Here is a 72,089-nt window from a genome sequence, read left to right as displayed (position 1 = left end):
TTATGAATCACTTGGTGATCATAAATAGAATCCTACCAAATGTATACTACACTTATTCCTCAATTAAAGAACATAAGAAAACCTTAGGGTAAACACTCCACATCGTAGCCCGATGGAAAGCAAATCATCGGACCAATCCATTCCCGTCAATATCTATTCCATCGCACGGACCTTATTCCACTTTGCATCTCACGGAAAAAAAATTAGGCCCGTTAACCCCGCACCTTACCCACCTCCACCCACAGAATTTCCGTCAGGTTCGTGATCCTCCCAAATCGGCATGCTGCTCGTCGCCTCCGGTCTCCCCACCGCGCCGCCACTCCTCTCGCCACCGCATCTCCACCTTCCCTGGCCAAGATCGAGTCCTGCGCCACCACCTATGCCGTTGCGCCACGAGAAATCGTTGTCAGGGCATCCCTAATTGCCGGCGGCCGGCGTGGTTGGTTGGGAGGCGGCTTGGTGGATCAGCGGCGCCCTAGAGGCTACGTACACTCGATCTACTGCATGTGACCTACGTCACAAACTGTCGGCGAGGAAGCTCAACAGCCATGGCGAGAGATTCTCCTTCCTCATTGCCTACTTGTCCGATCCATCTTTGCAGCGACGACAACAAGCCGATGATACTGACAGTAGGCTTGTGGTACTCCACCACCTTGGATATTGTCTATCCTATTTCTTCTCAGATCACGGTGGAAATTTGGGAAATTTGTTCCCTAGAAGCAATCTATACTCTTTTGTGTTCAGGTATGTCTTTTGCCACCTGCAGACTACAGTTGTTTTTATCAATCCATGATAATATCAATGTGTATAAGATGACAAGATAAATAAATAATTAGATTCAGAGCAAACTGGTTTGCACATCAAACGAAGATGCGACCACATGCTATGGGAAGCATACCCAATTTGATTTTTATACTTTTGCAGGTTTCCATCAGCGATGAGTTATGTTCATATAGTACTACCGTTGTACTTGGAAATATCTACACTTGCAGTACAGATTGGTTATATTGAGAGGGAACTAATTCCTTGCTCTAAAATATGTGCTTCTAGTTTCACACTGATGACGAACTTTGGTACATACCTGATTATACTCCCGTGGGTTTCCAGCAGGCTGGAGGGTGCTTCCACTTGTCTACTTTAAATATATGCACAGGAGGAAGCAAGTAATTGCTAGTGACCTAGGTCACAATCTTCTTATATCCTTTAAATCCATGTAATCCTTTTCTAATTCATCTCCTGAACATGTCCACTTCATTGTCAACTAGGCCTTCATGTTGAAGTGTCTCCCTGCCCATGCCGCTCCAATCCCTGTGCATCACTTCCACCATCTGCAAGAAGCATGGCCACCATCAAAATGAAGCAAGACCACCATCGGAAGTAGGCAAGGCAGAATCAGCCATTGGTGTCTGACGAAGCGCAACCACCATCAGGATGAAACAAGATCACCATGGTAAGGAAGCATGGCAAAATCAGTCGGTGGCATCTGATGAAGCACGGGTACCATCTGAATGAAGCATGGCCACCATCGGAGGAAGCAGGTAATTGCTATTGACCTACGTCACAATCTTCTTATATCCTTTAAATTCGTGTAATCCTTTTCTAATGCATCTCGTGAACATGTCCACTTCATTGTCAACTAGGCCTTCATGTTGAAGCGTCTCCCTGCCCATGCCGCAATCCCCGCACATCATTGGGCAGTAGAAGGAAGCACTTCCACCATCTCCAAGAAGCATGGCCACCATCAAAATGAAGCAAGACCACCATCGACCACCATCAGGATCAAACAAGATCACCATCGGAAGGAAGCATGTCAAAATCAGCCAGTGGCATCTGATGAAGCACGGCCCCCATCTGAATGAAGCACGACCACCATTGGAAGGAAGCATGGTCATCATCGAGCGGTGACATCTGCATTTTCCTAGACGGCGCCTAGCCTAACCACATACGACATGTATTTTTTATGGAAGCAAACATGAAGCAAGTAGAAATTAAGTAGCATAATGAACGGAAACACTTGCCACTAGCCTTCAAAAAATTGTAAAGAAATTTGTGGAGGCGTTTGTCAATTTTTTTTATCAGACTGAAAAGTTTTGTCAATGAAGCAAATTCTTCAATTGATGGTAGCAAATATTTATTATTTTGAAGCAACATTGCCAATTCTTTTGAAGCAGACATAATAAATATTTTCCTGCTGGAAACAAAATTCATATTAGTATGTTGGAAGGATCGATGGAGGCAATACCATCCTGCTCCATTGGAAGGGTAAAATATTTTGGCATATATCACAGAAATAATATTTCTGTTCTCGAAATAATATAACAAGAAACAAGATTTGCTTCCAAATAGTATACGTAATTTATTTCATATGAAATAATAGAGGTAATTCAAATCGGAGTAGGTAATCGTAGAACACACCTGATTGGGATCAGTTACCTAAAAGAACGCTGAGAATTTCTGCATGCAAACTATCAGGCCCACAAATCCATCGGACGTTCAAGGCAGGCCAAATCGTACGTCTCTCCAGGGGTCCGATGGGAAGCTAGGATCGGATGCCGATTCCTAGCGGTGCCCAAACCTTAGAGTTAAACTCTATACTTTATATGGTGAGAAACCATTCATCATTATAACCAAAGTTAACTATAAAAAGAACCATAACCACTTTAGTTACTGTAATGATAAATTAAGGATAATAATAGAAATCTATTGGTAGAAGATAAAACCAATTCGCAAGTCCTTAGTAACTAAAGGAGAACCCCAACCATAAAGCAAGTAAACCATCTTGTCCTGGATAGTGGAGACTAAACCCTAAATAATTATATCATCATACATAGGGAGATTAAAACCTAGACCACATTTAAGTTCCAAATCAAATGCCATTAAGAGAAGTTAGTTAGAACCCTAGTATTGCAACCTCATCAAATATTATACTTAATTATGGAACTTAAGAATAACCTAGTGTTAAAACCTTACTTAAAACCATGTGTGGTGATCAACCATTTATCCTTGTAACCAAGATCAACCATAATGTAAAAAATACTTACTCATATACTTTCAAAGATAATTATAGTATTAACCCTAATAAGGGGGTTATAATAGAAACTATAAACCCTAATACATTGGTACTCACATAAAATCATGTGTAAGTGACCAATTCCTCAAATAGAAACCAAGCCCTAAGAACAATCTCTGAAATACTTTGAGTTGAAAGCATCAACCATAATCATTCAAAGTAAAATTGATACACAAGAAAAAGGAAATTAAAATAATGCATAAAATCATGCTTAATCAAAATTTACAATCAAGCTCACTTATGTTAAATGGTTATTCCAGAATAACTCAGAAATACAATGGCCCTTTATTTAGTCATAAAATGTTCAAAGTATAAATTACCTGCAGGGTATAAAATAATTTGAATTGGATTTAAAACAGAATAAAAAATAGAAAAGGAAAACAAGAAATGAAAATAGAAAGGGAAAAGAGAAAAGGACCTTACCTGGCCGTGTAGCCCACTAGTAGCCCAACAGCCTCAGCCCACCACGGCCCAAACACCAGCCCATACCTCTTCGAGCAGATAAGACTGAAGACGAAGTCCTCGTCTTCGTCTTCGCCACCGTCGACGCGCGCGAGGACGCCAGCACGATGGGGAGAGCCACGTCCCGGCCGCCTGGGTGGGCTCTCGTGACCATCATCGACCGTGAGCGCCGTATAAAGGCCATGAACGAAACCCTAGCTCCGTTCTCTCTCTCTCTGCCTCATTTTTCCCCAAACCGCAACCCTAGCTCATCCCGGCCATCTCCAATCGCCGTCGATGGAGACCGCCTCAGGCCACGCTGTGGACACCATCGACATCCCCATGCTCTACTTACTCCTCTTGCGCGAGGAATCGAGCTGGGGCATGCCAGAACATCGCCGTCAAGCTCGTCCTCCCCGACGCCGGGAGCAACGAATTTCGGCGATGCCGACCACCTCTTGCCTCGCCGACACGCCCATCGTGCTCGCGGTGAGTCACTGGCTCCCTAGCGCATCATGGCATCCTCCCTAGCCCCCTGCATCGCCGTAGCGCCATACGCCTGCGAGCGCCGCCGCGGTACCTCGCCGGAGAGCACGCTCCGGTGACCAAACCGGAGCGGCGCTACCACCAGTAGCTTAGTCGCATCGCCCTCTTTCTAGCGAGCCCGCGCACAGCCCCGCTGGGGACCGCAATCGCCGACGACCATCGAGGTCTGCCGCCGGTCACCGCGTCCATCGCCACGTCATCGATTTTGACCTCATTCAATGCCACCGTGGCATGTGACATGGCCACGGGCCCATTAGTCAGTGAGTAGGGGTAGGTGTAGCCGGGTACGTTTAGTAGTTTCAGTTTTAATTCAAATTCACTAATTACTGAAACTTTGCAAATTTATCAAAAATGCATTGCAACTCAGAAAAATATAAATGAGATATCAAAATTCTTAGAAAACTAAACTCTATCCAATAAAAATATAATATGAAATTTTTATTTTTAATAAAAATTTAATTATTTAATACTTGTTAATTAAGCCTTTTCTTTTAAATCCTAAATTCAATTAAAATTCAATAATTAGGAAAACTTCATAAAAGAAATAAAAACGAGTAAGTAAATAAGGAAAACATTAAAATTAATTTTCCTTTACTATTAACTTGTTAAATCCTTATTAGGAGGATTTAAAACCCTAAATAATAATTACCTTCATTATTAATTCTTTAAAAATAATGAAATGCCAAATTAAATATTATTATTTTTATTTCAGAGTTATTAATAATTTCAACTTTATAATGAAGTTATTAACCTAAGAACTAAATAGTAATTATGAAACCCTATATCCATTTTAAATAACAATACAGTTTCATAATTTTATATGAAACCCTAAAACCCTAAAGTCATTAGGAACCCTAAGCTCCATTATTTCATGTGCACCTTAATTTGTTTCTAACCTAAACCTAGGTTAGAACAGGGGATCATGTTACCCAATTATCATAGAGCCATGATTAGCAACTAAAGACATGTCTATATCCACATAAAATGTAGAACCCTATCACTAGCAATTTAGCATTCCATGTATGCATACCATTAAACCAAGTTGATCAAGTAGGATCAAACCTAGTCCCTATCACCAAGGATATCATCCTTTATTAACCTTAATTAGCATCACACCATTGTGATGAACTCCAATAGCATCTATGCCCAATAATTATCATTACATAACCATAGTCCATTAAACCCTACCAGTACTTCATAATTATGAACCATCCTATTTAGGAACAGATTATTCATTACTTATTATATCCAATAACAAACCATAGACAACCTCAACCCTAATTGCAATACTTCTTATTCCTTAAGAAGTATGTTCTTCAAAAGTTATTCTTTTGAAGCAAATAAGGAATCATCATCAACCCTGCTTATAAGGACTTATAAACCCTAGCTAGCAATCACCAGCAAGATGGATCCACCTTGATAGCAACCATGTATAATTAATTGCTTAGGATGCCTAGGCTTAACTCAACCTTACAAAACCTAGGTGTCGATGAATCCAACATTGTTGTGATTCATCTAATACTTACTCCAGAAACTAGTTGAAACCATAGTAAACCACAGAACTCCACAACCTTAATGATCATATTTGTTCTTTATTAAAGAACATGTTCTTCAAAAGTTATTCTTTTAAAGTATATGATAATCAATCATTAACCATGACATATAGTACTAAAACCAACCACTATTCATTACATGTTAGAATTATACCGAATCTTATTGTTGGGTGCTATTAGTGTTATTGTTATGATATGTTGCAGCACCTGTTTATGATACCATGTAACCACACCTGAATAAGAACCTTGTCTGTGAATCACTCTAAAAGTGCAACACACCCTGAACTAATCATTACCACTCACTAATCCTAAATCATCGGGGTTAGGACACGCTTAGAGCGATTGCATATCATACTTATGCATTATTGCATCCTTGCCAATCTTTTAAACATCGTCCTTACTGGACGATGATGCTATTTCAGAATTTGGAGTTATTGCGTATCGAAGACCTTGCCTGCATAATCTTGCAGATCAAGAAAGGCAAGTTCATCGCTTGCTCATGTCATTTGAGTATTTTTACCAAATTACTTGCAAAGTAATATGTTTATCACTATTGCATAAAAAGCAAAACCACTATTTTCATAACTATGCATATGACTATGTGGTGGGCAATGGAACCATGGATTGTGTTGATATGGTGGAGGTTCCATTGCAAGGGTTATATCCATCTAGGATTAAACAACAAATGTCGTCCAGTGATTCTTGTGCCGTAATACCCGTGTTAACCATAAGATCCGGAGTGGGACGGAGTAGTCAAAAGTGTTTCCACCTCTCGTTCATCAACGGATGCACATTACTGTAGGCACATGATCTCGAGAGACAAGATGCAGGGTGGGGAACCCATAGAAGTCCCCACGGTAACATGGTCTATGATGTGTTGCAACTGCCGGCGAAGGAATGTATGATAGAGCTCTGCATTGTCGTCGTGGTCGGGGTCCATCCTTAATTGGTGCAAGAGGACCGGCGAGGACGCAGGGTCGGAGATTGCAACAAAGGGTGGGTGTTCGAGGTAGCGGAGGAACATGATTGGCTAGACCTTATACCGGGCCTCACACCAAAGGAAGTGTGGACAGGAATGTACACCTAGTTGGCACCAAGGTTAAGATCTCTTATGGGTAAAGCAACACACCTCTGCAGAGTGTAATGAATCGTGATCTGTCACTCCCTGTTCCGGGATATGGAACTGCGAAGGCTGCCGGAAAGGAGCTCCATGAAGTTCTAGTAAACCGGTGAAGGCTGACGGACATAGTTCTTCTGAATAAAAGCAACCTTTTGAAGAAATGATTATGAAAACCTGCATTGGTATTAGACTTTTTGGTCTAATGTCGTAGCTAGTGCATTAAACACCTCTTTCCTATAATGAACTTGTTGAGTACGCTTGTACTCATCCCACTCTTAAATCCCCTGCTTAGATATGGAGGCATCAAAGGAGGATCTACAGTGCAACTCGAAGACCGAGGAGTCAACAACTACTTCAAGAGACAGGACCCTATCAGAGGAGTCAGATACCACATCCAACAAGGAGAAAACCTAGTTCAGCCATACAAGGGAACTAGCTTCCTAAACCTAGTTCCTATTTAGCTAGAATCTATTCTTAGCCTCTATAGCTAGTTAAATACTCTTCAAATAGAGTTCGTGATAAGACTAGACTACGAGTCGTTCTTCTGGAGTTTATTTGCGGCTTTACCTCATTGTAAAGTAGGAGGTCGTGATGATCTTATGTAACAGAGTCAATGTTGTAATTCTATAGACATGCCTTGGACCCGCATATGTTTCTGTTGTACCACTCTGAGCGATATAATACTAGTGGAATGGTGTTTCATTGGTGTTATATCAGACTTGCATACTACACCATGCAGTGGTATGTCGGGTCACCACAATGTATGCCATTTTGTGCACTTGAAAGGAATAACGGTTCAAATAATACATGTATTTCAGTGTGTACATACGTATTTACCATTATGCCACCGTTTTCAACTTTTGGCAGCATATTTGACATTTTCGGGCGCCAAAAATTTCAAAAAAGTTCAAATTTTGGCCAAAATTTGAATTTCTTAGAAAAATATGAAAAAAATACAGAAAATCAAAAATCGTGATTTGAGTCTGTTGTTCAAGTTTCAGACATTTCTGGGCAGATTTGACCCCTTAAACCGAGGTGCAAATTTCTGTCCAGAAACTTAACACTAGATTGCGCAAAATTTCAGCAGCATTTCAGTACAAGTTTTCATAGATTAACAGTCATAGTAGTTTACATAATAGGTTCACAAGATTGATTTAACAAACAGGTTCACAAGCACGATTCAATTCTTATCCATGGCAAATAGTTAACATATCTAGTATCAAAAGCAATTTCAAGCGGAACAATTGAATGAACAACCATTAGCCACCAAGCCAGTAAAGAAGGCTTCTTTTTGCACCAAACGTAGGCTGCACTATTGAAGGTGGAGGTGGAGGTAAAATAGGCGCAAATGGAACATTCTTCTTGCTCTTCTTCACCGGTGTCTTTTTCTTCGCCTTCTCTTGCGTGGTAGGTTTCCTTACGGGTGTCTTCTTCTTGACCTTTTCTTGTGATGAACCTTTCTTCACAGGAGTTTTATTCTTGGCCTTCTCTTGTGTTGTAGCTCTCTTGATAGGTGTCTTCTTCTTGGCTGGTGTGTTGGGCTTTTGCGGAGTTGTTCTAGCCTTTTTCCTGCAACGAAAACATGTGGTTTAGATTGAGTAATGAAAGATTAGACAAGTGCATCAGTTTACCTTATGAGGTTGATAAGAATTTCATCATCTGATACATGACCATCCATGGTAGCAGCTGTTTCATCACCTTTCTTCCTGCAACAAGGAAAAGAGAAATCATTTTTACATATATAAGTTATGAAAAAAAAGATTCAGAAACATAAATAACTACTGAATCACCTTTTTGTTGTCGGTGTAGATGGATCTGGTACACCTTCATGTATATCATCATCTACAGCCACATACTTAGGATCAGGAACTTTGCATGTCTTTTCCATGTGCCCAGGCTCCTTGCATCTCTTACACTTGACTATTTTCCTTCCAGGTTCTAGCCATCCTCTAATTCTTTGAACTCTTGGCCTACCAGCCACTGCCTTCTGCAAAGGAGGGTGCACCTTGAATCCCAAATTCACAGTTATCCATTGTCACTTGTCGGTCATGGATGGAATTCTCCCAACATATGTTGCCTTGAACTTCTCCACGGAATAGTAATCATCTACATATTTCTGAATCTCAGCACCATTGATGCTACAAATGAAAGAAAGTACATGCATGCACGGCTTTCCAGAAACTTGCCAAACTCTACAAGTACATGTGCGATTTTGTAAGTTGACAATGTGCCTTTTGACAAATTTTAGATCTAGCAAAGTAACCTCTGCCTCATGTTCAGTGCTCCAAAGAATCATGTTAAAATACCACACGGCGATACTTTGATCTCTACCAACTCTAAGCTCTGCAGTTAATCCATCCATAAGCATATCCATCGTGAAATCATCCGAGGTTACATTCCATCTAATTGTTTTTCACATATGATTTTCTACCGTTTGGTTCCTTCAGCACAAACCCTTGAATAACAAGGTCTAAGCTAAAATTATTCGTCAATTCAAGCCTACAAATTCAGGGAAAATTGCATAGAACATAGTCAATTTGAGCCTACAACTATCTGTACATTCAAGAAACATAGAGTTGAGACAGAGAAGCCATCCACTTACTCGTATGGTGACTCCGGGATTGGCAACTCCATGGGCAGGCACACTGGGGTCAGCTTCATCCTGCTGTTGCGCCCTCTCCTTTGGCCGCGTCGAGCGCGCCACCAGCCACGGCGACGCACACCTCAAGCCACGGCGGCGGCGCCCAGCACAACTCCGTCTGGGGGGTGGCCACCAGACACCAGCGTGGCTCGTCTCCGCCAGCAACCGCCGTCGTTCGCCTTCTTCTGGCGGCGCACACCTCAAGCTGGGGCGGCCCTCCACAGCCGCATCTGGAAGCGACGGCGGCGGCGCCCATCACAAGTCCGTCGGGGGGCGCGGCCACCAGACACCGGCGTGGGTCGCCTCCGTTAGCAACCGCCGTCACTCGCCTTCGTCCGGCCGCCGCCGCTGCCGGTAGTTAGGGTTCGTCACCTATGTAATTTTCGGAATTTGGGGGCGGGGTGAGTTTTGCGGGCGGGCTGGCTAGGTTGCGTGGTATTTGACCAGGAGAAGTAAAAAAAGAAACTATTGGCATAAACATGTACACATCCGCATATAGACTGGATACATCCATGTATTGGAGGAAATGGCACGTGTAGAGGTATTGGAGAGTTGGAGTGGCATATATCCAAGTTCAGTTTTTGTAATGGCATTTCTCCAAGTGGTAAAAATTAGAGTGGGATAGATCCAATTAACCCTTTAATTTTTGGTTAAACAACTAATGGCCTTCCTGAGCTTAACAATGAATTTTAATTAGAAACATGCTTTTCTCGAGACAAGCTTGAAATCTCGTAACGTGGAAATGACTGCATACGAGAAGTTCATGCAGTAGCGGGGAACCATCCTTATCCTCGCCCAAAAACTTGTCAGCATTTACGTGTTTAAGGATTAGTGACAATTCCGGGGAACTCTTAGCTGTTACGAGATTGGAAACTGAAGACATTGAATTCATGAATAAGGAGTATGGAATAGAGAGCGCCTCAGCTCCTTATGTTACTCACCACTACCTAGTTGTTCTGATTGTAATAGGTAAACTGGACATATTGTAGGTATCTATAGGGGTAGTTTTAATTCTTCTGATTCCTTTTTGAGCTATATGGATTAGTTGTCTAGCAATTTACCTAAGTTATTTTATCACTATGGTTAAGCTGTGTACTGAAATCAATTAAGTTGATTCTGCGAGCATGCTTAAGTTGCTGGGTTTGGTACAATCTATATATGTGTCCTCTTGAGCATCATACATAAGTTGTCCACTGGTTTATTTAGTTATCTTGCCAACATGTTTAAGTTGAGTAGTGAAATTAATTGATTTGATTCCTCGAGCATGCCTAAGTTTTTGAGTATTGGTACAATCTATCTAGGTATTCCTTTCAAGCAACATGCATAAGTATTGTCAACTAGTTTAATTAGTTGCCTTGTGAACGTACTTAAGTTGAGTATTGAAGATTAATTAAGTTGATTCTTCTCGGTATGCTTAATTATTGGGTATTGGTACAATCTATCTAGGTTTTCGTTTCCGAGCAACATACATAAGTTGGTCACTATTCTGATGAAGTTTCCTTGACAACATGCTTAAAGTGTTTGTCTAGGGCCGCACAACCAGTACCATCTCAAGATGAGTGCAGTGATAGAGGATACCATGGCGCCTAGCTCGAGCAGGTGGCGATGCCGACGACGCCTAGCGCGAGCGCAATCCTACGGTGGCCCCTTACAAAGGTAATTTTCTTATCCATTTTAATTAACTTACTACTTCTTTGTTAAGGTGATTTCTGGTAATGTTTAACTTGGGCGTACATTGATGTTAAGTTGCTTTCTAGGTAGCTTCTAAGTCACTCACTATTTACTGTTAAGTCGCCCCCCTAAGGACAATTAAATTTTGTAGCCATGAAGCTGTTAAATTGCCTATTTTTAGGTTGCTACTAAGTTGCTCCATAAAATCTGCCAAGCTGCTCCCCAATTCGTACCAAGTTGCTCCCTAGTTCTAATGAATTATGTACAAAGTATCTGCTAATTTTCTGGGTCTAACACATCAGTTATACCCAGTGTGTTGTGGATGGATCTAATATGCATGGAAATTTACGTAAATTTGATTTTGATAGTTGTATTCTAAGAATAGGATTGCTCTAGAACTCCAGAGACATGTGGATCCTAATCCAAGAGTAAAAGAAGAGGAGAAATAAAGGGAGATAGGGAAAGTTTGGTTCTTGTGATGAGATTACCTCCTTCGTTTTGTTTTCCTTTTTACCTAAGCTGTGAATCACTGATGAATTGCAGGTTTAATGGAGATCTACGGGAGAGGAAGAAGAGAGAAGGGGCACCACGTGGTCCTGGGCTTGGGCATGGTTGGTGCTTGTGTGCTGTGGGGCTACACCAACACGTGCGGGCTGGTCCATCGTTCGGGAACCATGTGGAGGGATGGGGACGCACGGCTGTATGTTGTTTTTTGGACGAGTGCTAGCCAGGACAAACCAGCACGTGGATGCTGGGCCGGACAAAGTAGCACCCGGATGATAGCTAGACACGTTGTCAACACCCGGATTTTTAAGTCCAGATATCTATTATGCCATACATCGCAATCCCAGGAAGATTGTTTTTGCGAGACATAACAGTTGAATATCATAGAGTCATCATTCATTACAATACCAACATAGTCATTAAATAAAAAGGATCACATCATCCAGTCTCATTACAACACTTGATCTATTGATCATTACATAATACGTAGCGGAAGCGAAGTAGTAGTGGACTATCTATTCCACAAGCAACGCTTGACGTTAGGAGAAGCTCCTAGTTGTCGTAGACGTCCTGTTGGCCATCGTCTTCATACTGTTGTTCAGCTTCATAGTCTAGCCATTTGAATAGTCAGGGACACAGCCGTGAGTACTTTCAAGTACTCGCAAACTAATACTAGTGTAAGCACTAATAGTTCTATTGAGAGTGTTTCTAAGCTCTAGGGTTATTTGCATAAAGCCAGTTTTAGTTCATAAACACTTTAGTAAAAGACTCCTCATATGCTAACTAACTCAAATGGGAACATTAGTGTCATTCCCACAACTCTGTTGTGACTCAAATCAAAGTCACCTTTCAATTCAATTCATAAGTCATATTTGAAGAAAATTTCTGATGACGGAACCATATGGCCTTTCCAACTGACCATGACCGTGGACGCGGCTATTAGAATAGGTTTACACTCTGCAGAGGTTGCACACTTGTGCCACAACATTTGATTGCATCCGTCAAGGATAACCTTGAATAATCGTAACTCAGTACGCGGATCATCAACCGTTAACATTTCACTTACACACCCTAGTATAGGCACCTCTCCCCATGAGCTTGGCCTCCCGGTGATAGCCAACTGTTATCCCAGGAACTACACAGGGCTTGGGTCGTACATTCACCTCATTTCACGTCATTTCACTTTTAACGGAGGCAGCCTCGGCATGACCTCTATGACGTTTGTTTAGAGGGAACCCATACTAAGATACATAAACTTCCAGTTAAGCCCTACCCATAATCAGGTATTGTGGGGGTACTCAAGAATTGGAATGGTATCGCATCCAACCCAATCATCAGTTTTTAGTAAGTTCACCAATTCAATTCAAGTCACATTCACCTTCAAAAACTTTCAATGGAAATAACTCATCATTCCAAGGTTTTCAAAGTCATTTCAAATCACATGTTCCCATCTAGAGTAGTCATTTTTAATTTAGCAGTAGCAACTAAGTATGAGGGGTGCTAAGTAGTTTGCATTGCTTCTAGGCTAACTTTGATGCTCTTGTAACAATCCAATACTAACCCAGTGAATCATGAATTAAAAATTAACTTTGGTAAATCCATTTCAATAAAGCTTGTAAAGTAAAAAACTTGGGATAGGACCATTGAGCATAAACTAAATTGGGGTAATGCCTTGGTCTGGTAGAGCTTTGCACTTTGCAGGAATATTAGCTTGCCTAGGTTGGTGTATTGATCAAAGTGGTCTTCTTCTCCTTGGAAGTAGACCTCCTCCTCCTCTTGATACTCCTCGGTACTAGCGTCTAAAATCGAATACGAGGTATACAATCACCACACAAGTCTTATGGCTAAACTAAGCACACACATGGTTCACACAAGTTATTCATTCATCATAACACTTATCAATAGGGGTTGGCTTGTGTGTTAAGAAAACTTGTTAGAGAGAAATAATTTCCTCTCATTGAATCCTTTTACAATTTAATTTCCTCAAATAATAATAAGGTATGAATTCATGTTGATCAAGTTCAACAATTCATATCTATCATTTGGGGAAAATGATTTAAATGAGGTACTAACCTCATACCATTTGGTTCTTACTTTAACAACAATTTAATGTCTCTAAGTAATCCAATAGGATATGATATAGACTAAGTCAACACATCACTTTGAATGGCTTAGGACCATGATTTAAATAAGAGGGAACCTCTCACACTATTTGAGAAATCATTTTGGATAAGTTTAAATGGACTAGAAATGGCCACATAGACACTATTTTGCTCTAGTCCATGATCATACAAACAACTCTATGATGTTTTTGTACAAACTTGTAGAGTATGTGAAATGTGATTTATGAGAGTTGGAATCAACTCAAAATCACTTAGGGTTGATTTTTAATAATTGTTTGAAGTTACAAAAGTCCCTGCCTTGTTATTTTTTTCACTTTAATTCCACAAAGAATCTAGGGTTGGGACCAGTGTGGTTGTGTAGATAATTTGATAAGCTTTCCAAATATATAAAATTTGTCAAATTTGGTTTGGTGGATTTTATTCTATCCAAATTTGAAAACAGCATATGTGAGCAATTTGTATAATTCAAAAAATTCGAATTTGAATCAAACGGGCCTGGCAGGAAACGTTATTGGGCTAAACAGACGAAAACTAAGCGGGCCGGTCCAGCTAGCGTGTCTCGCACACCGTGGGCCGCTTGACAGTGGGAGCCACATGTCAGTGGCGTTTAAAACGCCGAACCGGTACGCTCTATCTGCGCCGCAGGATTAGAAGAGGATCCAACGGCGCTGGTGCATCATCGACGGCGACGAGAGGCGCGGCTAATGGCGGCGACGGTGGGAGGTGGGAGGCTCACCGGCGGCGCAGCGATGGTCGGCGACGTGCTGCGGCGAGGTTGTTGATGACGGGGAAGCAGCTGGTAGCAGTGGCGTCTCCAACGGTGGCCGGAATCGATGGCGCCCTTCTCAGCACCTCCGCGGGCTCCGGCGACTAAATTGGATGGCTACGGTGGTGAATCGAGCGAGAGAGGTTGATAAGGATCAACGTGATCCAAAAGGGGTTTTGGCCCAATCTTTCACGGCGAACCAAAATAACCAGAAGCTAGGTAATTCGATCAATCGAAGATCAATCGCAAAACCCGAAAACTTCAGACGTTGGAACTGATCGGAATCAACTCCCACGCATAGCAACACATCAGACCTTTAAGATCTGCAAGCAAACACGACGATATGCGCCCCCAAACATTGGGACTTTTCTGGTGTATCTTTTATCTCGAAAATAACAAGTCTAGGGATACAAGGCGGCTGCCATAACCCGTTATAGGGTGACTCCAAACACTACTTTGGCTGGGACAGGCCCCACGCCAACTTAAAAGCCCAAATGGCTGAACTAAAATGTATTTGGACAAGCCCAAATACCAACTCACAAAATTAACGCAAACTGAAAATTAAAAACATGACACGCTGAAATAAACATATAACACCTAACCATCTTTGTTCGCAACTCCATGGCCAAAACGAAGCATCATTGGTGGTGTCCGAAAGTTGGGCTTCACCTCATCTTCAGGAGGCACTTCAAAGCAGAATGATCCAAACTTCAGAATATATGGAGGTGGTGTAATAGATGGAGTAATAGATATCCTCCCCTCATCATCCCCCCCAACTTGAGAGGAAACCGTCCTCGGTTTCGGCTTAGTGTCTTGGACCTTCATCTTCACAGCAAATGCATCCACTTTGATATCCTTATCAAGCATAGGGTGCAGCACATGACGTTTCCCTTTATGCCACAAGGAATAAACATTGGATCTTCCTTCATGAGTGGAACGCTTATCAAATTGCCACGGTCGTCCTAGCAGCACGTGACATGCATCCATAGGCAAAACATCGCAGACCACCGTATCTTCATAATTACCTACTGAAAATTTCAGGCGCACCTTATGTGTAACTTTGAGCTTTCCTGAATTATACAACCACTCGACACAATGTGGCTGCGGGTGCTTCCATGTAGGTAATGAAAGATAGTCCACCAAACTCTTGCTAACAATATTGGTGTAGCTGCCACCATCAATAATCAGCTTGCAAGCGGTGTTCTTGACTATGCACTGGGTCTGAAATATATTCCAGCGCTGCCCTTGTCCTTCTATGCGATCTGCCATAACACGCTGCACCATCAAGTTACTGCAATTAGGGGCAATATCATCAGGATATACATCGAAGTTGTCATGTTCCTCAGACTCCTCACTAGATGGATCAATCTTTTCGTCATCACTAGCAGAAATATAGCCATCTTGTGTGAGCATCACCCGTTTTGCATTAGGGCAATCACGCCTCATGTGTCCTCGGCCTCCACAAGTAAAACATTGAATATTTGCGGTGGACTGTGTACTAGATGCAGCTTTGGATACTCCAGATTTCGGCGGGTCACTTTGAGAAACATGATTGGAGCGTGTAGAAGGTGCCGGCTGAACACTAGAACCAGCAGCCTCAGTATGGGAACGGCGCCATGAATTTGCAGGGGCTGCAGCTTGGCGACGTTTGATTTGTTGCTCCGCACGCTCAGCTTGGTGCACGAGATCCTGAAGATCATTATAGTAAACCATCTCCACACGATCACGCACCTCAAAATTCAGCCCATTCAAGAAACGAGACATCGTGGCCTCCACATCCTCCCTCGTTCCTGTACGTATCATCAACAACTCCATCTCTTTGTAATACTCATCCACAGATTTAGTACCTTGAGTGAGCTGCTGCAATTTATTGTACATGTCTCTCTTGTAATGTTCAGGAACAAAGCGATGTCGCATAAGGTCTTTCATACCTCTCCACGAGGTGGGCCGAGTACGCATACGCAGAATTTGATTCCACCAAATCAACACATAACCGGTGAATTCAACTGCAGCGAGTTGGAGTCGCCTCTCCTCGGTGTAATGGTAGGAAGAAAAAATCTGATCCATACGCATCTCCCACTCCAAATAATCCTCAGGTCCACGGTCACCGGAGAACGGAGGGATGGATAATTTGATACGTCCAAGACCACCATCATCAAGTGGAACACGAGCAGCATGACCAAAACGATCACGATCAGGCAGCTGTTCACGAAGAGCACCAGCGGGCCGAGCAGCAAACCGTCGCTGTTGTGGTATATAATGAGCATCATCCTGGAGGTCTCCATCATCAAGGGGTGCCAGTAGGTGACGATCATGATTATCAGCAGGGCGGCGTTGTAGCACGTCGCGAAGTGGTGCAGCAGGAGGGGGCTGCACGGGTGCATGGGCAGGAGCATCGCCCAATGCATCAATCCGTGTAGCTAGCTGTGTAATCTGCGCCGTCAGTGCGGCATGACTCCGAAGAATAAGATCACACGTGCTATCAAAACCAGCCCGGACATTAGTAGCCAAATCTTCTGCGAAAACAGGCAGTACAAGTTCATCTTTCTTCTCTCCAGCGGCTACTGAATTTTCTCCATCAATAGAATTCACCATCGTGTTCAGGTCAGAATATTTGGCGCGACAGCAGATCGGTGCCGCGGAAGAACTGCCCGGCAGAAGACGAACAACGCCGGCGTTCTGTAAGATGTAGCGACAGCCCCACGTAATAGAGCAGACAACGTCTCAGCCCGCGGCAGGACTTGGCTAAAGAAAATACGTAGTACCCACGAATCTAAACTGAAACGGAAGGTACTCACGTGAAAGAGTCCAATGCGATCTTGAGTTCCGCTTTGCTTCTATGTTTATTCTAGCCTGGACACCACGAAGACCAATTCAATCTAAACTTCCAAATTTCTATTCCTTTCCTTTGCTGGTCCGCAAAATACACTTATGAAGTACGCAGCCTAGCAGGATCAAATCAATTATGGGCAGTACAGAACTAGCGACGCATGTACAGCTTCTCCAGCTTCTCCACGATAGCACGCAAACGAACCGATCTACTATACCGGTGTCTTGGCTTAATGGTCTCCAGCAGCAAAACTCCAGCAGATCGAAAAGCAGACAAATCTCAGCAGTAAAATCGCCGTGAGAAACCCGACGAATCTGATACCAAGATGATAAGGATCAACGTGATCCAAAAGGGGTTTTGGCCCAATCTTTCACGGCGAACCAAAATAACCAGAAGTTCGATCAATCGAAGATCAATCGCAAAACCCGAAAACTTCAGACGTTGGAACTGATCGGAATCAACTCCCACGCATAGCAACACATCAGACCTTTAAGATCTGCAAGCAAACACGACGATATGCGCCCCCAAACATTGGGACTTTTCTGGTGTATCTTTTATCTCGAAAATAACAAGTCTAGGGATACAAGGCGGCTGCCATAACCCTTTATAGGGTGACTCCAAACACTACTTTGGCTGGGACAGGCCCCACGCCAACTTAAAAGCCCAAATGGCTGAACTAAAATGTATTTGGACAAGCCCAAATACCAACTCACAAAATTAACGCAAACTGAAAATTAAAAACATGACACGCTGAAATAAACATATAACACCTAACCATCTTTGTTCGCAACTCCATGGCCAAAACGAAGCATCATTGGTGGTGTCCGAAAGTTGGGCTTCACCTCATCTTCAGGAGGCACTTCAAAGCAGAATGATCCAAACTTCAGAATATATGGAGGTGGTGTAATAGATGGAGTAATAGATATCCTCCCCTCATCAGAGGTGATCAAGGAGACTGAGAAGAGAGAGGGGAAGCTGGTTGGGTGAAGAGTTGGGCGTGGGGGTTGCTCCTTTTATAGCGGCTGATGGTGGCCGTGGCTCTGCGATGAGGTCTTCGTCGACGACGCGGCTACAGGGGCGCTGGGGCACGGGCGATGATGCTCGTCGCTTGGCGACGTCACGGCGAGGACGTAGGGCTTGACAGCGGTGAAAACGAGGCTCTGGCGAGGACGAGCGCGTGACCGAAGCTCGCAGTACTGCGGGGGACGTCGGTGATGGCGTCGTCGCGTACGGGGTTTCCGCGGGCCAATGGAGTTGTCCATCGCGTTGCTGGTGACGTAGCGGAGCTGGTGGCGCAGAGAGAAGAGGACGGGGTGACGCAGGCGAGCAGGACGGCGTCGTGTCTGGGCGTGCCCATGGCGTTCACCGTGCGCGTGCGCGTCTGGGCACGTTTGGGCGTCGCGTTTTCCGGCGAGTGTGGTGCACCTTTGGCTCGAGCAACGGGTCTGGCACCCTCAGGGAAGTGAGAGGAAGCGAGTTGACACGGTCGTGCACGTTGGAGTGCACCAGAGAGAGGGATGGCAAGTGGTGTCCATGCCATGCCACGGCATAGATTGTTTTTGGTCAAATGGTGACGATTCAGTGTACCTCTGCTTGTCTAGGATGCTTGGCAGGGTGTAGAGAGGTCAGGGGAGTACAAATGGTGACCTAATGGTGATGGTTTAGGCTATGATCTGCTGGACAAAGCAATGCCCAGGGTTGGCAGAAATTTGCATACAAGGTGTTCGATGAAATGGCCGCAAGGCAAATGTTTTTGAAATTTTGAATGAATTTTGGTGGGTTTTCATTGAATAACATTTGGAGTAGAGTGGTGGTGGTGGTGGTAAAATTTGAAGTAGTTTGCAAAATCACAAATTGCATATGATCTTAAATCTATTTCAAAGTCCTAACTTTGCTTGATCATATCTTTGAATCCATGAAGAGTTTGCAGATGAGTTCTTGAGAAAAGTTGTCCACCTTGATGTTGTCTTGGATGAGGTGCAAAGAGTTGGCATGGTGTAGTTTAGAAATCTCTAAATAACAGGGCTCAAAGTAGGCATCAGGCTAAGATTGTCAATTATACCATTAGTGCATGTGAGCTCATTTTGAATTCAAATTTGATTTGATTTCAGTTTCTTTGATTCCAAAAGTGTTTATAAGTGTTTAGTAACCATTTCCAACCAATGGTGCAAACCAAAATGGTCTAGGTTCAAGATTTGCAAAAATGGCATAAACCATATGTGAGGTATTTTGTAATTTTCTAACTTTGATTCTTTTCTTTTTGTTCTTGCTTTTCTTTGTGATCACAAGGGATCAAGTGTAGGGTTTTAATACATTGGTAAGGTTTGCAAACACTCATCATGGCAAGATCACTCAAATGCACACATGCCATGCATAACACTACATGCAGCAATAAAAGTTTTTGTTAGTTGCCAAATTTGAATTTTGGAAACCACCATTCTCATTGATTGAAATTTTTGGGATGTTACAAACCCTTCCCCCTTACAAAAGATCTCGTCCCGAGAACTTAAAGAAAACTAGGTACTAAAGAGATCGGGGAATTCTTTCTTCATATCTTCTTCTCGCTCCCAAGTGGCTTCTTCTTCGGTATGATTGCTCCATTGAATCTTCAGGAACTTGATGCTTCTGGTGCGGGTGGTCCTGAAAGCTTCTTCGAGGATGCGAATAGGCACTTCGCGATACATCAGCTCCTTGTTGATATCAACAGATCTGTGATCGATGTTCTTGAACACTTCCGTCTTCTCCGGCACTTCTAAGCACTTCCGAAGTAGTGAGATGTGAAACACATTGTGCACAGCGGACATTTCTTCCGGTAGTTCAAGCTGATATGAAACTTCTCCTCGGCGACTCAGAACTTTGAAAGGTCCGACATATCTGGGGGCGAGCTTTCCTCTGAGTTGGAATTGCTGCATTCCTTTGAGGGGTGAGACATTAAGATACACAAAATCTCCGATGTCGAAGGTCATCTCTCGGCGTCTCTTGTCGGCGTAACTCTTCTGTCTTGACTGGGAGGTCTTGAGGTATTCACGGATCTTGTGAACCTTCTCTTCAGCTTCGTGGAGAATATCGGGGCGGAAGACTTGACTATCTCCGACTTCTGACCAGTTCAGAGGGGTACGGCACTTCCTTCCGTACAGGACTTCAAAGGGGGCCATTTGCAAGCTGGCTTGATAACTGTTGTTATACGAGAATTCTGCATAAGGCAAGCAGTCTTCCCACTTAGATCCATACTCTAGCACACAGGCTCTCAACATATCTTCCAGTATCTGGTTGACTCTCTCGGTCTGTCCGTTGGTCTGCGGGTGATAGGCGGTGCTGAAATTCAGCCGGGTTCCTAGTCCCTCATGCACTTTCTGCCAGAATCTTGAGGTGAATTGAGATCCTCTATCTGACACTATAGACTTCGGGGTTCCGTGCAGGCTGACTATTCTGGAGATGTATAACTCAACTAGCTTTGGGCCTTGGTATGTGGTCTTGACGGGGATGAAATGGGCGACCTTGGTTAATCTATGTACCACTACCCAAATGGAATCATTTCCTCTACTTGATTTGGGCAATCCAGTGATAAAGTCCATTCCTACAGAATCCCACTTCCATTCAGGTATCTGTAACGGCTGCAACAGTCCTGCGGGTCGCTGATGTTCTGCTTTGACTCGCTGACAGATGTCACACTTGGCGATGTAGCTTCCAATTTATCGCTTCATTCCATGCCACCAAAATTGTTCCTTTAAGTCTTGGTACATCTTGGTTCCTCCGGGGTGAATGGAATACAGGGTATCGTGGACTTCCTTCAGAATGACTTGCTTCAACTCCGAATCTGACGGCACACATGAGCGTCCGTTGTACCACAACACTCCTTCTTCATCTACGGTGAATCCCGGTGCTTTTCCTGCAGCTATTTGACTCTTGATTCCATCAATGCTGGCATTTCCCTTCTGGGCTTCCTTGATTTGACTCATCAAAGTGGGCTGGAGCTCAATGCTGGCTAGGAATCCTTCACTAACTAGTTCAAGCCTAAACTGTTCAAACTCTTGATACAAACTAGGCTGTTCTATTGCGATCATGGAGTTCAACTGAAGTGGCTGTCTACTCAGGGCATCCGCTACTACATTGGCCTTGCCGGGGTGGTAGTGAATTTCCATATCATAATCCTTGATTAATTCTATCCATCTGCGCTGCCTCATATTCAGTTCCTTCTGGGTGAAGATATACTTCAGGCTCTTGTGATCCGAATAGATCTCACATCGATTACCCATGAGGTAATGACGCCATACTTTTAAGGCTAAGACTACGGCTGCTAACTCCAAGTCATGGGTTGGATAGTTCTGCTCATGTTGCTTCAGTTGCCTTGATAGGTAGGATATCACCTTGCCTTCTTGCATCAACACACATCCAAGACCAATCTTGGATGCGTCACAATAGATGTCAAATGACTTGGTGATATCGGGCATGATCAGAATTGGGGATGTGGTTAATCTGCGCTTGAGTTGCTGGAAACTCTCTTCACACTTGTCATTCCAGTCAAACTTCTTGTCCTTCTTCAACAGTTGAGTCATCGGTCTAGCTATGCTGGAAAATCCTTCAACAAACCTGCGGTCATATCCCGCTAATCCAAGAAATGCACGGACTTCAGTCTGAGTGGTTGGGGCTTTCCATTCCTCAACAGTTTTGATCTTAGTGGGATCTACGGCAATTCCTCCTGTAGACAAGATGTGTCCCAGGAATCCTACCTCCTTCAGCCAAAACTAACATTTGCTGAACTTGGCGTACAACTTGTGTTGCCAAAGGGTTTCTAGGATAACTTCCAAATGTTGCTCATGTTCTTCTTCGGATTTGGAGTAGATAAGAATGTCGTCGATGAAGACAACGACAAACTTATCCAAAAAGTTCATAAAGATCTTATTCATGAGATTCATGAAATAAGCGGGGGCGTTGGTTAATCCAAATGACATGACATTGTACTCATACAATCCATATCTAGTGGTAAAGGCAGTCTTAGGAATATCGGTTGCACGAATCTTCAGTTGATGGTAACCATTCCTAAGATCAATCTTAGAGAACACTTTGGCACCGGTCAGCTGGTCAAACAGGTCTTCTATCTTTGGCAAGGGGTATTTGTTTTTGATGGTGACATCGTTAAGCTTACGGTAATCCGTACATAAACGAGTGGCACCATCTTTCTTATCCACAAACAAAACTGGGGATCTCCAAGGCGACGCACTTGGTCGAATCAGACCTTTGTACATCATATAATCCGTTTGCTTCTTCAGTTCCACTAACTCTGCGGGGTTCATGCTATAGGCTCTCTGGGCTATAGGTCCTGTTCCAGGGATTAACTCGATAATGAACTCGATATCCCGATCTGGGGGCATACCGGGTAGATCATCAGGAAACACATCGGGGTATCGACAAACGACCCTGATCTGATCCAAAGTTGGCTTGGCTAAACTCTAGTTGCAGGTAAATTTTCTGGGCAGCCTTTCAGATACATGTTCCACTAATATTCCGGTGCTACTAGTCATGGTGATGGCCTTCTTGGCACAGTCAATCAATCCATGATGTTTCGACATCCAATCCATACCAAGTACTACTTCCAAACCTTTTGTTCCAAGAACAATCAAATTGGCATAAAAATCTATTTCATGGATTCTGATGGGTACATCTTTTGCAAAATTTTCTAGCTTTTGTAGTTGAACCAGGTATTTGAACTATCATGACATGTTTCAAGCTGATTGGTTGAATCTTACTAGTGCAAGCAAAATCTTCGGTAACAAACGAATGCGATGCTCCGGAATCAAACAACACTCTTGCAGGTATTGAGTTAACAGAGAACATACCCAACACTACATCTGGGGCTTCCTGGGCTTCCTCGGCGTTCATGTGGAAGAGGAGGCTGCCGCGGTTGTTCGGGTTGTTCGGGGTGAACTTCCTGCCGGTGGAGACACGGCGTTGCTGTTGAGCAGGGGCAGAGGCATTGGGGGTGGTCTTGGCTAACCTTTTGGGGCACTCATTGGAGTAGTGACCCACTATTCCACATTCATAACAGGTGATGGTGGACTTGTCCTTGGGGGCAACGGGGACAGCGTTGCTCCCAGTCCTTGGTGCGGTTTTGGTGTTGTTGTTGTTGGGGGCTCTCATCGGGGCGCGGTTGAAGTTGTTGTTGTTGGCATGGTGGTTGTTGTTGTTGTGGCCTCCTGGCCTTAGGTTTCCTCCACTCCGGTTCTGAAAACCCGGACGTGACATCGATGCATTGGGCTTGTTGTTTCTTGGGGCAAAGCCTCCGCTTGAGCTGGGGCGATACCTTGGGGTATTGCTGGGCCCACTCTGATTCATCATGCGGCGCTTGCGGTTCTCGTTGGCTTGATGCAGCTTGCCCTCCATCTCGATGGCAGAATCCACCAGGGCTTCAAGGTCGGTGAAGGGGATGTTGACTAGCATTGTTTGCATTTCGTCGTGCAGTCCATTCAGGAACCTTTCCTTCCTCTTCTCAGTGGTGTCGGTCTCGTCCGGGGCGTACCTTGACAGTCTAAGAAACCTGTCGCGGTATTCTACCACGGACATTCTACCTTGTTTCAGTTCACGGAACTCATCCCTCATCTTCTTTATCAGACCCGGGGGCACGTGGTACTTGCTGAACTTGAGCTTGAAATCTGCCCAAGTCATGATCTGTCCGGCGTTCATAGCGCGGGTGCTGGTCCACCAGGCTCTTGCAGGTCCTGCTAAGTAATGGGTCGCAAACAGGACTTTTTATGCGGCTTCAACTCCCGCAACTTCTAGATTGTTCTCCATGGTCTAGAGCCAATCATCGGCATCAAGGGGCTCTTCGGTCTTGCTGAACACAGGTGGGTTGGTGTTTTGAAAATTCTTCAGCTTTGACCCTGGTTGATCATGGTTGCCATGGCCATGGTTGTTGTTGGCAAGCTGTTGGAGTGCTGCTATGTTGGCCTGTCGTTCAGCTCTTTCAGCTTCTCTATCTTCCAGCATGATTTGCCACATCTGCAACATGGCATCTTGATTTGCGCTACGGGTTGGAGGGGCCATCTGAACATTGAGATAGATCATGAGATAAGAGGGAATTTCTATGGCTTGTTTTGAGTAAGTTCAAAAAGTTTAAAGCTTGAAAACTTGTCATGTTGAAAACAAACACACTTTCATTCATGGCAAACAACACACATTACAAGATAACACACTAATGGTTTTAAGAACCATTTCTTCAAGCTACGATACAAGGGACGGGATACAACTCACACCTACGAAAGTGAACATGTGAAACTACTCCTCATCTACATCTATCGGGATGTAGTCATCTTCTCCGGCATCTAGAAACTCGTAGTCCTCCTCCTCGGTGTTCTCATCCTCTTCGAAGTCATCATCATCACTCAGGAAGGCTTCTCCTCCCTGAATGTCTTCTCCATCTTCTTCCATCTCTCTCATATGGTCCTCTTGGGCCTTGACAGTGGCCTCCAAGGATACTATCTTCGCGCGAAGACGCGCAATCGTAGCGTCCTTCTTTGCACGCTGCTGGCGGAGTGACTTGCGGTCCTTGGCGAGCAGCTTGATGGCATCGCCCTGCTGAGTGATGTGGGCGTGAGTCTGTTTGGCATAGACACTAGCGTTGTCCAGCTCCTTCTGCGTCTGGTACAACATGAAGTCCAGATGCTCCACATGGTGCTTCAGCTTGGGGTGGGGCTGCATGTCCATGGGTTCTCCAGCGGAGTTACACCTTGCGAGGTAAGCAAAGCGAGCGTCTTGGAGTGCTTCCCCACTCATCCCGCACAGACGGGCGAGTCCTTCCTGAAGAGCACGAGCGAGTCCGTCCAACCAGTTGCTTTCCCCGAAGGAGAAGAGGATCCTCTCAGAAGTAGGAGGCTCCATCTTGCCCCTCAGATCAGCGGTGATGATCCACTGCAATTCCCCTCCGGGCTGGTCGTTGACCTCGACTCCGTGGAACTCAGGGTGAGGGCGGTCAAGGAAGTCCGAGAGGGCATTGAGGTCCCTTTCGAAGATCAAACTCCCGCCATTCCCCAGCTGGTAAAACTTGGTGTTGATGGGCTCCATCTGAAAGTGAAGTGGATGAGTAAGTTAGAGAAGTGAACAAGTGTGGCAAAAATTTATGTATATTTCTAAGGAAGAGCATGACTTCTTATTTTTAAAAGATCTCAAAGAGAAGAAAAGGACTAAGTTTTTCAGAAATACTCACTTCATTTGTTTGTGAAACTCAATTTTTCAGAACGTCAATTCTAACTAGGGTCTCCTAAGGTCAAACAATGGCTCTGATACCAACTTGTCAACACCCGGATTTTTAAGTCCAGATGCCTATTATGCCATACATCGCAATCCCAGGAAGATTGTTTTTAGGAGACATAACAGTTGAATATCATAGAGTCATCATTCATTACAATACCAACATAGTCATTACATAAAAAGGATCACATGATCCAGTCTCATTACAACACTTGATCTATTGATCATTACATAATACGTAGCGGAAGCGAAGTAGTAGTGGACTATCTATTCCACAGGCAACGCTTGACGTTAGGAGAAGCTCCTAGTTGTCGTAGACGTCCTGTTGGCCGTCGTCTTCATACTGCTGTTCAGCTTCATAGTCTAGCCATTTGAATACCCAGGGACACAGCCGTGAGTACTTTCAAGTACTCGCAAACTAATACTAGTGTAAGCACTAATAGTTCTATTGAGAGTGTTTCTAAGCTCTAGGGTTATTTGCATAAAGCCAGTTTTAGTTCATAAACACTTTAGTAAAAGACTCCTCATATGCTAACTAACTCAAATGGGAACATTAGTGTCATTCCCACAACTCTGTTGTGACTCAAATCAAAGTCACCTTTCAATTCAATTCATAAGTCATATTTGAAGAAAATTTCTGATGACGGAACCATATGGCCTTTCCAACTGTCCATGACCGCGGACGCGGCTATTCGAATAGGTTTACACTCTGCAGAGGTTGCACACTTGTGCCACAACATTTGATTGCATCCGTCAAGGATAACCTTAAATAATCGTAACTCAGTACGCGGATCATCAACCGTTAACCTTTCACTTACACACCCTAGTATAGGCACCTCTCCCCATGAGCTTGGCCTCCCGGTGATAGCCAACTGTTATCCCGGGAACTGCACAGCGCTTGGGTCGTACATTCACCTCATTTCACGTCATTTCACTTTTAACGGAGGCAGCCTCGGCATGACCTCTATGACGTTTGTTTAGAGGGAACCCATACTAAGATACATAAACTTCCAGTTAAGCCCTACCCATAATCAGGTATTGTGGGGGTACTCAAGAATTGGAATGGTATCGCATCCAACCCAATCATCAGTTCTTAGTAAGTTCACCAATTCAATTCAAGTCACATTCACCTTCAAAAACTTTCAATGGAAATAACTCATCATTCCAAGGTTTTCAAAGTCATTTCAAATCACATGTTCCCATCTAGAGTAGTCATTTTTAATTTAGCACTAGCAACTAAGTATGAGGGGTGCTAAGTAGTTTGCATTTCTTCTAGGCTAACTTTGATGCTCTTGTAACAATCCAATACTAACCCAGTGAATCATGAATCAAAAATTAACTTTGGTAAATCCATTTCAATAGAGCTTGTAAAGTAAAAACTTGGGATAGGACCATTGAGCATAAAGTAAATTGGGGTAATGCCTTGCTCTAGTAGAGCTTTGCACTTTGCAAGAATATTAGCTTGCCTTGGTTGGTGTATTGATCAAAGTGGTCTTCTTCTCCTTGGAAGTAGACCTCCTCCTCCTCTTGATACTCCTCGGTACTAGCGTCTAAAATCGAATACGAGGTATACAATCACCACACAAGTCTTAAGGCTAAACTAAGCACACACATGGTTCACACAAGTTATTCATTCATCATAACACTTATCAATAGGGGTTGGCTTGTGTGTTAAGAAAACTTGTAAGAGAGAAATAATTTCCTCTCATTGAATCTTTTTACAATTTAATTTCCTCAAATAATAATAAGGTATGAATTCATGTTGATCAAGTTCAACAATTCATATCTATCATTTGGGGAAAATGATTTAAATGAGGTACTAACCTCATACCATTTGGTTCTTACTTTAACAACAATTTAATGTCTCTAAGTAATCCAATAGGAGATGATATAGACTAAGTCAACACATCACTTTGAATGGCTTAGGACCATGATTTAAATAAGAGGGAACCTCTCATACTATTTGAGAAATCATTTTGGATAAGTTTAAATGGACTAGAAACGGCCACATAGCCACTATTTTTCTCTAGTCCATGATCATACAAACAACTCTGTGATGTTTTTGTACAAACTTGTATAGTATGTGAAATGTGATTTATGAGAGTTGGAATCAACTCAAAATCACTTAGGGTTGATTTTTAATAATTGTTTGAAGTTACAAAAGTCCCTGCCTTGTTATTTTTGTCACTTTAATTCCACAAACAATCTAGGGTTGGGACCAGTGTGGTTGTGTAGATAATTTGATAAGCTTTCCAAATATATAAAATTTGTCAAATTTGGTTTGGTGGATTTTATTCTATTCAAATTTGAAACAGCATTTGTGAGCAATTTGTATAATTCCAAAAATTCGAATTTGAATCAAACGGGCCTGGCGGGAAACATTATTGGGCTAAACAGACGAAAACTAAACGGGCCGGCCCAGCTAGCGTGTCTCGCACGCCGCGGGCCGCATGACAGTGGGAGCCACATGTCAGTGGCGTTTAAAACGCCGAACCGGTACGCTCTATCTGCGCCGCAGGATTAGAAGAGGATCCAACGGCGCTGGTGCATCACCGACGGCGACGAGAGGCGCGGCTACTGGCGGCGACGGTGGGGGGTGCGAGGCTCACCGGCGTCGCGGCGATGGTCGGCGACGTGCTGCGGCGAGGTTGTCGATGACGGGGAAGCAGCTGGTAGCAGTGGCGTCTCCAACGGTGGCCGGAATCGATGGGGCCCTTCTCAGCACCTCCGCGGGCTCCGGCGACTAAATTGGATGGCTACGGTGGTGAATCGAGCGAGAGAGGTGATCGAGGAGACTGAGAAGAGAGAGGGGAAGCTGGTTGTGTGAAGAGTTGGGCGCGGGGGTGGCTCCTTTTATAGCGGCGGATGGTGGTCGTGGCTCTGCGATGAGGTCATCGCGACGACGCGGCTACAGGGGCGTTGGGGCACTGGCGATGACGCTCGTCGCTTGGTGACGTTACGGTGAGGACGTAGGGCTTGACAGCGGTGAAAACGAGGCTCTGGCGAGGACGAGCGCGTGACCGAAGCTCGCAGTACTGCGGCGGACGTCGGTGATGGCGTCGTCGCGTACGGGGTTCCCGCGGGCCAATGGAGTTTTCCATTGCGTTGCTGGTGACGTAGCGGAGCTGGTGGCGCAGAGAGAAGAGGACGGGGTGACGCAGGCGAGCGGGACGGCGTCGTGTCTGGGCGTGCCCGTGGCGTTCGTCGTGCGTACTCTGGCGTGCGCGTGCGCGTCTGGGCACGTCTGGGCGTCTCGTTTTCCGGCGAGTGTGGTGCACCTTTGGCTCGAGCAACGGGCCTGGCACGCTCACAGAAGTGAGAGGAAGTGAGTTGACACGGTCGTGCACGTTGGAGTGCACCAGAGAGAGGGATGGCAAGTGGTGTCCATGCCATGCCACGGCATGGATTGGTTTTGGTCAAATGGTGACGATTCAGTGTACCTCTGCTTGTCTAGGATGCTTGGCAGGGTGTAGAGAGGTCAGGGGAGTACAAATGGTGACCTAATGGTGATGGTTTAGGCTATGATCTGCTGGACAAAGCAATGCCCAGGGTTGGTAGAAATTTGCACACACGGTGTTCGATGAAATGGCCGCAAGGCAAATGTTTTTGAAATTTTGAATGAATTTTGGTGGGTTTGCATTGAATAACATTTGGAGTAGAGTGGTGGCGGTGGTGGTCAAATTTGAAGTAGTTTGCAAAATCACAAATTGCATATGATCTTAAATATGTTTCAAAGTCCTAACTTTGCTTGATCATATCTTTGAATCCATGAAGAGTTTGCAGATGAGTTCTTGAGCAAAGTTGTCCACCTTGATGTTGTCTTGGATGAGGTGCAAAGAGTTGGCATGGTGTAGTTTAGAAATCTCTAAATAACAGGGCTCAAAGTAGGCATCAGGCTAAGATTGTCAATTTTGACCATTAGTGCATGTGAGCTCATTTTGAATTCAAATTTGATTTGATTTGAGTTTCTTTGATTCCAAAAGTGTTTATAAGTGTTTAGTAACCATTTCCAACCAATGGTGAAAACCAAAATGGTCTAGGTTCAAGATTTGGAAAAATGGCATAAACCATATGTGAGGTATTTTGTGATTTTCTAACTTTGATTCTTTTCTTTTTGTTCTTGCTTTTCTTTGTGATCACAAGGGATCAAGTGTAGGGTTTTAATACATTGGTAAGGTTTGCAAACACTCATCATGGCAAGATCACTCAAATGCACACATGCCATGCATAACACTACATGCAGGAATAAAAGTTTTTGTTAGTTGCTAAATTTGAATTTTGGAAAACACCATTCTCATTGATTGAAATTTTTGGGATGTTACACACGTCCATTTCTAATACATTACCAGCCGATGTTGTTTGTGAAGTTATTTTAATGAAACCAAAGACCGTGAGGCAGAAATTCCCAGTTTATACTCAACCTCAACCAAAGTTATGTACAAACTCGGAAAAACATAAACCTATGTACAATAGGAGAAGATCATGGCACTAAGGCAGAGACCTAATCCAACTTAGCAAGTTGTCCTTATGATTTGCTTTGATGCGGTATTGTAGAAGTGATATATCATGTACATACTTACTCTTCCACCTAGTGAAAGAGCATTTCTCTTGCCTAAATTTTTTTACCATTCTCGATTAGCCACATGTTCCAATAAGCCATGACAAGAACTTGCATGAAGAAGGGATGTGGAAAACTTCTCTTTGCATGCTCCAAACCAACTGCAAATCATCATAAGGATGATGCCACTCAACCTGAAGATAATTCCAAATCCACGCACTAAAATGGCACTCAAGGAACAGCTGAATGCGATCCTCACAAACCCATAAGGTACAAAGCTGACAATGGGTATCATCTGTGACCTTCCAATGCCGGCGCTGAAGTAAGTCCCTAGTATTCAACCTATCTGATAGTAACAACCATCCAAGCATCTAAGTTTTCATCATACAACTTGACTTCCATAGCCATTTAAAAAACTTAGGCACTTGAATATGAGCATGAACATGATCATAAAAGCTTGTTGCAGAATATTTGTCACCCCAAAATTAATTCCACATATCATTATGCTCACGCAGTGGGTTATCATGCATAATCTCCTGAGTTCGTCCTACTCCTGAAAAGCTTGCCTGGATAAAGGTCTATAGAACAAACTCACCAGATCCTCAGCATGAAAAAACTCGGCAACCGATATACTATTACTGAGTACAAATGAAAAGAGTCTAGGGTATCTGCTACACATTGGCTATGAAGAACCATCGATGTTCCAGTTGTCAGTTCAAAAGAACATAGTATCTCCCCTACCATGCAATATCGAAGCCACACCTCTGAAGTTATCCACTTGTTTTAAAACATCTCTCCACCAAAAAGAGCCACATAGCTTTTCCTTATGTGGAGTTTTCCTTGATAATGACCAAACCAACTTAAGTGCATGCAAGGAACATCCTTTTTATTATAGAATTTATCTTGAAACTTGATCAACAACACCACATTTTTGTTTTAGAAATTCACTACACCTAGCCCATCCTTTGAGCTTCGGCTTACAGATCATGTCCCATGAAACCAAGGATTGCTTAGGTTCCCCATCCTTGTCAAGCCATAAACACTGCCTGAGTATTCTATCTAGCTGATTGGTTAACCCTGGAGGGAGTTGCAAAGAGCACAAGAAGTGAAGCGGCATGGAAGTCAAAGTCGAACTAATTAACTGAAGACGTGCACCCTATGACAGAAAGCTTGAGCTAGAAGAGAGCTTCCTTAGTGAATGATATTTTACCCATCCGAGAACCAAATTCCATAGCGAGTTCATTCAATAGATCATCTGAAACATTGATACAATCCGCTAGTGAAAGATGAGCAGGACCTCGCGCAGCTGAAACGACCTTTCACGCGGCTCCACTACCGCTTGCTGATCCATCGTAGATTCGGTGGATGGAGGAAAGGAGTGCTCCCGCTCTGCTTCTGTTGTGCCATGCAGGTGCGATTTGTTATGAATTATCAGCTCAACGACGCGACGGTGCGCCAGCTACCCATGGTACACGTACGAGCTCAATGGAGGGGGTAAGGATAACTCCCAATGCGCTTATGATGTGCTGCACAAGTACGGTGTCTATTAGGGCAGCCCCAACTCTCACATATTGATGAGCGCAGATTGCACACCGTTGGGGAACCCCAATAGAAAGGTATGATGAGCATGAATTTATCAGTGTAAAGGAAAGGACCGGGGTCCATAGTTTACTAGAGGTGTCTCTCCATAAAGATAAATAACATGTTGGGTGAACAAATTACAGCTGGGCAATTGACAAAATACCGACCATACATGACAAGATGATTACTATGAGATTCGTTTGGGCATTACAACATAATACATAGACCGTAATCCACCTGCATCTATGACTAATAATCCACCTTCCGGTTATCGTCCGGACTCTTCCAGTATTATGTTGCAAGCAATAGATTATCGCATTAAGCAATGTGTGTATAGGGTAAACAATAGAATTACCCTTGGATAAAACATTGTTGTTTTCTCCCTAGTAGCAACAACACATCTACAATCTTAGAAGTTATTGTCACACTTCCAGAAAACTAGATTCTGTGCTGGTCATGAAACAAATTCTTAAAAATCACGAGAACGTAATTTTGACCTGACAATTTTTGTGCTTATGCCGCAGTATGTTAGCTAACTTTCGTTAGTTTAGCATTTTTCGATTTGAGCACCAGAACTATATCTTTAATTTCGATCTTTGCCTGCTGGTCTGTTTTGACAGATTTCTGCCATGTTTTGCATTTGCGTCTTATGCTTCGTCTTTTTGAGTGCTTTTGTGAAAAAGAGCTTTGGGAAGAAATAGTTACAGTGGCATATGTTAAAATGAGTGTTTGATATGTGCCATTACTGAAGCCCTGCTGGTTTGATATATTTTTATTTGCACTAATGTTGCTAATCAATTGTGCTGAGTTTTGTGTGAAGGAAGTTTTCAAGTGTAGGGAGAGAAGAATGATGCAATAAGATGAAGCATGGAAAAGAGCTCAATCTTGGGGATGTCCCCTGGACCCCCCAAGAAATATCCAAGAAGTACAAGCGTCAAAGCTTGGGGATGCCCAAGGCATCCCCTCTTCATCAACAAAAAGCACCAGGTCATTTTTCAACACGCTATATTTTTATTACTTCATGTGATATGTGTTATCCTTGTACTACACCACAGCACATCATTCCCAACAGACATCAGTCGGCAATAGTCAGTGTCAGCGACAGATTGTTGGCCGGGAAAACTACTATCAAACAGTCGGTCGGTAATGCGCGCACACACCAACTGATTTTCGGTCGGCAATGCGTAAGGTTTTGGGGTCCAACTGTTGGTCGGGAATGCAGCTATTTCCATCGAACTGTCGGTCGGCAAACAATGCCGACCAACAACTGGTTGCTAGGTGGGCTGACGATGGGCGCGCGGCCGAAACTTTGAAGCGCCAAAATTTAGCCCAGCCCGCGAAATCGGCCTAAGAAGGGATGGTATAAAATAGCTAACCCTAACCCTCCTATCCTCTGTCCCTCTCTCAGTCGGGCAGCGGCGGCGGCCCGACCCCGTCTCCTCCAATCCTCCCGATCTTGCCGTGGGCAGATCTGCCTAATTTGTTGGCGAGCCACGATGGGTGCACGGCCCAACCACTTCCTCGTCCCGTCGATTGCTCTCTCTTATCAGCATCCTTGGCGCTGCCCTTCCCCGCGAAGAAGCAGATCGACGGGAGCTCTTGGATGGCTCGCTCGGTTCACTTGCCGCCTCTTGTGCTGGCACGCTCGGCGATGCAGCTCCACGGTGCAGGCGTAGCGTTTTTCTGGCCGAGCCGAGCCGCACCGATGTAGGCTCTCTGATACGGCTTCACCCGAGCTCCAACGGTGCAGCAGCAGCGGCAAAACAAGACGGATCAGGCGCATCCATGCTCTGGTTTCTCTCTTGCCTTCTTACTCCGGCTTTCTTGCTCGATTTATTTCTGTTTCCGATCCGGTTATCTGATTCATGTTGTTTCATTCGCGATTTGGAATGCAGGAGCCCGGAGCTGGCGTTCTGCGTCGCCCTTCGAGAACCGCTGGTGAGGCTGTAGCGCCTCATGTTCGACTTTTAGAGGTCGCGTGGCCGCACGACCGACTCGACGGTAAGTACCTCCTCATGTTCGACTTTTAGAGTGCGTGCGTGCACCAACTGATTGCTCAGTACTGAGCCTGGACGAAATTTAGGCTAAGTTAATACCACACGGCCTTTTGTTGGGTTCTGAACTAGAGTGCACAAGTCGACTTCAGAGTTGGTTACTGAATCTGCACTGATATGTATGTCGTACTTCGTTAATCCCCCATATATTTTTGTTTCAGAACATGGGACGTTACTGTACATGTATATTTTGATGTGGAAGTTGTAGCACGATGAAAGCTCTAGACAAGTCTAGAAATTTGTTGCTGAAAATAAAATTAATTCTGTACCTATGCTAATGCAAGTGCAGTAGTTGGTTACTTGATTTGCCGTGGCCATGAAGTACCAGTCACATACATTTGCAGGGCTCCATGGAAACTTATAAACTAGGATTGGTTGATTCTTTAGTAGTCTTTGAACTGATTAGTAATGCTGCTGCAACGCAGATTTAAAATTTCTGAAAATGAACTGAAACATGCTCACAATCCAGTCAAGAAATAGACATTATTGTATCTGCAAGTGCACTAGCAGTTTAAGTTTGGGTAGTTCCACATGAGGAAAAGTTCTACTAGGTGGAATATTGATTTGCTAAATCTGGATGGAAGAATGCTTTAACATGCTGCCTTCTCGTTTTTGTTCAAACTGACTCCGTTTAAGAAATCTTCAGTATTATTTGGTTTGCTTATTGATGTTGAGCACAATTTCCCTATTCTGAAAAGGAACCTGAAACATGAGCAAACATAGGGATAACTATTTATTTTTGTGTGTGTTCGATCTGGTGAAAGTTCAGCAAAGGATCAATGTTCCAATGGATCTTTATGGAACAGGAGGCTATATTTGTGTCTCTGGTTTCGGTTCAAACAGAATCTATTTGATTCTGATATAATCTTTGATTTGAGTAATCATTATACGTGCCAAAGCTTACAACTTACATACCTGTATTTTACTAACTGTTTCTAGATTGTACATGTGCTTCTGAAAGCTAGTAACCTAATAAAGAATTGCTGGTTAATCTATTCGCCATTCTGTTCACAGTTATTTGCTCTTTTTTTATTGCCAATGCTTCTGAGCTTGTACTATTATGTTAACCGACACCTCTGTGAACACGTGTTTACAAAAATAAGTAGGTATCCATGCAGTCTTAGGAACACATCTTCAACCACCAAACTGTAGTGGTGTATATATATATATATCTTACCTTGAAAGTTGATGTCCTCTAACTTGCTATTCTTTCAATCTCACAAGTTTGTACGTCATGTGCATATGCAGGTGTGCTCTACAGCGAATGAATTATCATGCTGAGTTTGTGTTGCGGCAGCTACTCTACCAAGTAGCTTGATGTTTAATGTAACAGTAAATTCCATCTCATTACACATGAACATTCTAGTTACATTTTGTAAACCTGATGTATTTGGTAATCATGCTGAGAATAGATGAACAATTTGTATGTGCGTGAAGTAGTACATGATATTATTCTTTAGTGGTGGGTTAATGTATTCCTTGATATTTTTGGATATTATTTATCCACGTGTTCATAAATTGAAACTAATGTATGTGAAAAAATTTACTTTGATATTAGTGCAGTAATTGCAATTGTCAAATATCTGTAATGTATATATATGTGAATCCTGGGTATGTGCTAGTGATGCAATTTGTATTCCGTGAGATTGTGGAAAAGACCCAAAGCAGGCCAGTGGAAAGTTGGTCGGTAAAACGCACAGCAGGCCCAATAAAAAGTTGGTCGGTAAAACTGATACCATCAGACTGTTGGTCGGCAACAAAGGTCGGTTGGGAAAACAAACGTCCGACGGGAATAAAATGTTGGTCGGAAAAACTTTTCTACCACTGACACACAGTCGGTCGGTAAAAATATGTTGGTCGGGAAAGACCTTTACCGACCAGACTTACAGTGACCAACAATGTTGGTCGGCAAAACTGATTCCCGACCAACTTTCTATAGGTGAAAGTGGCTTTTCCGACCAACTTGTGTGTAGGGGTTGTAGTGCTGTGGTGTATAGTGGTAGCGTCTTTACTTTTTGCTGTGTGTTTACTTTTAATAAAGTTGGATCCCATCATTCATGTTTACTTTGAAGTGAGACACTCTCCACCGCTTTGCATATTTACTTTGGAGTGAGACACGCTCCGTTGTTTTGCATGTTTATTTTGGAGTGACACACGCTCCACTGTTATGCATTTTGCGTTGGAGAGAGACACGCTCCAGTTTTACATTATTTGTGTTTCAATAGCTCTCTGGAAATTTACTTGTCTTTCATATATGAGAGTTGTTTGGTTTCATTTGGTTGGCGTTGGAAGCATGAAAAAAGTTTTATGTGTATGTGATGCAAATGGAAGCATTTTTAGACTGTGGCATAGTTATTTTTGCATATCTTGCTAGATGTTATTCTCATGATGAGCTTGTTAATTATGTTTTCATTATGATTAGTCTCAAATACTGAGAGTGTTTAGTGTGCCATTGAAGGTTTCATGCATTGTTTTTAGCATACAATAGAAAATCATAATATTGTGGTATATATTCTCCTGTGAATGTTTTTATTTGGGTCGACTTGGCACATGTTTTGCAACATGTTATGACTACATTCCAGTCAATTCTTTCCTCTATGATCATTTAGTTATCAACTTGTGTATCACTTTATGCTTTGATTAATATATTTTGTCGTTGTGCATGTTTATGGCCATTATGCTCTCTTAGTTGGTCACACCCGGTCTTTTTCTAGCCTCCATTTGTGTGAGTATTTTATTCATGCATCCAACCACTAAAAACCAAATATGCCAGTGTCCACCATATCTACCTATATGTGGTATTTCATTGCCATTCCATAGTAGTTTGCTCGTGTGCTACCTTTAAAACATTCAAACAGTTCCTCGTTTTGTGACATTGTTTTTACCTCATGAGGAAGTAAATTAAAATTGTGGTTGTCGTTTTCCATACTAGTTAGGTAACTCAAAGAATCGCGAGCTTCATCTTGCTTGTCACATAAAAAAGTATATAAAAAAGAAGAAGAGATGGTTTGACCACAACTTCCAATAGGGGAAGAAAATAGGAAAATTATAAGAAAAGGGCACTCCTCATGGTTTATGATTGCTTGGTCGGCACTCGAGAATTCGGTTAGCCATGGTATGTGTAAGCAAAGATTGGGAGGAGTGTCACAATTTTATAAGTAGTATAAATAAAAAGAGGCTTCGCCCAAATATTTCGGAACCGCTCTCAAACTTGCTTAGTATGGAATATGATAATAGCTCTTTTTACTACTCGTTGACATGAACAACCACCTCTTAAAAGTGCATTTTATACTCTTGTTGTTTCAATAAAAAGCTCATGAGTGATCTTACTTGCCTCTCAAAGAGAGACCTTCTTTTACTTTTATGTTGAGTCTCCACCTTCTAGTTTATGCACCACTTATGAGAGCATAGTTGTCATTATTAGTTTTATGTGCATGGTCCCAAGATTTTATTGATTGATTCATAATTATGGTATTGCTTGTTCAAACTTTTTGTTACTAGTCATCCTTATAATGTTTTAAAGGTTTCCAAGCATTTATGTTTTGCTTCCACTTATGGGACAAGCTGAGTACCACTTTACTATGTATCTATGCTATGCTCTTGACAATCACTTTGCTTTCCATGCACGTTATACATTTTCTTTTGTTTGATTACTATTCATGTTTTAGCATGGTTATTAAGTTTCATTGTTGGATTATATCTATCATGATTATGTTAGGATTCTATGATTCCAGCTATGTTTGCTTTTACACTTAGATTGATCAAAGTAGTGTGACAGCATGTCACCTCAAAAATTATTTGTTTGTTATCACTTAGCTACTCGAGCACGAGCAGGAGTTAAGCTTGGGGATGTTGATACGTCCAAAACGTATCTATAATTTTTGATGCTCCATGCTTGTTTTGTTACAATTCTTATATGTTTTATGTGCACTTTTCCACACTTTTTAGCATTTTCTGGGACTAACCTATTAACGCAGTGCCGCAGTGCCAGTTCTTGTTTTCTGCTGTTTTTGTGTTTCAGAAAAGTTGTACATGAAAGTTTCTCGGAATTGGACGAAACAAAAGCCTAGAGTCTTATATTTCCGGGACGAAGACGGAGCCAGAAGGACACGCGCAGGAGAGCTGCCACATGGCAGTACATAGGGAAGGCGCGGCCCCACCCTTGGTCGCGCATGGCCCATGTACTGGCGCCTCGTTGCCTCATTTGCTCCGCCCTTCCGCCTATTTATTCCTCGTATCGGGAAAACCCCAGAAAAGAGAGCCTCCATCCACGAAAAGTTTCGACACCGCCGTCAACCGAAACACTAGTTTGGGAGGGTTCTGCAGTCCATCCCGGCACCCTGCCGGAGAGGGAAATCACCGCGGGAGGCCTCTACATCGCCATGTCTTCATCCGAGGTGATGCGTGAGTAGTCCTCCACGGGATCATGGGTCCATAGCAGTAGCTAGACGGCTATCCTCTCCTTGTTGTGCTTCATGTATAGATCTTGTGAGCTGCCTAACATGATCAAGATCATCTTTTTGTAATTTCTACATGTTGGTTTGATGTGGATCCGATTTATAGAGAGATTGCTTTGGTTGAGATTGTGTATTATGTTATTATGATCTTGCATGCTCTCCGTTTCTAGTAGATGCTCTGGCCAAGTAGATGCTAGCGACTCCAAGAGGGAGTATTTATGCTCGATAGTGGGTTCATGCCTCTGTTTAACCATGGGAAGTGACCTTGTTCTCTACGGTTGTAGATGTGTTGTTGCTACTAGGGAGAAAACAGCGGTGTTCTATTCAAGGGTAGTTTCATCGTTTATTTTACACACATTGCTTAAAGCGATAGTTCGTTGCTTGCAACTTAATACTGGAGGGTGTCGCGGATGCAATCCTGAAGGTGGATTATTAGTCATAGATGTAGTTGGCTTACGATCTATGTATATTGTTGTAATGCCCGCATACTTTCATAGCATGTATTCTGCACCAACCATTAGCGTAGAATCTCTGTTTGTCAATTGCCCAACTGTAATTTGTTTACCCAACATATTTATTTTATTGGGAAGGCGCCTCTAGTGAACTGTGGACCCTGGTCCTTCTTCTTTTAATTGCAATCTTCTACAACATTTTCCTGTTCTGTTCTCTGCAAACAATTCTTCTTCCACACGGTTCGTTTAATCCTTTGTTTTCAGCAAAACCAGTGAGCTTGACAACCTCGCTGAAAGTTGGGGACAAAGTTCTTGGTTGTTTGTGTGCAGGTCCCCATGTTGCTGCTGACGCCGGCAGTGCGCCCTTCCACGAGTTGGTTCGCAACACCTCGGGAGAGAACGTTTTTCTCCTACTGGTCGATAAACCTTGGTTCTTACTGAGGGAAAACTTCCTGTTGTGCTCATCATACCTTCCTCTTGGGGTTCCACTCAACGTTGCGCATAAATTCTCCTTCATCAACTCCGCGCCCAGCAACAGCTCATACTCAGTACATGCAGAGGATAGCAAAAGTCTAGGAGCGACCAACTAAGAGAGCAATAATGGCCATAATCATGCATATCAACAAAACATTAGCAATCAAATCATAAAGAGATATTACAAGTCAAAAACTAAATGATCATATAGGCTTTAGTTGACTGGTTATAGTCATAACATGGTATAAGCATGTGCCAAGTCAACCCAATAAAGCATCAAAGGAGAATACCACAATATTATGCTTTTATGATGGAAACAACACATGATTCTTTCAATAGCAAATTATGCACTATTAGCTATTTGAGATAAGTCATGCTACCACAATAAATACTAAGCATATCACAAGAATAACATCCAACATAACATGCCACAGTCTAGACAAGCTTCCTTTTGCATCACTATAGTCATGAAATATTTTACTCGTATCCAACACCAATCAACTTATTTGAAATAACTCTCTGAGATGAAAATCAATATCGACCAGAGAGCTAATCATACATAAACAAAGAATACTAACGAGCTCTGAACAAAATTCGAGTAAAAGAACAAGTGCTAAACGCAGTACCAGAAAACTAGAACACTCGCAGAACTATAAGATAGTGAAAACTAGAGCGTTCTATGCAATTAAAACGGAGCGTGTCTCTCTCGAAAACAAATATGCCGGGATCCAACAATATGCTACAGCAAACAAAACAAAACTAAAAGCAAAAATAAAGACGCTCCAAGAACAACAAATAGCGTATGAAGCAATAAAAATATAGCGCATAGAAAGATGGCATGTTGCTTTGTTGATGAAGAGGGGATGCCTTGGGCATCCCCAAGCTTTAACGCTTGTACCTCTTGGATATTTCTTGGGGTGCAGGGGCATCCCCAAGCTTGAGGTTTTGTCCAGTCTTCATCTCAGTACATCATTCTTCTCTCTATACACTTGAAAACTTCCTTCATACAAAACTTCACACAATTCTTTATTAGCAGCATTAGTATAATCAAAATAAACAAATCCACTTGGGTTCAGTTATAATATATATCAAAAATCTATTAAAGCATTAGCTAATCTTTGATCAAAAGAACTCAAAAAGAAAGAGATTAAGAAGTAAATGCAAATAGTGGCAGAAATCTATCAAAACAGAACATCAGATAAAGATCGATTTTGTAAAAAATATTCTGTTGCCCATCTTGAACAGTGGTCAACTAATGAAAGTTAGAAGATAACCTGGGTATATGCACAAAAATTGGCAGTTCAAAATTCCGCTCTGGATATTTATAGGAGTTTTTATGATGACATCACATAATCTGTTTTCAGGACAACAACTTCCCTAAATCTTACTGTCTTCCTATTAGAGGCTATTCTTGGCACAAAAAGAAACAAAAATGATAAGGATAGGTTATTAAAGAGGTAATAACTTCCAAGACTCAAAAAAGAAAAATTATAGTAATAAAACATGGGTTATCTCCCAAGAGAGCTTTTCTTTAACGCCTTTCAGCTAGGCGCAGAAAAAGAGATAGCACCAAGTATTATCAAGTGAAGAAGCATCAACATCATAAATGGCGGGAGCCTTGCGCCTACCTCTCTTACCTTTATGCTATTCTTAGGAAAAGATTGAGAAGTACCTGGTGGGGAGGTTAAAGTCATTGTGCCTTTCCCCACATCTATCTTTGCTCCCAGGAGTTTTAGCAGAGATCGCCCAAACGTGATTTGTCCTTTTCCTACACATTCAATGACAAGATAATAAGTAGATACCATCCTTCCTATGATTTTTATATGCACTCCTTCAGCAATTCCAATGGGTAATATAATAGCATTATCGGTAAGAGATATTTCTTCTCCACCCTCAGAAAGTCCCCAAAGTTTAAAGACTCGTAAATACCTTTAGGCATAAGACAAAACTCAGACATAATATCGCAATGAGCGTACTTTTTTTTACCACCTATATCAACTTTCACAGAAGGGAGCCAACTTGAGGGTTCAAAATTTATCGAAACATGATCATACTTCTCCCTAAGCATACTATAACATTCTTTCAAGCTAGTTGTACTTTCCTCAAGAGTATTTAATCTAGCAAAAATGCTCACAAGGGATGAATCAAAATTACTAGGTGAGATATATGTTGCAATCGAATTTTTTATGGCATTAAAATCTTGATCTCCATCACAATGGAGGAAATCTCATCCTGCTACGGTGTCCAAAGCATATCTATAACGAAGAATAAGACCAAAATAAAAGCTACTAAGAAGCAAGCCTAGAGTCATTTTAGGTTCAGTTTTATTATAAGAATTATTAATTCTAGACCAAGCTTCCTTAAAACTCTCCTCACTCCCTTGTTTGAAAGTAAAGATCATTTCCTCTGGCGACATAGTAACATGAATAGACATAGAAACAACTTAAAATAGGAACTAATTTTTGTGTGTTTTTGATATAAAGAAGCAAAAAAGGCAAAAGTAAAATAAACTAAGCAAAACTATAACAAAGTAAAGAGATTGGAGATGAGAGAGTCCCCTTGCAGAAATCCTCTTTGTCCCCGGCAACAGCGCCGAAAAGTAGCTTGATTAGCGGATTGCACACCGTTGGGGAACCCCAAGAGGAAGGTATGATGAGCACATCAACAAGTTTTCCCTCATTAAGAAACCAAGGTTTAATCGACCAGTAGGAGAAAGGCGTTACCTCTGAAGGTGTTGCTGGCTGACTATTGGCAGGATGCACTACCGGCGTCAGCAACAACATGAAACCTGCACACAACACAACCAAAATACTTTGCCCCAACTTACAGTTTATATGCATTATCATTTATTTTCTCTAACCGGACCCAATTCTGCAGGAAGCTCAAGTTTATATGCATTATCATTTATTTTCTCTAACACCTTAAAAGGACCAGCGGCACGTGGCATTAGCTTAGACTTCCGCAATGCAGGAAAACGATCTTTGCGCAAATGCAACCAAACAAGATCACCAACATCAAACACAGAATGCTTTCTTCCTCTATCCCCAGCAATTTTATACTTAGCATTCATGCGTTCTATGTTGTCTTTAGTAGTCTCATGCAATTTTAATATCAATTCAGCACGTTGTGTAGCATCCAAATCATTTTGCACCGAAGATGGTAAAGAAAATAAATCAATAGGTGCACGTGGAACAAACCCATACACAATCTCAAAAGGGCACATCTTAGTGGTAGAATGCAGCGAACGATTGTAAGCAAATTCAATATGAGGCAAACACTCTTCCCACAATTTTAAGTTCTTCTTCAAAATAGCCCGCAGCATAGTAGACAATGTTCTATTTACTACTTCAGTTTTTCCATCAGTTTGGGGATGACAAACTAAACAGCAATTTAGTCCCCAACTTAGCCCATAAACATCTCCAAAAATGGCTAAGAAACTTAGTATCACGATCAGAAACAATAGTATTTGGCACACCATGTAAATGAACAATTTCGCGAAAGAACAAATCAGCAACATGTGTAGCATCATCAGTCTTGTGACATGGAATAAAGTGTGCCATCTTACAAAACCGATCCACAACAACAAAGATACTATCCCTCCCCGTCTGTGTACGAGGCAATCCCAAAACGAAATCCATAGAAATATCCTCCCAAGGTACACTAGGAACAGGAAGAAGCATATATAAACCATGTAGATTAAGTCGAGACTTACCTTTTTGACATGTAGTGCAGCGTGCCACAAATCTCTCAACATCTCGACGCATACGTGGCCAATAGAAGTGTGCATCAAGTACATCCTCCGTCTTCTTCACACCAAAGTGACCCATCAATTCTCCTCCATGCGCCTCATGCAACAACAAAAGACAAACGGAACTATCTAGGATGCATAGCTTGTTAGCACGGAACACAAATCCATCATTGAGGACGAATTTGTTCCATGCTCTACCATCTTTACAATTTAGCAACACATCTTTAAAATCAACATCATGCAAGTATTGTTCCTTTATGGTTTCTAATCCAAAAATCTTGAAGTCAAGTTGAGATAGCATAGTATAACGGCGCGACAAAGCATCAGCAATAACATTATCTTTACACTTTTTGTGTTTGATAACATAAGGAAAAGACTCAATAAACTCAACCCACATTGCATGGCGGCGATTCAACTTAGCTTGACTACGAATATGATTCAAAGATTCATGATCAGAATGTATAACAAATTCTTCAGGCCATAAATAATGTTGCCAAGTTTCTAATGTCCGAACCAGCGCATATAATTCTTTATCGTAAGTAGAATAGTTCAGACTAGGCCCACTCAATTTTTCACTAAAATATGCAACAGGTTTGCCCTCTTGTAATAACACACCTCCCAAACCAATTCCACTAGCATCACATTCAAGATCAAAAGTCTTATTGAAATCAGGAAGTTGGAGTAATGGAGCATGTGTTAACTTATCTTTCAGAATCATGAAGGCTTCATGTTGTACATCGCCCCACACAAAGGGCACATCCTTCTTTGTAAGCTCATTCAGCGGCGTAGCAATGGATCCAAAATCTTTCACAAAGCTCCTATAGAAACCAGCGAGGCCAAGAAAACTCCTCACTTGTGTGACCGTCTTTGGCTGCGGCCAACTCTCAATTGCCTCAATCTTGGCTGGATCAATTTCAATTCCCTGCGCAGTAACAACAAAGCCAAGAAACGCAACTCGATTGGTGCAAAAGGTGCACTTCTCAAGATTACCATACAAACGTGCATCACGTAAAGCATTGAAAACATCACATAAGTGATCCAAATGATCCTCCAAAGATTTGCTATAAATCAGAATATCATCAAAGTATACCACCACAAAACGTCCAATAAAAGCACGTAAAACTTCGTTCATCAGTATCATGAAAGTACTAGGTGCATTAGTTAAACCAAAAGGCATTACTAACCACTCATATAAACCGAACTTAGTTTTAAACGTTGTTTTCCATTCATCTCCTAATTGCATACGAATCTGGTGGTAACCACTACGCAAATCAACTTTAGAGAACATAATAGAACCACTCAATTCATCAAGCATATCATCTAAATGAGGTATAGGATGACAGTACCGAATGGTAATATTAGTAATAGCTCTACAATCAGTACACATGTGTGAAGAACCATCTTTCTTAGGTACCAAGATAATAGGAACAACACATGGACTAAGAGACTCACGGATGTAACCTTTATCTTGGAGAACCTGAATTTGTCGCTGAATCTCTTTGGTCTCTTCAGGATTGGTACGATATGGCGCACGGTTCGGCAGTGAAGCTCCTGGAATCAAGTCAATCAGGTGTTCTATACCACGAATATGTGGTAGTCTAGGTGGCACATCTTGTGGGAACACATCAATGAATTCCTACAAAAGGTTAGCAGCCGTAGGTGGCAAAGAAGGAGGCATATCCTCAAATGAAAACAGAACTTCTTTGCAAATAATAGCATAGCATTGAGTAGTGTTCACATCAAGTTCAACAATATCAGATTTTCTAGCAAGCAAACAAGGATTTTTCAAACGAATTTCAGTAGCATGGCTCGAATCAGACTTAGTATTAGTCTTATGTGGCACAAAATCTGCAGCAACAATCTGATTTTCACTCATATGTTTCTCCTCGTTTTTTACTCTACTAGCTCTAGCAAGATCATGTTTTAATATTTGTTCAGGAGTCATAGGTTTGAGACCAATTTTCTTTCCATCATGCATAAGAGAATACTGATTAGTTTTACCATTGTGAACAGATTCTCTATCAAATTGCCAAGGTCTACCAAGTAACAAAGAACAAGCTTGCATAGGTACAACATCACAATCAACAAAATCAGAATATGTACCAATAGTAAAATGCACACGTGTAGTTCTTGTTACCTTGAGCTTCCGAGAGCTCTCAAACCATTGAATGTAATATGGACGTGTGAGATGTCTTGTGGGTAGAGAAAGCTTCTCCACCATGTCAACGCTAGCCAGATTATTGCAGCTCTCTCCATCAATGATGATCCGTATAGCTCGCTCTTTTACAACGCCTCTTGTTTGAAACAGATTGTGGCGTTGATCATGCTCAGATTTGCTCAATTGCACGTTCAACACACGTTGTGCAACTAAGCTCTTGTACTGATCAGCAGTGTCAGCTTCCATTACCTCCATCTCTCTCTCAGAATCAGAATTGGCTCCATCACGTGCAACAATAAGGGCCAATGTATCTTCATCAAAGTCACTTGAAGAATCATATTCTCCATCTTCAGGCACCAACGTGACACGTTTGGTCCTGCATTCTCTCTCTATGTGACCAAATCCCAAGCATTTGCAACATTGAATGTCGCGCCTCTTCCCCGTGGAGACCATGGAAGATGAACTCCGAGGAGGACCATCAGATGGTGGTGGAGTAGCAGCAGGTGGTGTGCGTGATGCAGACGTGGTGTACTTGGAGGTAGTAGGTGCTGATGCAGCCCCACGAGATGATGGCGCTGATTGTCGCAGAGACCACGACGATGTACGACCTGCAGAAATATTAGCTTTTCTCCATGGTAGTTGACGATCATGCACTTCACGTTCAGCTTTGCAAGCAAGATGAAACAGGCGAGTAATAGTGTTGTACTCCTTATAATCTAGTATATGCTGAATCTCTTTATTCAAACCTCCAAAGAAACGTGCAAGCATAGCTTCATTATCCTCTACAATACCACAGCGAATCGTGCCAGTTTGCAATTCTTGATAATAGTCTTCTACAAAAAAAAATTCCTTGTTCTAAACGAGACAATTTTTTTAAGAAAATCACGCTGATTATGTGGAGGAACAAAACGAGTACGCATAGCAAGTTTTAAACCAACCCAAGTAGTAGGAATATTAGCATGATGTACTCTACAATGCTCAAACCACCACATAGATGCAAAATCTGTGAACTCACAAGTAGCAGCACTAACACGCAAATGATCAGGATAGCGTAAGCATGCAAAGCGTTGCTCTACTTCCAATTCCCATGTAAGATATGCATCAGGATTATATCTACCCTCAAATGGCGGAATATTCAATTTAAGTTTAGCAACATGATCATCATCACGTATCGGTCGTGGAGGTGGGCGAGCGTTGCGGTTCAGCTGCCGTGGACGACCAGGTGCAGGTTGTTCGACCTCCTCATCGTCCAGCACGTTCTCATCTACCCGTTCGTCCTTGTCCCCTCAATAATCATCGCATCCTTCATCAGAAGGCGCATCAGGTGCGGCTACTGCAGCAGGAGCGGTATCCGCAGGCACCTCCGCACGAGGAACGCGGCGCGCGCGTCGTCGCACGTTGTCGCGAGGCTGCGGAAACCGAGCCATCAACTCCTGGAACTTGGCGTCGAGCTTGGAGTTGAAAGCTGCCTCGGGGCCATCCATCTTGTCCAACGCGTCGGTGAGTTTAGCATCAACATCAGCAAGGCACCCATCAACGTCGGTTGCATGCCCGCCCAAGAGGTGGGTAAAATGAGCATGCAACTCCTCACTCGCCATCTTGGCCGGATCAACAGCTGCCGATGTAGGTCCTATCATGATTAGTACTCAAAAAGCATAAATGTATATGCCTACAAACTACGGAATATGGTGGTTCACGCGCAATTCGTGAAGCAAAATACAAAGCTCTTACAAGTTCTTACCAAACAGGAGGAACGTGATATGGCAACCAACAAGGAACAATGTCTCCAAAGATTGCCAAAGCGATTACCAGGGGTCGACACAAAGCACGTGGAGACAATATGTAGAGCTGTAGGAAGGCTAATATGGTAGCAAAAACAGCAATTGTCAAAACAGCAATGCAATATTGAAAGTATGCTCAACAACGGTAATGTGCTGGTCCTCGGCTAGACCGTACTAGAGACGCGAGCCTAGAACACGAACAAGGTCACGACGCGGCACACAAGCAACTAGCAACGATGAGGTGGTGATGATGTGGCGAACTGAGCTGCGAAAAATCACTATGATGGCAAGTGTCTCAAACTGATCCCCGAGGTCTAAAAACAGTATAGCCTCAGAATTTTTGGGTGTGGAAATTTCTGAAAAGTTCTCCAGAAAGCGCGCATGCGTCAAAAAAAATGTCGCTATAACGGCCAGTGGCGAAAAGTGATCTCCACGGTCGAAAACTAGTGTAGCCAAATTTTTTCGGAGGCGGTTCCAGACTCTTTTTTTCTCTCCTTCACAATTCTTTACCGGCGGCCGAAAATTATCTCACGGGAATTTTTTTCTACAACACGGATGAAATTAGAAGGCAACAGAGAAGGATGAAAAACAATAAAACCTAATTCTACTTGGACTCTGTCGGGGCAGAGAAACAGCAACAATCCGTGTCGCGGTAGGAAGCAGGGTATATGGTAGATGCGGAAGTATATGGCATGTGTATATGGCAGGTGTATATGGCGATGGCGGAAGTATATGGCAGGTGTATATAGCAGGTGATGGTGGTGATCTACGTATGGTGCGAGCGGCGGCGACGACGTGACTAATATGACCAGAACTCAAATCTCTAAAGGAACTAGACGCTAAGGCTAGCAACTCGAAACGAAGATGCAGACACAAATTCAACTATGAAAAACTGAAAAGACAATGCAAGGCGTGGAAGGGGATTTATGGGACGATGATCGAAAACCCTAACAGTATTTTTGGCTTTTTCGTGGTTTATTTGTATGATGGCAGATGCAATCTACACTAGGAAAACTATAAAATCTCCCCGAGCAACCTGAAATCTGATACCACTTGATAGGGCAAAGGTGTCCGATCTTTCGATGGGAGTATGATAGTTTCAATTTGTTGGCGGAGTTCGTGCTTGACGATCCGACTACACGTGCAAAGCTCGTGCGCCAATGCAATCGCTAGGACAATCTCCGGGAGTTACTGATCTTGCGGATGCACGATCAACCTGACCAGCTAGGGTCTTAATTCCTACCTGAAATCGAGAACAAGTAAGAACTAATGATGCAATCGGAATATTGCGGATATAGATGAAAGCTTTATTGAAAATGTGGGATTCCGAATAGTCGGTCTTGTTCTGGGCGTTGGCCTCAAAAGAAGTACACGAGAGTTGCAGCAATGGCTAACTTTTAATCGAATCAAAATCCGATTCTAAATGTGACGGCTATGGGGGTATTTAAAGGAGGAAAAGGTGGGGTTTCGGCCAGCCATGCATATGGTGGCCGAACCAAACCCTAGAAGGCCTTTCCCCTCCAATACGGACTCTAGAAAGTGGCTGAATTAATTCCTGCGAAAATTACATGGGCCTGGCCCAAAACTAATGGTGTCCCATTACCATGTACTCATATGGACGAAATTATGAAGTGGAAAACTCTATATTTCGTCCATGTCTTCATCTCCAATTATGGTGGCTTCAAAGTTCTGAAATCTCCACTCGCAACGTCATCTTCAATCCTCACATGTTTGTTGCCATCTCCTCCATGTGTGATCATGCTCCAATGCTTGTCCCTCTCATCCATGCTAGGTCCATCATTCCTAAGAGTAACAAACACATCTGATTTAGGCAGCATCATATTCTCATGTATGTGAGGAATAGTTCCAAGAAACGAAAGTACCTGATAGTTAAGTTGTTTGGCACGAGCTCGTGATTGGTCCTTGTATTTGTGTGGTTGTAGGTACAGCGGGTGTATCAATAGATGGGATGTCCTCATCAAGTAATAACAATCTGAAATAAATATGGAAGCAAGTAAACATGCAGTAAAACAGTAAATAAACGGTGATTCGATGTTTGGAAACAAGGCCTAGGGATCATACTTTCACTAGTGGTCACTCTCAATAATGATATCATAAAGTAATATAAATATAAGCACTTCACTATGCTACTCTGAAAGACTCTCCCGCTAGATAACGACTGCGCAGGTCTGCAAAAGTAAACCTTAAAAATGTATTGCCAAGTACTAATGAACACCCTGCGCTGCACTTTGAGCATTCATAGGCGGTACTAACACACCACAATTTCATAGAGACATCCAACTCGAATCATAATTCAGTGAACAAGTATTCTGTGAAATATAGGCTAAGAGACCCACACGGTGCACACACTCCACCTTTACACACGTGGGACAAGGAGTCTCCGGAGATCACATAAGTAAAGTTCACTTAAATAGTGTAACGACATCTAGATTACAAAGCTCATGGTCACATAAAGATCACACCATGGGAGAGAGAGATAAACCACATAGCTACCGGTAGAGCCCTCAGCCCCATGGGAGAACTACTCCCTCCTCATCATAGGAGTCAGCAACGGTGATGGAGATGGCGGTCGAGTCGATGGAGATGGCTCCGGGTGCAATTCCCCGTCCCATCAGGGTGCCGAAACAGAGACTTATGTCCCCCGAATCTTGTCTGCGACGGCGGAGGAGCTACGAAACTTTTCGTGGCGGAGGCTTGTATATTTAGGTTTTTTGCGTCGGGAGCTTTACATAGGCGGAAGGTGAGGTCGGTGGAGGCCAGGTGGGCCCAGACCACCCCTAGGCGTGGGCCAGGTCCAGGCCGCGCCTAGGGGTGGTTTGGCCACCCTGTGGCCCTCCTCCGTCTCTGCTCTGGACTCCGTCTTTGCTCCGGGAAAAATTGGAACTGTGGCTTTTGTTTCGTCCAATTTTGAGAATATTTCATTTACAACTTTTCTGAAATACAAAAACAACAGAAAACAGGGAACTGACACTGTGGCATCTTGCCAATAGGTTAGTGCCGGAAAATGCATAAAAGTACCACGAAGTGTAAACAAAACATATATCAATTAGTCTAAAACAAGCATGGAGCATCAAATATTATAGATACGTTTGCAATGTATCAACATCCCCAAGCTTAACTCCTACTCATCTCGAGTAGGTAAGTGACAACAAAAATAGTTTTTTAGGTGACATGAAGCCAACACAATCTTGATCAAGCATGTAAAGCATTGTGAGCTGGGATCAAAGTTCTCTAAACATAGACAAGATAGATATAATTCAATAGAACTTAGCAACTATGTTATAACATGAAGAGTAACTCAAACAAAGGATCATGAATAATAGTGCATTGAAAGCAACTGTTTGTTTATGAGCATAGAGAAAACATAGTAAAGTGTTACTCAGCATGTCCTTCATGAAGTAACAAGACATAAATGCTAGAACACCTTTAAAGTTCAAAGGGCGACTAGATACAAGTAATTTAATAACAAGCAATAGCATAATCATGAATCAATCAATAATAATTTTGGGACTATGCACATTGCACTAAGAATGAAAACTATGCTCTCTTAATTGGTGCATAAAGCATAAGATGAAGATTCGACATAAAAGTAAAAAGAGAGACTCTTTGCAGAGTAAGCAAGATAAACAAGTTTTATAAACCTTTCAAAAAGAATGGTACTCGTTAGCTTTGAGCTCTCATTGCCCCTATCATAAGCATCTTGAATGGTTAAAGTTAGAGTCAAAAATGAGCTATATGCTTGCAAATCACAAGTTGAAAATCTCATGCCCCTTGAATGCGAGTACCTAAACCTCATGCTACTCAACTTAGGTCCCACATAAGTTCTTGTCATTTTAAGTATACATGTATCCTTGAGAACCTTCAACGGGGTACCTCTTGCCCGATGATATGGAGGTACTCTTGTAAGAGCCATCCCATGCCAAAATGACAAGATAAACAGACAGTGAGCATCTCAGCAATCTTTTATTTACTACGGGTATAGATTTTTATTGCAAATGCTTCATAGAATGCTCACTATGGCTTAGCTGTAAATTTCCACCATGAATGATGCATGGCTTAGATTAGTGGCCCATGTGTTTCCCTAACTCATATACAAACTCCATGGACTTACAAGTTTCCATTTTATTTCGCACCGCTAGGCATCCATAAACAAAAGAACATGACATCAACTAAATATAAGTGCAACGTCGAATGTGTTCCCCATGAAAGCATGGTTCTACTAACTTCCAACTTGCAATTTTCAAACACATAAACTTCAGAAGATAGGCACAATGATCAAATTTATTAAGTGCAAGAAAGTAAATGTGCCATCAAGTTCGTGAGAGCTTTACTGACTAATTTTCTCATGGAAAATTTTAATTTGGAAGATAAATAGAAACATGATGAATTACTTGGAATAGAAATAATGCTACTAGGTAGATATGGTGGAAACAATTGGAAAACTTTGTTTCGTGGTGGTTGGATGCACGAGTAGAAATCATACTCAGCACAGACGAAGGCTAGCAAAAGACTGGGAGCGACCAACTAAGAGAGCAATAATGGCCATAATCATGCATAGCGACAAAACATTATCAATCAAAGCATAAAGTGATATTACAAATCAAAAATTAAATGATCATAGAGGCTTTAGTTGACTGGTTATAGTCATAACATGGTATAAGCATGCACCAAGTCAACCCAATAAAGCATCAAAGGAGAATACCACAATATTATGCTTTTATGATGGAAACAATACATGATTCTTTCAATGACACACTCAGCCATTTGAGACAAGTCATGCTACAACAATAAATACTAATCATATTACAAGAATAACATCGGACATGACATGCTAAAGTCTATGCCACAGTTTAGACAAGCTCATTTTTGCATCACTATAGTCATGAAACATTTTACTCATCTCCAACATCAATCGACTTATTTGAAATAGATCTCAGAGATGAAATACAATATGGACCAGAGAGCTAATCATACATAAATAAAGAATACTAACGAGCTCTGAACAAAACTCGAATGAAAGAACAAGAGCTAAACACATTGCTAGAAAACTAGAACACTCACAGAACAATAAGAGTGAAAACTAGAGTGTTCTATGCAATGAAAACGGAGCGTGTCTCTCTCCCACACAAGAATGTTAGGATGCAACCATATTCTACAGCAAACAAAAAAAAGAAAACTAAAAACAAAATAAAGACGCTCTTAGCGTATGAAGCAATAAAAATATAGCGCATAGAGAGATGACCTCTTTCTTTGTTGATGAAAAGGGGTTGCCTTAGGCATCCCCAAGCTTTGACGCTTGTACCTCTTGAATATTTCTTGGGGTGCAGGGGCATCCCCAAGCTTGAGATTTTGTCTTCTTCATCTCATCACATCATTCTTCTCTCCCTACACTTGAAAACTTCCTTCATACAAAAACTTCACACAATTCTCTATTAGCAGCATTAGTACAATCAAAATAAACAAATCCACTTGGGTTCAGTGATAAAATATATCAAACATATATTAAAGCATTAGATACTGTAGCAACTCTTCAAAAAGCTCTTTGATCAAAAGAACAAAAAAAGAAAGAGATTTAAGGGGCAAATGCAAATAGTGCAGAAATCTGTCAAAACAGAACAATGGGTAAATATCGTTTTTTTAGAAAATCCTCTGTTTCTTATCTCGAAAAGTGGTCAACTAACAAAAGTTAGATAATTACACGGGGCATATTCATAAAAATTACAGCTCAAAATTCAGCCCTGGATATTTTTACGAATTTTATGGTAACATCACATAATCTGTTTTCAGGACAGCAACTTCCCCAAATCTTACTTTCTTCCTATTAGAGGCTATTCTTGGCACACAAACAAAATAAAAATGATAAGGAGAGGTTATTACGGAGGTAACAACTTCCAAGACTCAACATAATTTTTTTACAGAAATCAAACAATGGGTTGTCTCCCATAAGCGCTTTTCTTTAACGCCTTTCAGCTAGGCGTAGTAATTTGAGAAGATGCTCACATAAGAAATATGAATTGATGCAGAAGAGAGCATCAAGGAGCAAATATGAAACACATTTAAGTCTAACCCACTTCCTATGCATAGGAATCTTGTACACAAATAAATCCACAAAGAACAAAGTGAGAAGCATAGGAAGATAAAACAAGAGTAACTTCAAAACTTTCAGCATATAGAGAGGTGTTTTAGTAACATGAAAACTTCTACAACCATATTTTCCTCTCACATAATAACTTTCAGTAGCATCATGAATAAACTCAACAATATAACTACCACATAAAACATTCTTATCATGAGCCACATGCATAAAATAATTATTACTTCCCACATAAGCATAGTCATTCTTACTAATTGTAGTGGGAGCAAATTAAAAAATAGGTATCATTATTATTCTCATCACCATAATCATCAAATATAGGAGGCATATTGTAATCATAATTAACTTTCTCCTCAATAGTAGGTGGACTGAAAATAACATAATCATCATTAAAATCATCATATATTTGAGGCATAGTATCATCATAGCAAATTTCCTCCTCAAAAGCTGGGGAACTAAAAAGTCAGGACATAAAAACTAGCTTCCCCAACCATAGAATTTACCATAATATTAGAATAATGGTGTTCAAAGAATTCGTACTAATAACATTGCTATCACCATGCAAGTAAAGTTTCATAGGTTTTTTAATTTTCTTTTCAAACACCTCATGTCCTGACTCAAAATAAATACTATAAATCTCACTAACTTTGTTGTTGTTTTCCATTAAGCCTAACTAGTGAAAATCAAAACAAGAAACAAAAAGATGTAATTGTACAATCTAAAGAAAAATAACTTTGAGCACTCAGTAGCAACTAAAAAACTTAGTAGCCAGAGGATGTGAGTACCTTTTACCTTACATCCCCGGCAACGGCGCCAGAAAAGAGCTTGATGTCTACACACGCTTATATTCTAGTAGACAGTGTTGGGCCTCCAAGTGCAGATGTTTGTAGAATAGCAGCAAGTTTCCCTTAAGTGGATCACCAAAGGTTTACCGAAATCAGGGAGGTAGAGGTCAAAGGTATCCCTCTCAAGCAACCCTGCAATTAAGATACAAGAAGTCTCTTGTGTCCCCATCACATACACTTGTCAGATGTATAGCTGCACTAGTTTGGCGAAGAGATAGTAAAATGCAAGTGATGTGGATGAATATTAGTGGTAATAACAATTTGAATAAATATGGCAGCAAATAAACATGCAGTAAAACAGTAAATAAATGGTGATTCGATGTTTGGAAACAAGGCCTAGGGATCATACTTTTACTAGTGGTCACTCTCAACAATGATATCATAAAGGAATATAAATATAAGCACTTCACTATGCTACTCTGAAAGACTCTCCGGCTGGATAAAAAACACTAATCCACTGCGTAGGTCTGCAAAAGCAAACCTTAAAAATGTATTCCCAAGTACTAATGAACACCCTGCGCTGCACTTTGAGCATTCATAGGCGGTAGTAACACACCACAATTTCATAGAGACATCCAACTCAAATCATAATTCAATGAACAAGTATTCTGTGAAATATAGCCTAAGAGACCCACACGGTGCACACACTCCACCTTTACACACGTGGGACAAGGAGTCTCCGGAGATCACATAAGTGAAGTTCACTTGAATAGCATAACGACATCTAGATTACAAAGCTCATGGTCACATAAAGATCACACCATGGGAGAGAGAGATAAACCACATAGCTACCGGTAGAGCCCTCAGCGCCGAGGGAGAACTACTCCATCCTCATCATAGGGGCCAATTCCGAGAATATTTCCTGTACCACTTTTCTGAAATACAAAAACAGCAGAAAACAGGGAACTCGCACTGTGGCATCAACTATAAAAGGAACTATTTTTTTGTGTTGTGTTTTCGATATAAAGAAGCAAACAAGACAAAGTAAAATAAACTAAGAAAAACAATAACAAAGTAAAGAGATTGGAGATGAGAGACTTCCCATGCAGAAATCCTCTTTCTCCCCGGCAACGGCGCCAGAAAAAGAGCTTGATGTTGTGCAGTTGCACACCGTTGGGGAACCCCAAGAGGAAGATATGATGAGCACAGTAGCAAGTTTTCACTCAGTAAGAAATCAAGGTTTAATTGACCAGTAGGAGAAAGGGGTGACTTCGGAAGGTGTTGCTAGCTGACTTTTGGCAGGGCGCACTACCGGCGTCAGTAATAACGTGGAACCTGCACACAACACAACCAAAATACTTTGCCCCAACTTACAGTGAGGTGGTCAATCTCACCGGTTTTGCTGAAAACAAAGGATTAACCATATAGTGTGGAAATAGATGTTTGTTTACAGTGGAATTAAGGAGAACAATGCTTGCAATAAGGAAACAGAACAGGTGTTTGCAGTAGATGATTTTATCAGTGTAAAGGAAAGGACCGGGGTCCATAATTCACTAGAGGTGTCTCTCCATGAAGATAAATAACATGCTGGGTGAACAAATTACAGCTGGGCAATTGACAGAAAAAAGACCATACATGATAAGATGATTACTATGAGATTCATTTGGGCATTACAACATAATACATAGACTGTAACCCAAGTGCATCTATGACTAATAATCCACCTTCCAGTTAGCGTCCGCACTCCTTTCAGTATTAAGTTGCAAGTAACAGATTATCGCATTAAGCAATGTGTGTAAAGTAAACAATAGAATTATCCTTAGACAAAGCATTGGTGTTTTCTCTCTAGTAGCAACAACACATCTACAACCTTAGAAATTATTGTCACTCTTGAAGATTACTAGAGGCAAGAACCCACTATCGAGCATAAATACTCCCTCTTGGAGTCACAAGCACATACTTGGCAAGAGCATCTACTAGCAACGGAGAGCATGCAAGATCACAAATAACATATGACAAGTATATAATCGATCTCAACCATAGTATTCAATATTCATCGGATCCCAGCTAACACAACATGTAGCATTACATAAAGATGATCTTGATCATGATAGGCAGCTCACAAGATCTAAACATGAAGCCTAAATTAGAGAAGAAAACCATCTAGCTACTTCTGTGGACCCGTAGTCCAGAGATGAACTACTCACGCATCACTTCGAAGGCGGGCATGGCGATGTAGAGGTCTCCGGTGATGATCTCCCTCTCCGGTAGGGTGCCGGGAAGAGCTTTTGAACCCTCCCGAGCTAGGGTCGGCGATGGCGGCCGCGACGGATCTTTTCGTGGATGGAGGCTCGGGTATTTAGGTTTTTCCCGAATAGGTGAATAAATAGGCGGAAGGGCGAGGTCGGTAGGTGCCCGAGGGGCCCACACCACCCCTAGGCACGACCAGAGCATGGGCCGCGCCTAGGCCAGGTGTGGCCGCCTCATGGCGCCTCTTCGTCTCTCCTCCGGACTCCATCTTCGTTACAGTAAAATAGGAACTTCAACTTTTGTTTCGTCCAATTCCGAGAATATTTCCTGTATAACTTTTTTGAAATACAAAACATCAGAAAACAGTGAACTGGCACTGTGGTATCTTGTCAATAGGTTAGTTCCGGAAAATGTATAAAAGTGCAAAACAAAATATATAGAAATTGGTGTAAAACAAGCATGGAGCATAAAAAATTATAGATACGTTTGCAACGTATCACGGTTATTGGTGTGCTCAGCTTCGCCCTGGCCACCTACAACATGGATGGCGGGGGTGGAGGTGGTGAATCGGAGCCTGAGGTGCCGACCGTGTTGGTGTTGCGCTCTAGCGCGGGGCCACGGTTGCGCATGGACTTGGTGGCGTTGTCATCGGTGGCCATAACCTCCTGCACGACGTAGGGGCTGGCGGTGACGCTGCCGACGCTGGCTCCGCGAGGAGGGCTGGTGCAGCTCCGCACATGGCGTGGGTAGTGCGGCGGCGCGGCGGTGGCGACGTAGACGCGATGCGCGCCGAAGCTGATGACATTGCCGCCGGCAAGGAAGGACCTGTCGGCGAAGAAACCAGCTTTGTCGCTGACGCAGTCCATCGAGCCGAGCCTCCAGATCAAGCCTGAAGTGACTCGCTCGCCGTATGGAAGAAAGAGGTCCGTATGGAAGAAGACTCTGGCCGCATACGCTGCAGGCCCCACGGTGGGCGCCAAACGTCGTGGATCTGTCACGACATATGCCATGGGGTGGCTTAAGCCGAGTGGTTGAGGTCTTATGGCCTACGGCGGACTCCGGATGCGGGTATGAGCACAAGCGACACAGCAGTGTACCCTGGTTCGGGGCCCTCGTATGGAGGTAACACCCCTACTCCTGCCTAGAGATGTATATGATGTGGAGACAGTACAATGGTGTTCCTTGAGCTATGGCCGGCTTGAGAGAGGGCTCGAGGTAGACGAAGACCTCTCCTCCCATGCGGTTCTGCTAAGTATGAAAGTATGGAATGGATCGATCCGCCAACAGGGGGTGCTACTAGGGCTTATGTAGTGCCCAAAACAATTACATAGAAGTCACTAGAGGCTATGGCGCCGGCTCCGCCGGCTCCGGCTTCCTCGCATGGTCCCGAGGCGCTGGGGCCTCTGGTTGGCGCCCCTGTCTTGTCCTCTTTGTCGCTGCCGACAGGGACATGACGGAGCAATGTACGGGAAGTAGGCCGGATGTAGCTCCTATTCGTAGCCTGCGACCCCTAGGTAGCGCCGCCCGTAGCCTGCGTTGCCCCGGAGAGCCGGGCCATGATGACATGATGTAGCCCTACCCAAGATCGACACTACATGAAGACCGACAAGCCCTCCTCGTGGCCCAATGACACGAGCTCGAGCTCAAGCCATACACCAAGAGGTGAATTCGCTCATTTCCATGTATGCATTTGATACCTCTTTGGATGGCATGCTACTTCATGCAAATACCTTGTGTTCAATCAGGTACATCGGTCAAGACACAAGCCATGGAGACCAAGCCAATGGAGAGGGAGCTGGAAATGAAGAAGATGGAGCTACAGCGCCCCAGCCGGAACTTCCGGCCCCCAGGACCGGAACTTCCGGCCAGATGCCTCCCAGATACCTTCCAGCGCCCAGGAAAAAGGATCCAGCCGGAACTTCCGCCCAAGTTCCGACCTAGTTCCGAAAATGCGCCGAAACGCCCCGGGATGTTACTGCAAGGAAATCGGTCGTTTTCGGAACTAGGCCGGAACTTCCACCCCGACTGGAACTTCCGACCTCCAGGACCGGAACTTCCACCCAGATACCTCGAAGATGCTGTCCAAAGGGAATCCAGCCGGAACTTCCGCCCAGGACGACCGGAACTTCCGCCCGACCGGAACTTCCGCCTCCTGAGGCCGGAACTTCCGCCTGTACGCGTTTCAGCACTAAAACTGGCAGATTCAGCATGTAACTTACCCCTTCGCCCCACCAACTATAAATAGCCTTGTTGGCTCAGATCTGAGATTAGACTTGATGTGAAATTAAACCTGAGCTTTGCTCTTGACCCTTGTGGGAAACCCTACCATAGATCTTAGATCTTGTACCCACCGGGCTCCTTATCGAATCCTATTGTATCTCTTTGGTGACTTCTACCAATCTTGGTCTTTTGCTTGCACTTCTATCTTTGGGTCTTTTGCTTGCACTTCTATCGATTTTGGTCTTTTCACCCTTCTAGATCTATAGGATTTCGATTCGTCGATCTTTTTGCGGGACTTCTACCGAAAGGTCTTTTCCTGCAACTTCTATCGAGTTGGTGGTTTGGGCCAACGAGGACAAACCGATTTGTGTGTGTGTGTGTTTGTAACCCACGATTCCCCTCGCGTTCTTCGTGTTCATCGCGTTCTTCCACCTCCCCCACGAATTCCACCCAAATCCGTGAAGATCGGGCACACCCTTGGGCTTAGCCCTTATCATGACCTGATCTCTGTTGCTCTGCAGTGTTCCGGGATCAGTGGGATGGGACGTCCTCGTGGACTTTGGCACCCGGATGACCGTTCATGAGTCTTCTCATGCAAGGATCACCAACTTCTGGAGCCGGCAAGGGGAAAGACGATCCCGGCCGATGATGGGGCAGCCGGCCTAGCTATGCCGAAGCCGGCTGACCCCATCTTAAGCCGGATATGGTACGTGGAAGCCGGTCCTGACCATGGCTCCAGCCGGCTGCTCCTCGGCCGGCTTTGGCCGCGGGCCAGCCGGCCCTAAGCCAACTATTTCCAGTTCTTTGTCATATCCGGGGTCTTCTCCCGACAGAAATCTCGCTACGAGAGATATGTCCCATTTTGCGCGAACATTTTTTTGTACGTATTCAATTTATTGACATACTAAATTTTGGTATAGTGAAATTTAAATGCGTTTTACGCAAAACTGAAACGCTTGAGCCACTCAAAAACATACCATAGCCATATTTTTTTTTGTCGTAGTTCTAATTTAAATTGGTGAACTAAACCTTTTTAAAAAATATTTAACGGAGGAGTATTGGGACAAAGAAGGGATAATAAGGTTGCGAGACCAAGCTAGACCACGTACATGCATGTGTCATTTGTTCCGCTCGGTCGGCAACAGGAAATACACAGCAACAAACCAGGTGTAGCATAGTTTACACAATTATTAGTGCGTTTCTTGTAAGAAAGAAATTCATGGAACTGGGACACTTCAAATCCTCCACGCACAGCAGCAGCTGGACCATGCCATACCTTCCATTAGCACCATGCAAATCTTCCACACAAAGAAACATCGGAGGAGACAACACGCAGGGGGGGGATGGAATTTTGCGCCTAGACAGTAGAGAGGTGTGAATTCTCCTGCTATGATTAGCAGCTTCTCCGGCGACGTCACCATCTTCCCTCTTCCCCATTATATAAACTGCTCCTCCCCACATCGCTTCCTCCCTCCCTCCATCTCCCTCTCCGTCGAGAGCGCCATTAGTACACCTACTGTAGTTGCTAATTTACTGACCTAACGCAAAGCACTCTGCTACTGTATCACACGTCACCCGTGCCGTGCTCTATCTCTTCACACAGGCCGCCGTATCAGAGCAAGGTACGTGTCCTCCTTGATTGGCCAGCGTGTTGGTTTGTGATTAGTTAATCCTTGCTGGATATGTATGCTGATGAAGTCTTTGCTTGCCGTTCTTGTGAAGAAGAAGAAGAAGAAGAAGAAGAAGAAGAAGAAGAAGAAGAAGAAGAAGAAGAAGAAGAAGAAGAAGAAGAAGAAGAAGAAGAAGAAGAAGAAGAAGAGAGGAGGAGGAGGAGAATAAGAAGAAGAAGAAGAAGAAGAGGGAGGAGGAGGAGAAGAAGAAGGCGGTTGTTTGATTTCGGTTATTGGAGATGACGGTGACGCCGCAGATCACGGTGAGTGACGGGAGGCTGGCGGTGCGCGGCCGCACAGTGCTGTCCGACGTGCCTGACAACGTCGCGGCGGCGCACGCTTCCGGGGCAGGGCTCGTCGACGGGGCCTTCATCGGCGCCACCGCCGGCGAGGCCAAGAGCCACCACGTCTTCACCTTCGGAACCCTCCGGTGAGTATTAATTGGCGACCGCTGATTCAGTCACGTGCCTGTTGCTGTTTTTTTTTTTTTTGAGAGGTGTGCCTGTTGCTATTGGGAGGAAGAGATAAAAGCAAAGTTGGATAGATTAGTTACGCAACCGAAATGTGGCGGGTCGAATACGTGGTACCGAACTCTCTAGAGTGTGCTGGGAGTAGTACGGATTTTGGCAGCATCTTGTTGGTTTTGTGATTCTACTACGGAGTACCATTTTCTAATTCTAGTACTACTAATTTTGGGATGTAGATTTCTTAGGAGTGTCAAGGTTTGGTTTAGATTTCCCTGGAATTGTTTGTTTGATGCAGGGATTGCCGGTTCATGTGCGTGTTCCGGTTCAAGCTGTGGTGGATGACGCAGCGGATGGGCAACTCCGGCCGCGAGGTCCCGCTGGAGACCCAGTTCGTTATCATCGAGGTCCCCGTCGCCGCCGGCAACGGCGACGGCGACAGTGGCGAGCCGGTGTACGTGGTGATGCTACCACTGCTGGAGGGGCAGTTCCGCACGGCGCTCCAGGGCAACGACCAGGACCAGCTCCAGATGTGCATCGATAGTGGTATTCTCGTTTTTTTATTTTTTTTACGGGGATAAATCGTAAATGCAGTCGATTTTTCTGATTTTGTTGTGCGTGTGATGAGCAGGGGACAAGGCGGTGCAGACTGAACAGGGGATGAACAACGTCTACATCCACGCTGGCACCAATCCGTTCGACACCATCAACCAGGCGGTCAAGTACGTCGTCTTCTACGTTGCACGTCTTGATAGTTCCAAGGTCCAACTTCCAACGACTGCAGCTAACTCGATCATCTTTCATGTCTGAAATGCAGGGCCGTAGAGAAGCACATGCAGACGTTCCACCACAGGGACAAGAAAAATGTCTGTACAACTTTGATCTTCTTTTGATTTGATGCTACTACTACGATTCGATTACAATTAGTACTAGTTTGTTCGATGCCAAGTGATCATCTGATTTAGTGGATTGGCGTATGGATGCAGCTGCCGTCATTCGTGGACTGGTTCGGCTGGTGCACCTGGGACGCAGGCTACGAATAGCTTGTGTTTGCTTGTTCCGGTTTGAGTGTCTTGTTTGTGAAACCAACCCGCAGCTTCGAAGCAAGCGACCCCGAACTTGCAAACGTACTCTTGACACCACCGCCATCATCGGTTGTGTGTTCCGACACCGCCTAACATTTTCATCTAGGTATAACTTGCTCCCCACCTTGTAACCCCTCTTCTTTTGCGATCTATCCTATCGAGCATTGCTTATTGAGTGTTGCGAGACATTGCACGTGGCCCCGATTGTGAGGTGTGTGTGTAGTGTGGAGTTAAGCTTCTAAGCAAAACTCATGTGGCAAAATAGCAAAAGCGAGCTAACGCTAACATAGAGCGAGAAAAAGAAAGAAAAACACAAAAAGAGTGCAAGTACCATCATACATACAAAAGAGTGCAAGTGCCACCATAGATACAAAAGAGTGCAAGTGCCACCGTATACAAAAGAGTCACAAGCTTTTAAGCAAAAGAGAGAAGAGAAGAGAGGCCGCGTGTGAATCTTGTTGTCTCTCCGTTTGCAACCAAAGCTTTGCCTCTCCTTGTGTTAGTGTGACACCGAGCACCCTTACATACACTTTTCCGCTCACTTTTGGTTGCACTAACCCCGCTTATCCCGTGTGTGTGTTCCACATATTTTCCGTGTTTATAGTGATCATCGCTTTGACATTTGATATTTTTGGATTTCACCCACTCTTGACAATACACTTGATTTCAGATTTCGTCTTTTGGCTTTCCACCATACTCACCTAACACCATATTTGCTAGCTTTTGCGTGTGCTTTTGTGTGAGTGCCCGATACAATTGTTTTTGTTCTCGGTTTGTTGGATCACCCCGATCTTATCATACCACGGTAAGGTTGCGAGGTAGTGTTCTTCCACTAACATGCACCATATAGATACCATCGTGCTAACATGGATAGCGAAGATGAGGATACGGAGGAGTACATGGAGCACTACGAGGAGGATACCTCTTCAAGCACCGCGGATGTGGATGAACATGTGGAGCTCGACACCGACTCTAGCTCCGCGAGCATCGCTGACATGATCGACATCGAGGAGCTCTACTCCGACAAGGGCTCAACAAGCATGGACGACACGGTGGAGCGCCACCTTGAGGACGACTTCGACGAGCTCTACATCGACAATGGCTCATCAAGCATGGACAACATGGTGGAGCAACGCCACGACTACGACATCGATGACATGGCGGAGCAACACCACGAGTACGACATCGACGACATGGTGGAGCAACGCCACGCCTACGACATCAACACCATGGCGGAGCCTCACCTAGTCTCCACAAGGAGCAACGACGATGCTCCCACGTCCCCCTACTTGGCCAATGGAGCTACATATGAAGATAGAGGACCTCCACGATGGCACCATCTTATGGATCATCAAGAGCGTCCCCATCATGAGCATCATCGACACACTTCTCCGAGCTCCACAAGGCGCCACCATGAGAGTGCTTATGCACAAGATCGTCGACTTCAAGTACATCATGTGGAGCATCAAGAGCGTCCCCAACATGATCATCATCGACACTCTTCTCCAAGCACCACAAGGCGCCACAAGCACTATGCCAAGCCGCATGAGCCATCATCTAGGCATGTCAAGGATCGTCATCGACACACACCATCACATGATAGTCGTCGCCAACCACCATCTCATGGATCCCATCGACACATGTCACCACGTGCTCTTCACCGACACAAGTCACCCCATGAGCGCCGTCGACCAACATCTTCCACGGATCTTCGACGACACCATTCAAGCCATGGTGATGATGCACGAAGACGAGATCCTCGACATGAAGACGACAAACACCATCATTCGGTGTCTACCACTCCAAGGATGGCAAGTGCACATCGCGCATACATTCCTCATATGGCCACTTCCACCTCTTGCGCCGCCACCACAATGGCCCCTAGCTCATCACATGCCTATGGACTCCGATGCTACAAGTGCAAGCAACAAGGCCGCCGCCCACGGGAATGCCCCAATCTCCTATGTGAGGTATGCAAGGCCAATGGTCACGAGGCATGGCAATGCACAAAGCCAAGCGCCAAGACGCTCTACTTCGACGAGCTACAAACCCAAGCCACCAAGAAGCCTACGGCGCCCACACTTCAAGATGAAGACCTACAAGGCCATCCCAAGGATGATGTGGATCCGAGCCTAGCTCTCCACAACACTACGGCGCCACCGATGGAGGACGACTTGGGAGGCGATGGAGTTGAGATGGTTGAGCATGGGAATTTCCCTTCAAGCAAGGAGGCGCATGGAGATGAGAAAGTTGAGCCTACTCCTCTATGCTTGATCGATGAGTTGGTACCAATCCCATGTGAGCATGAGAGCCACTTAGCCCACTTGAGTGAGAGTGATAGTGAGTTGAGTGACTTCCATCCCATATGTGAGTTTGAGTGCTTCCGTTTGGAGGACATGAGTGATACACCAAGTGAGTTGAGAGAGGTAGATGATAGGTCCTTTGGAGGACATCACATTTTCTAACACATTAACCTCTACCTCTATGGTGTCTTCTTATGTTGCACTAGGTTCCACGGAGGACGAGTTCCCGCTCATGGAGACGATGTACATGGTGCATGAAGATGATGATATCTCACCATGCTTGCTCCAAGATGGACATGTCGACCACATGGATCCTCCTACTTCCACAACACCTACTTCAAATGAGTCGGCCTACAAAGGTAACAACATAGGTGTTGATGATGCCATGATCCCACTAGTGGACATGATGAATTTTGAGTGCATGCATGATCTCGATGATCCATTTGCTACTTCACATGCTACTTTCACTTTCCCATGTGATGCTTTGCTTGATAACATTGTTGATCATGTGGAATTGATTGCTTGTGATACCATGACCATGCCATGCTACGAGAGTTTCACTTTTTCCCCGCATGCTAACGATAATGATCATGCTTGTGTTGTGACACCCTTGATGAACACTTGCTCTTTCAATAGGGTTGTCGACAACAATGATAACATTAGCTTCCGCATGTTTTGCCCAAAATGTTTACACCATTCCATGATCCTTGCATCCAAGATTGTGAACAATTGCTCTTTCTTATGCTTGGTATGCAAGAATGCTTATTTCATTGTCCACGAGATGGACCCCATAGCCTTCTCACTTGTTGATGATCATGAGTTACCACATGCCATGAATGCACCTTCTTGCCATATGCACCATCTCCATGCATTTCATACTATCTTGATTGACACTAATGGTGATGTGCACAAGACATGGAACATCATGATGGATGATGTGTTCCTCTACCATGCACACACGCTTTTTCTTTTCTCTTTTGTGTGTATAGGTACCCGAATGACAACTTCCACCGCTACGGAACATGAGCTCACGAAACGCGCAATTGAGAGCTACCCCAACACGGACGAGATACATGATCCAACCCATGGGATTCACGCCAAAGGGTATGTTCCCAAACGCCTTCGCCCTCGTGTGTTTCCGGCTTGTCTTGTCGAGCTTCCGGTTTGGTACAATGCCTCGTCACCTCTTTTGCTTCTTTTGCAACATATCGTGAAACATCTTGTTGGCACAATGATTGTTGTATGTCTTGATATTATCATCATACACTCCGAGAATCTCAAGGACCATGTCATACATGTGAGAGACACCTTATGCATCTTGTGCCACATGTCACTCATAAAGTTGCTCTTCTTTGGATTTCTCATTTCATCTTTGGCAATTGAAATGGATTCTTTGACACTTGAGGATACCCATACTTGGCTCATGCCAACCATACTTTCCCAAGCTAGAAGTTTCCATCTCTTTGCCATTGCACATAACAATTTTGCCCAAAAATTTGCCGCCGATACTTGCCTTTTGATTGTTCCATTTGTGTGGGACAATGCTACACATCACATTTTTGACACTTTACAAACCAAACTTTTACATGCACAAACTTTTGCCCATTCAAATTTTGGATACATCGACACTCTTTTGGTTCCCATTTTTGCCAAATGCCTCTTGGAGAAACGACTTGATGCTTCATATTTGATTGAGAGCCTCTTGTTCGCCGATCACCAAATTGGCATCCACAAGCTTTCCGTTCGCAAGTTGTTTTTCCCCAAGTTCTTCTTCGACCGCTTCATCGACAAACAAACTCCAAAGTACTTGGTGAGCAAGACGTTCACCCTCTCGGACCTCTCGCCACAACATGGAGATGAGGAGGAACAAGAGTCGAGGACGACTCTTCCCCAAGGGGGGGGAGATGATGTAGCCCCGCCTAACGACGACGCTACACCATGGCCACGGAATCCCCCAAGTGGACCGACAACCCAAACCTACGCGATACATGACAAGGTGAACCCATTCCTTTCGACACTCGACGTCGACAATACATTGGATGGTATGCTACCTCATGGATATGTGTTATGTGTCATTAGGTACGAGAGTCGACAAGGAAAGGAAGAGGAGTCACTCACTTTGTGCAAGGGAGAAGGAAGAAGAAAGGGAGAAGAAGAAAGGAAGAAGGAAGAGGACATGAGGAGAGAAGATGAAGAAAGAAGAGAAGAAGGAGGGAGGGCCGGAGCCTCCACCCTCCACATGGCCGGTACCATCTCCAGGAGATGCACAAGCGGGAGGAGGCAGGACCGGTACTACCGGCCACATCTGGCCGGTACTACCGGCCTGCCCCAAGCGCCCCAGGATCGGCCCCGCGGGAAGAGGAAGCCACTCCGGTACCTCCGGCCAAGGTACCGCCCGAGGTACCGCTCGGCCGCCCAACCATACTGGACACTTCGCCAAGTTTTGGTGCTTTTTCCGGTACCACGGCCGGTACCTCCGCCCGAGGTACCGCTCAGCCGAAGTGAGCTCAAATCTGGACCGTTCCTCTTCATCTGAACGTCCCTGATTTCATACCTTGTAATACCTAAAGTACCCTTGCACGAATCTGAGCTATATGTATCTCCCGTATCCCCATTTACTAGGGTTAGACAAGATTTGGCTTAGAATAGATTTTGAGATTTGTCTCCCTATGGTATCATCCCTCTGTAATCAAGGCCACCCTTGTTGTTGATTGGATTTGTGAGTGAGATTCTAGTGTGGTGCACTCTCTCTCCCTCACCGATCTCCGTCTCCAACACCGGTCTCTCACCTCGGAATTCTACCGCGGTCTCTTCCGTGGGTGATTCTATTCGGCGTGGTCCATCGAGCCACGAGGGTAAGCATCGGTTGTATCGGGTTGGTGTGCGTGCGTGTTTCCTCGTGTTCTTCGCATTCGTCGTGTTCATCGTGTTCTTCATTTTCCCTCTTTTCCCCTTTCGATTCCGGGTCAATTCGCGAGATCGGGCCACAAACGGGGTCTTAGACCACATCACTTGGGATACGTGCATATAAACCGGGACGGAGGTAATAACTATCTTCGAGAAACGGTCCTGCTAACAAGTTTCACGAAATGTTATTCTACTTGTTATTGGCGTCCTAATTGTTCATCTAGCATAGTGATAATGTTTCTTGGCTAATGCTACCTAGCATAGTGATAATGTTTCTTGGCTAATGCTACCGCGCGCATCAATGCATAAACAATAGTGTAACACCTGAGCTGGTCCCTGAACCGGTTAAGATGTAGATTGTGCGGCCCTGGACTAGCTGTCCAAAACACCCGTTATGTATACTCATTCACGATCCTATGATTAGTGTATCGTGAAAACATAATCGAACTAGTATCAAATACATCATCCATTACAATACCGAATAAAATATTACAACAGGTCAAATAAACAATACTTACATGAGAGCCGCATTGGCAGGAGATCAACAATCACACAGCAAAAATACTTCAGATGAAACTGTTCGCATGGCCCAAGTCATGCCTTAACCCTAGAGGTAACTGACTGGGAAGACGTTCCTAGCTCGCATAGACATCGTCAACTCCTTCTTCATCCGTCGAACTTCAACAAGTCTGGTGATGTGGGCATTACCCTTCGGGTAACTAATATTGCACTACCTCTTACGGCCCAACCAGGGGCCCATGAGGGCACTCGATGGCAAGGTAGGCCACTACATTGGTGTCGAAGAAGAATCCTTGAAGAACAAGGCAAGGAGACGAAGAATACAAGGAAGGACTAGAACTAGGACCCTTTGTAACCTAGTCGTACCCGGACAGATCTCTCAAGACCTGGCTCCCAATATAAGGGCCAAGAGAGAGGCTGCCGAGGACACGCGCAATCTTAGTAATCTTAGCCACCACAAGTTTAGAGCTAGGTCCCTACGGAACTTAGTCTCTCGACGAGATCATAGCCGAAACCTTCGGCACCCCATTGTAACCCGATATTTTCATAATCAAGATCAGACAGGCAGGATGTAAGGGTTTTACCTCATCGAGGGCCCCGAACCTGGGTAAATCGCTCTCCCCGCTTGTTTGATAACCGATGTCTCGTGTCAGCCTACAGGATTCCATCTACCCTAAGCCCCTTACGGAGGGCATTGTCGAGGAGTACCCTCGACAATTGGCGCCGTCTGTGGGAACCCTGTTGGCACAAGACCCATCATCGGCAGACTCGGCCATGTCATCGGCAACTTCGTCGACACTGCCAGCGTCACCGCCGACACCTTCTTCGCCAAGTTCAGGGAGTTCAATTCGATTCGGCTCCTTCGAGTTCACCCCGCACAATAATTCATCCCGTCCAACCTTTTCGGATCTGCAAGGAAACTTGGGCGTGACGTTCAGGAATCTTCATTGCAACGTTAACACAGAAGGGATCCTTCGCCTAATCGAGCCGTTTGTCCCCAGATCAGCGAGGAAATCATCGTTTGAAGGACCGATCATGTCGTCATCAATCGATCCGTCGGCTGGTTTAACGGACTCGACGAATTCGTCTCCGCCATCGAACCCACGGTCGGATCCGATAACTCCGTGTCATCCGATATGACCTCGTACTACTGCTTAAACTGCGACACAAGGCACAGACTGGGTTCGAGCGATACGCCGTTCATCTGCAGCGCCAGGTATTCATCGGGAGAAGAAAGTATCGACAACGCCATCAGGATGACTAGCTGGAGGACAGCACGTCACCAAGTTCATGCTATCCTCAATGCAGGAAACGCGGGGAACGAAGGAGAAGAAGGAGATCGCATCCCTCGCTCCAACAGACGGCGTAACTCTGAAAATAGAAACCAGCAACGATGATAGCGATTACACCATCGCAGAGGAAGAGTGGGAAGCGGCTCGGGGTGCCATAACAAGCAATACACCGCTTCCCGTCTGGACTTCGGTTGGTACTCTCAATGCATACCGAAGGATCTTGGAAAAGAATCGGGAGCGATTGTCGAATGAGCAAGCTACGCTCAATCGTCGCATACTCGCAGTGGATCAGTCAAGTGAACGCCGTGGGGCCTCGCACGGAAGCGCCTCTCGAAGCAGTCATGGCGCAGGGAGGCATCGGTCAAGGTTGTCCAGGCTTTCAGAGAATGGTGCAAGAGAAATAACGTCGGATTTATCCAAATCTTTCATGACTACGGACACTGCGGGTATGCTGAGGCCAATGACCGTCGAAGGAGCAACCGCGAACCTCGCGACATATCTAATCAATCAGCAACCCGAAGGGCCTATGGCCCAAGCTCATCGGGGTGCCTTGGAAAGCCTCGCAATCCTTGGAAATAACCTAGTTCCACGAAAAGAAAAAACTGCGCTCCAAGCCAGTGGTTCAAAGCATCGTTCGAGGGATGCTCGAGATGAAATCACTCAGAGCAGGATCGACAGAGCTAGGCGACGACAAGCAGCAAGGGGAGAGCACGACAGCGGCGATTCTGAAGAAAGCCAGGAGTACGACGGCGAGATGAGAGGAGCTGATTGTTGGAGTTACAAGATCCACGAGACAATGCCTCCCAAAAGGTTTAAGCCGACCCCTACCGACGCTGCCAAGTACGACGGGCAGCAGGAGCCGAGGTCCTAGATAGATGATTATCTGCAAACTGTAATTTTACATAAGGGGAACCAAATAGCAGCGATGCAGTGCCTACAACTCTACTTGAAGGATTCAGCATGAGCATGGTTAAGAGGTTTGCCGAAGGGATTCATCAAATCATTGGACAAGTTGGTAGATGCTTTTGTAAAAACATCCATGCCACGTATAAAAGGCCAGTCGGAATTGAGGAATTACGACATTGCCAGCAGAAGCCAAAGGAGTCGATGCGCGCATACATAGGAAGATTTACCAAGCTCCTAAACGCTGCCGAAGAAGTCTCCATTGATAGAGCAATCGACGCTTTCAGCGACGGCATCCGACGTGAATCTTACATCGAGGAACTCGGACGCAAAAAGCCAAAGACCATAACTAATCTAATGGAGATTGCCAATAGTTGGGCTGATGGTGAAGATAATGTACGAAAGCCTCGACCGCGCAGTGACGATGAAGATGACGATCAGCCGAAGCATGATTCGGGTAGTCGAAGAGACCATCGTAAGAGGAGAAAAGATCGTGGATACGATGATACCAACATGGTAGCTGCAGGATACTCTGATCGACGAGATGATCGATACAACGACAGGCGAGACGATCGACAGGACAACAACCGTGGGAACCGCAGCAGTTACAAATCGCGACCCTCAAGGGTCCCAGAGCTCCCTTATGCTGAGCAGCTGAACGCTCCCTGCTACCTGCACGCTTATGTCGACTCTAGAGACAACTAGACGAAGTCAAGTCACCTACTCGGGGATTGTCGGCAGTTCATCGAGATGCAGAAGTTTATGCAGCAGCAGGTGCCAAGTCAGCATCAACCACCTCCACCACCTCCACCACCTCAGCACCAAGTTCAGCAAGTCCAGCCTCGTAACCCTAACGATTCTTTCCCTCCTCCACGAGGACAAATGAGCATGATTCACAAAACTGGTGTTTCGAGAAGAGAGATGAAGAAGCTGACTCAAGAGATCAACCTGGCAGAAAGTACCATGGCAAACGTCTCAGAGTACGTCGATTGGTCGTCTCAGAGTATCCTGTTCAACAGAGCGGATCACCCGATGACAATCCCAAAACCAGGACACGCTGCCTTGGTAGTCGAGGCGTAAGTAGGAGGATACAATATGAGCAAAGTATTCATGGATGGTGGAAGCGGATTAAATCTGATATTCGCAAACACAGTCAAGAACATGGGAATTACACTGAGGATGTTGGAAGAATCTAACACATGTTTTCATTGTATCCTCCCCACACCAGCGTACTCTCTTGGCAGGATTTTCTTGAATGTTGTCTTCGGCAAGCCTGGAAATTTCAGGAAAGAAAAGATAGAGTTCGAGGTAGTAGACTGGGAATCACAGTACCATGCTATACTCGGGAGACCAGCCTATGCCAAGTTCATGGCTGTGCCACATTACGCGTATCTCAAGCTCAAGATGCGAGGAAACAATGGAACAAATATCACAGTCTATGGAAATTTCTCACGCTCAGATAACTGTGATCGAGAGTTTCAGAGGATTGCTGCAAAATTCGGCGTAAAGCAAGAACCTGTCGACTTCCCCTCCAAGTCGTTGGCACTCGACGTTAAGGAGGATGAGCGCGTCAAGAAATCAAAGAAGAAGCCGGATGATCCTGCACCCAAAATCTCGGCAGTTAGACCTTCGACAGCTTATAGCAAGGCCTCTGTCAACGATAGTAAAGACCTCACGCTCGCCGCAAGCACTTCTGATGGGATCACTGGCATCACCAAAGCCACTGGCTCTCTGGACAAGATCGAAGACAAGAAGAACCCTCTTGGTTAAAAAAAAGGCGCGCAGCGCCACGCGTTATTATCTTTTCCATTAAAATAAGGCTTTTTAAGCCACTTCGTTTTTAGCCTACATTATTAATAAAGACTTAAGTTCTGTTTATGTGAAGTATTGCAGAGATTCGGGTCACCCGAGCAAAGTTTTTGAGAACCTTTTTCGCATACTACAGCGAACACTGGTTTACTCGAAAATTCACCTAAGATTGTCATCTAAAACGAGCGCTATGAGGCAATACTTACGTGACTATCACCCCTTGCTAGAAAAGCCTCAAAAATATGCGAGCGCTGCGGATAGCAAGGAAGACAAACATACATTTCTAAAAAGACCCAGGACCGGTACTTTAAACTACATAAATACTTAAGAGCGACGGAGTCACTGGCAAGCTTAAGTCCATCGACTCGCTCGGGGGCTGCCACCAAAACATACATCGTCGGTTGAAAGCAAAGTTGCACTTACATCGGGTTTTACAAACTCGCAACATGAGCTGATCACTCAAAGAAATTTGCTGCTGACAAACATACATATACATCATAATACAGATGTAAAATGAGTAATTAAGATTTACTCCTTAAAAACTTGCCAACCACATTAAAACGTAAAGGAGGTACATATATACACCTGCCGATGAATCAGTTTTAAGCATCCGAACATTCTGATGCAACAAGTATTGGTGTAACTTGAGGAGTACAACTCAGGACTATTCTTGCGGAACCACCGTTTCTTTGGTTGTTGAGGAAGAATATTCAAGTCTTTCAATAATGATGGTAGCAGGAACCTCAACCTTCGGAAAGAGAGATCCTAAATCACCATCGGCATTAGCAATTGTCATCAAGTCCGCGGAAGGATGCCGTGCAAGAACAAGGGCAAAAGCAGCATTAGCTCCCGCAATAAGCTGTGCCTGAATCAAGCTTCGGATCTTTTTGGTATTGCCGAACTCTGACATTAAAGTCAGCAGCGTAGGAGGAACCTCGTTCAAAGGGAACATTGTCTTCCAGATTATCCTTAAACTCCTATAGCACTTGTCAAAG

The 72,089-nt window shown here is 43.8% G+C and overlaps 1 protein-coding gene and 2 long non-coding RNA genes across 3 annotated transcripts; all 3 read left to right on the top strand.

Moving 5' to 3' along the window:
- Positions 1 to 630: 630 nt before the first annotated feature.
- Positions 631 to 1,317, top strand: LOC124681102. Its single transcript, XR_006995721.1, has 3 exons — positions 631 to 744; positions 925 to 1,163; positions 1,266 to 1,317. It is a non-coding gene; the product is annotated as an uncharacterized LOC124681102 (long non-coding RNA).
- Positions 1,318 to 33,063: 31,746 nt separating this feature from the next.
- On the top strand, positions 33,064 to 35,232 carry LOC124681103. Its single transcript, XR_006995722.1, has 3 exons — positions 33,064 to 33,441; positions 33,544 to 33,649; positions 34,951 to 35,232. It is a non-coding gene; the product is annotated as an uncharacterized LOC124681103 (long non-coding RNA).
- Positions 35,233 to 59,967: 24,735 nt separating this feature from the next.
- Positions 59,968 to 61,394, top strand: LOC124681104 (probable galactinol--sucrose galactosyltransferase 2). The gene is made up of 5 exons (XM_047216065.1): positions 59,968 to 60,242; positions 60,575 to 60,822; positions 60,908 to 60,998; positions 61,094 to 61,142; positions 61,263 to 61,394. Exons 1-5 carry the CDS (start codon positions 60,052 to 60,054, stop codon positions 61,317 to 61,319), a joined length of 636 nt encoding a protein of 211 aa, XP_047072021.1. The 5' UTR covers positions 59,968 to 60,051; the 3' UTR covers positions 61,320 to 61,394.
- Positions 61,395 to 72,089: the final 10,695 nt, after the last annotated feature.

Source organism: Lolium rigidum, unplaced genomic scaffold, assembly GCF_022539505.1.
Source record: "Lolium rigidum isolate FL_2022 unplaced genomic scaffold, APGP_CSIRO_Lrig_0.1 contig_34027_1, whole genome shotgun sequence".
NCBI lineage: Eukaryota > Viridiplantae > Streptophyta > Magnoliopsida > Poales > Poaceae > Lolium > Lolium rigidum.
This window is presented reverse-complemented; position numbering and strand designations above follow the sequence as displayed.

Bases quoted from the DNA above. Each gene is read 5' to 3' on its own strand.
- LOC124681104 (XM_047216065.1), top strand. From the start codon at position 60,052: ATGACGGTGACGCCGCAGATCACGGTGAGTGACGGGAGGCTGGCGGTG. The intron at 60,243-60,574 runs GTGAGTATTAAT...TGTTTGATGCAG, and splicing joins TTCACCTTCGGAACCCTCCG to GGATTGCCGGTTCATGTGCG. The intron at 60,823-60,907 runs GTATTCTCGTTT...TGTGATGAGCAG, and splicing joins CCAGATGTGCATCGATAGTG to GGGACAAGGCGGTGCAGACT.